The sequence below is a fragment of the Sylvia atricapilla genome, chromosome 4, assembly GCF_009819655.1.
Source record: "Sylvia atricapilla isolate bSylAtr1 chromosome 4, bSylAtr1.pri, whole genome shotgun sequence".
Taxonomy (NCBI): Eukaryota; Metazoa; Chordata; class Aves; order Passeriformes; family Sylviidae; genus Sylvia; species Sylvia atricapilla.
The window spans coordinates 9,776,137-9,837,084 of NC_089143.1; the positions used below are offsets into that span (position 1 = coordinate 9,776,137).

At 39.7% G+C, this 60,948-nt stretch overlaps 2 protein-coding genes and 1 long non-coding RNA gene across 4 annotated transcripts; all 3 read right to left on the minus strand.

Moving 5' to 3' along the window:
• Positions 1-1,633: 1,633 nt before the first annotated feature.
• RHOH (ras homolog family member H) lies at positions 1,634-18,663 on the minus strand. 2 transcript variants are annotated; one of them, XM_066317077.1, is made up of 4 exons: positions 18,417-18,663; positions 17,254-17,358; positions 5,795-6,074; positions 1,634-4,494 (listed from the first exon to the last, which is right to left on the minus strand). In XM_066317077.1, the coding sequence occupies exon 4, from the start codon at positions 4,274-4,276 to the stop codon at positions 3,701-3,703; it is 576 nt and encodes a 191-aa protein (XP_066173174.1). In that variant the 5' UTR covers positions 4,277-4,494; positions 5,795-6,074; positions 17,254-17,358; positions 18,417-18,663; the 3' UTR covers positions 1,634-3,700. The 2 variants fall into 2 exon arrangements, with proteins under 2 accessions (XP_066173174.1, XP_066173173.1); XM_066317076.1 differs by lacking the exon at positions 5,795-6,074.
• Positions 18,664-27,753: 9,090 nt separating this feature from the next.
• Positions 27,754-54,375, minus strand: N4BP2 (NEDD4 binding protein 2). Its single transcript, XM_066317078.1, has 15 exons — positions 54,059-54,375; positions 53,118-53,242; positions 51,876-51,964; positions 49,302-49,378; positions 47,409-47,564; positions 43,832-46,128; positions 42,373-42,458; positions 41,626-41,668; positions 40,397-40,632; positions 38,903-39,021; positions 37,442-37,580; positions 37,153-37,338; positions 34,738-34,906; positions 32,751-32,874; positions 27,754-31,970 (listed from the first exon to the last, which is right to left on the minus strand). The coding sequence occupies exons 1-15, from the start codon at positions 54,142-54,144 to the stop codon at positions 31,925-31,927; spliced, it is 3,978 nt and encodes a 1,325-aa protein (XP_066173175.1). The 5' UTR covers positions 54,145-54,375; the 3' UTR covers positions 27,754-31,924.
• A 2,917-nt stretch (positions 54,376-57,292) lies between these two features.
• On the minus strand, positions 57,293-60,682 carry LOC136360110 (uncharacterized). Its single transcript, XR_010743420.1, has 3 exons — positions 60,572-60,682; positions 60,108-60,279; positions 57,293-57,437 (listed from the first exon to the last, which is right to left on the minus strand). It is a non-coding gene; the product is annotated as an uncharacterized lncRNA (long non-coding RNA).
• Positions 60,683-60,948: the final 266 nt, after the last annotated feature.

Genomic DNA, 60,948 nt, shown 5'->3' on the forward strand with positions numbered 1-60,948 from the left:
TTCCTTCATGTCTGATCCCTCTGGTGACTTCTTTCATAATGGTGCCATATGGAGAGTCCCTTAAACACATTTTCTTTATTAACACTAGCATCAGCTAGTTTGTGTTCACAGACTTCAGTAAATGCAGAGTACCCACAAAAATTGCACAAAAATTTGCAAAATGTTAATTGCAAATATCAGGCAAAACAGTACCAATTATATCTAGCAAGATTGAATAATTTTCCCTATGAAAAATCAGGGGGAAAAGAGTGATGATTTGAGACATATTTTTACTATTTACTTGTAAAAATAATTATACTCTAGGCTGCACATCAAGTAAATTTAAAAGCCTGGGAAATCTGTATTTAAAATAATAATATTTTTAAAAAAACTTTTAACCTATTTTAATAGCAAGCAAAAGTAAGATTAGCAACAGAATAACAAACCGAAAAGGATCTGTTTGAGAGGATAGAAGGAGAATATTTGGGCAAGGTCTCTTCCCTAAGCTGAAAGCTTGACCCAACCGAGGCAAGACTGAATATATTTCCTGGTTTGCTGTTTTTCAGAGTAAAAGAAGTTGAAATTTCACATGTGCCATTTTAATGTATTTTAAATGCCAGAGCCAGATTTTAACCTCCAGAAGGTACCCAGGGATTCTGCTACCCAAGCAAACACAAGCAAAACCACCCTGGAAGGGCTCCACAGGAGACCTCAGCAGTCCCCTGTTGTTCCCATCACAGACAACAGGGCTGTACTTGTGCAAGCCACAAACCCAATACAACACTCAGCCAAATCTTCATCTGGGTTCTGGTGTGTCTAGATTTCGACTTCTGTTTTGGGGTTGCCACACTTTTTGAGCACATCAGTTCTATATCTCAGGGGAAACTGCATAATTACAGGCCCTAAAATATATGTGTTTCACAGTTTGTTCCCAGTGAAAAGTGCCTTTGAGCTTTGAGAGTCTGAAAATAACTAGGCTGTGAAAATTTGAACCGGTTTTGTTTTTGTTTTACAGAGCACGAAACCAAAATCTCATTACTTTATACTCTTTCCAAATTGATTTTAAAAATCACCTGGCTTTCGGCAGCCTCACACCTTTCGCTGACTCTAGAATGCACAATCAAGAGTATATCAAGCCATCCCTAAATTTCGTGTGTACCCTGTACCATCAGTTCAGGCATTTCAAAGAAGCCTATCCACTTAGCTTCACTGAATTGCAGCTGACACCGATTTCTTAATTTTTTAACGCACCATAACAAGTTTTGTGAAGCTAATACAGACGAGATGAGATAAGATTTTCAGTTACAGTGTGATTCTGGAGTGCATCTTTATCTGGCTTTGTCTCTGATAACAATTCTGTGGAGCCTTTTGGTGCCTGAATGTGGCACTTTGTGGCAGATACCACAACACAGCATTCTCACCTGGTGATTATTGCTCTTCAGCACATAAAAACACCAGCATAAACTGTTGTGAACTGAGGGAAAATGCATGGAACTGTTGTTCCACTGAGGGGAAAAAAAAAGACAATTGACTAGAGCATTCTGGAAAAAATATGTCTTAAAAATAGTTGAAACCAGGTATGAAATCCATTAGTGGAGTAGGGAACACAACGAAAATGTCCCCAGTTTTAACAGATCCGAAAATTCATAACATGACATTTTTCATACAATCTTTAATGTTCAAACAGTAACAGCTACTTTTAAATTAGAGTTACAAAATCTAAGACTTCCACTGGAGAGGCATTCCAAGAGTTGACATGTAGAAGCATATTTCTCCCAAAAGCCAAAACATTTTTAACCGAGGACAGCAAATACCTGGCCACTTGTGTAACTCTACACAAGTACAATGCCATTCAGATTCTTTCAGAAATATGTCAGTTTTAGTGTTTCAGGAACAAATCAACACTTGAAAAGAAAGAGAAGTAGAAAAGAGAAGAATTTACAGAAGATGGGTGATGACAGAAGTCCCTGTCTTGTGTGCTCAGGTGCAGAAGTTTGTAAAGATTTAAGGCTGATATAAAAACCTCAGATGACAGCAGGGTATTTTTATGATCAGAAGCCTCCCTTACAATCAGGTTGATGAGCAGTAAATATTCAACAGTCTGGAAGCTGGTGGGGCAATCACAATGCCAGGTGTTCCCTGCCCTACTGGTAAGGAAGGTGCCCACAGTGTAAATACTTGCTCACCTACATCACAGGTGAGATAATCCTACTGTACTATGTGCCATCTTTTTTGGCACCATGTTATATAAGCCCCTCAAAGGTTAGTTCTGAGCTGAAGGACAGGGAAAGGCACAAAGAAAATCTTGCTGCACTAAGAAATTCTCTTGGGATGAGACAGATCTGCAAGACCTGAGAGAGGGTGCAGGACAGAGGGGCAGATAATATGAGAAGGGGACCACTACAATTCACAAGGAATGTACAGCATTGTGTCTTGAGCCCACTTCATCTTCTAGCAGAGTTCTCTTACACACCTGAAATTTCCGTTTCCTTACCCTGCCTTTCTGTGCAGGAGGGTAACTTGGCCCCAGTACACACCGCAGGATTCGGCTCCTAGACCTGACAGGCTCCCCAGGATGTAAAGCCTGTTTCAGTCTTACTTGGATACACCCTAGCAGTTATACTTAGCATGCAAACTCAAAAAAAAAAGTCATTTAGCCACTCTAAAGACACCCATTCATCCTTGCTATGTACTCAGTCTTTTACTAATGTAGGTGACTGGTTTCACTAAAAAACTGCTTTGAAAAAAAAGTGTACTAAAAACATGTGAGAATTTAAGTGCTCGTGAAAAAACATCTTCCATCTCTGGAGACCGAAATCTTTTGCCTCCAGAATTGCCCCAGGGACAACAGAGGTAGCACAGATTTATCCCTGCCAGCCCAACCACGTGTCTAAACTAACCCTGTCTTCAAGCTCTGCTGAGGTTGTAACCCAGTGAAGTCTAGGTTAGTTGAAATCAGATTAGTTGCCCACCTTTGACCACATTTCTGAGGAACAATATTAAGGTAACCAATCTCACAAAACTGCAGGACAGCTGTCAAATGTCACTAAGTTTTGATTACTCCTACGCTGGACATACTGATGACTGTTATGTAATGACTCAGGCATGTCTAAGAAGTGCAAGGCTTGCCTGCAGGCCATTTATTACATGAATAGGACAATTCGTTTCTGTGGTTAGCTAAAGGGAGAATTTCCAAAACATTAAAACAAACTTTTGGCATTTTACAATACATACAAGAGTCGTCTAAATAAAATACACATTGGTCAGGTTTTATGTACTATGTTCTTAAGTAAAAAATATATCCACAAGGACAGAGGTGGGGGCTGATCCAGGCAGAAGTTTGTCATTAAATAAATGCATATGCAGACAAAACAACAACTATAGAACATCGACAGAAACTAAATCAAAATCAGTACTGCTGTTATCTGCAGATCTGCAGGCTAGGCCTGCTCCTGTTTGGCTAGCAAAGTCCAAACACAGGCTTGTGAATAAGGGTATGCACCTTTCGTTTTTCAAGACTGCGCCTGTTGCAGTGTGAAATTGCGCCCATGTGTTTTGGAGGGGAGAGGATCAGATAAAGAGCACATCTGTCTCACAAGAGGCACCTGCACTGTGGTCCTGCCAGAAGCTCTCCTTTGATTCACCTCCCATTCTCTCTGCTGCAGTATCTTTGTGAGAAAACAGAAAGAACAAACGTGAGCAAAACGACTGCAGCCAGTCCTCAAAAGATCTTGCACTCATTAATGGAGAAGAGCTTCCGCCTGCTCTGCCTTTTGGCTTGATTGACCGCAGTCCGCACGGCGTACTCAAACACCTGCTGCACGCCCCTGTTGCTGAGGGCAGAGCACTCCAAATAGCCCTTGGCTCGCACGTCCTGGGCGAGCCGCTTGCCATCCATCGGGCTGATACAGGAGGAGCTGTAGGGACCCACGTCACGCTGGTCAGTCTGAGTGGCCACCACCAAAACGGGGATGCGGGGCAAATGGCTGCGGATCTCGCTGATCCATTTGTTCCTCAGGTTCAGAAAGGAATTGTGGTTTGCTACTGAGTAGCACATTAATACCACATCTGCCTGTTGGTAGGAGAGAGGGCGAATGCCTTTAAAGGCATCGCTGCCAGATGTGTCCCAGAGACCTAAGCTAATCTGTATACCATCCATGAAGACATCCACTCCGGTATTTTCATATACGGTGGGTCTGTAGTCATCTGGAAAAGTCTCAGAGGTGAAACGTACCAAGAGAGATGTTTTCCCAACTGCAGAGTCTCCCACCAAAACACACTTGACTGAATCCAGCATTTTATTAATCCAAGGCCAAGGGTGTGGTCTCTTTGCAGCAGGCGTGTGATGGAGAGATGCAGTGGTCTTAGAGGCCTTCTATATAATTTCCATTTAGTGAGAAAGCATCCAAACCTCTTCACTTCTTATTGACTTGATTCTGTCACTTGAGACTAAAATTTCATTTTCTCCCACATGACTCTGTTGGTTTTAAATCTTCAGTGAGTCAAATGACGTTTCTGGAAGAGTAAAAATAAAATGTAACATTAATAAGACACAGAGAACAAACCATTCTTCATCAAGATAAAGACACCTGGACACATCTCTGGACAGGCATGGCAAGTATCCCTTACTGAAGATGATGAACTTCTCTATTTCCTCCCAGCCAGCTGTGTGTGCAGCAGCCATTGTTGATGCACCACAGGGGCTAACACTCTTATCACTATTTATAAGATTTCCACTGACACAAAGTATTTCTTCCCTCCAGTTGTCTAAAGTCTAATAAAATCAATTTAACTTTGGTATAACTGCTACTAATATACTGTGAGACATTTCCTGCCTCTGACTTTCTGAATCTTTCTGACTTTCTAACAGAATCCTGAACCTTTAAATGATCAGTTCAGATTCCCCTGAAAACGTATCCATGCTCTCTAGAGGTAGTCAGAAGTAGAAAAAGGCTCTTTGCTAACCAATTTGATTATTTAAAAAATCCTATATAGAAGAGTAACACAGAACCACTTGTGACAATGAGGAAGCAAAGTCTTCAGGTGTGAATCTTAAATCACATGAATCTGAACATTTTTCAAAAGCAGTGAAGGATTCCCAGCAAAAATATCCAAAAAGGGTTCATATTTTTTTTACAAATTGCTTTCAGCAAACAAGATGCACAAGCCAAAGAAAGCCCCCCTACCGATGCTTGCCCCAGTCAAAATTTCATTTGAAGGGGATATAACTGTCCTGGCATTTAATCTCTTGTAAAACTGAAATAAGAGTACTCTTCAGAGTGTGTAATTGCTTTTGAGCTCCTGCCAGCATTCAGTCAAATTTTCCTATTTTGAAAGCATTTGTTTCTTCCCCACTAGTCGTGTGCAAGATTCACTGCTCACACAGGGTGACACACAAGATGCTCCGAAAATCACTAACGGCAAAACTGAAGACAAATTAGTTCTGATGAACAAGAGCAATTAAAAAGAGAGTATCACTGCATAATTTCAAAATGTCATGTGTTTGTTACATAAATAATATATTTCTGTTTCTTTCATATATGTAGAGAAACATCACAGCTGAAGGCTATTTGCACAGAAATTAATGACAGCCACAAAGGGCATATACTGTATTTTACTGTAACGCCCTCCACTTTCAGTACCCTAACACACCACTGCCCTCCACCTTTATTTCTAGAACACTCCAAGCTTTGGCTTACTCCACAAAGGGGGAAAAACAAAGGAAAAGTGCTAGATGAGCTTAGAGAGAACATTTTACAGGCACCGACAACTGCCATTGGCCCTGCTTTCATTTTGTATTGGGGCCATGCCCTACCTCCTCCTGTGCTGCTGGCACACCTGCGTGTCTCCCACCAGACTCCCCGGCTGAAGGCAGATGTGTGGCTGGAGCATGTTGTTTTATAGAGGTGGCACCAAGCCTGGGGGCTGGCCCTGTCCGTGCAGGAGTTACGGAATCTACAGGAGTCGTTGCAACAGATGGAGCTTCCTGGCCTGCCAGCGAGACCGTGCTCTCACCATCACCCCTCACTTCTAGGAAGTGGGATGGAGGCTGAGGCTGCTTCACGGCATTCCTGGCTGCCGGGAAACAGGCTGCTCTGTGAATTTTAGTGGCAGCAGATGAAAATTTGCTTTTAAAGATTCATTAGGTCTGACTCCACTCTCTCGCCTTCTCTGTTCTCCAAACAAGCTCTCAAGGGAATTAAACAAGACCTTTACAAAACACATCTATGAAAAATTCAAAAAGCATATGTTGGATAAACATTCAAATTGCTTCCATGAATCATAATCTCTCTTTCAGAGTATTCTACTGCAAAACTGGGTCAGCAATATAGTTTGAAAACACCTCTATTTCACCACAAGACAGTAGTGTCCTATTCAGACAAAGCTGCATATTCTCAGGAGGATTTCCATGTACCAAGTATCCTTTTCAGAACAAACATTGCTTTGGTGTGAGTAGCCCTCAGCGTCTCCAGGGTCATTATTCTGTGCACACTGGAATGTGGGGGAAAATAAGGATGTCCAAAGCATGACTTTTGCAATTTCATAAATGCCGAAACAGAAAGACAGATAAAAGGATTGTTCTGGCACTCAACTTCTTGATTACCAGGTCCAATTGTACTGGCTATTTTGAAAGAAAGTATAAAAATTATTAGACTGAAAGATACATTAAGGACTAGTGAATATGGCTAGTTGACAGACAATAACAGAAGCTGAAATATTCCACTGTGACAGTGCAGAATTGTTTTCAAAGCAAATGATATTGTTCTACATTCCATCAATGAATAATAAAAAAACCCTGGTATATAACAAGGTCCGTATTGTGATCCTGTGGACAAATTGCCCTCAGTGGCCCTGATCTTGCATTTGTTCACAAAAATTCATGTGCCTCCATATATAATCGGAACTGCATGTGTGCATATTGAAGCATTGTCTTTGATTAGGCACATAATCCTTGTTGCAGCCTCAGGGTAAGAGCAGAATTAGTGCATTAAATTAATTACAAAAGTTTACCTCACTGGATAGAAAACACTTGGTGAAACATCAAAAAAAGCAGTGTGCTTTAAAGAACAGCACTCGGCACTTCTGTGCCTCGGTATACAACCAATTTTAAAAATACTTGCAAAAGTTTTGGTCCCTTTCTCTCATATTCTGTCTTGGTCTGACAGCACAGTGTGCTACAACTATTACAAGACTGCAGAAAACCTTTTGATCATACATCAGAGATGGAGTCTAACCTGCTGAGGCATTTTTTTCCCCTCCAAAAATTTGATTTTCAAAAATTTACTAACTTTATCAAGATAATTTTGTATATGGAATTCAATATATAAACCTGTATCCTCTTTTATGCTTTTTTTGGTTTCTGCTTTCATCACTCACAACAATAGGAGATTTTATTTGAATAATAAGGTAAGACCTTTTATAAAATCATTAGGTATAAGAGCACATGTCTTATTTTGGTGTGGTCATGCTGCATGGTGATCTTTAGCAAACTTCAGGTTTTCTTCGTTCTGTCTTTGGAATGCAGGCACTCATGTGTGGTTACAGAGACCTCGGACTTCACTGATGATGTGAGCACAAGAAGCCCTACAACAGTGAGGAGTTTGGCAGTGTCTGACCTGCAGCTCAGCAATATCCTTCACGTAAAATGTCTCACCCTTGATGATGGCTGAATACAACAGGGAGGTGAGGGAGGTCGCCAGCTCGCAATGGGACGGGACAAAAAGCAGAGCACAGCAGCACCAAGCTCTTTGCACCTAGAGGATTCAAGGGAATATACGTCCCATGAAAAACTAACATGGTGTTTGTTGAAAGAGGTCTACCAACAAAGACCTCTACTCTATTAAAAGGAGTAAGTTTATCAACTGAACCAGATGGGACTTTCATTTATGCCAAGAATATCTCTGGCATCTATTATAAGATCATTGTGAACATGACTCGCTATGTCCATCCCCATCTCCAGGGGATGGACACCATCTTACAATAGGGGAAAATAAAAACAGTCAGGAGCTTCTAATTTCAAAACGCATCTTAGATACTGATAGTGCACACTCAGGTAGGTAGGAATTTCAATGGAATTAGCTCATACATAAACAAACCATGCAGGCAAACAACAAGCTTTTTAGTCACAGTCACAAAATGCTTCAGAGCTAAAGCAGTCAACATGCTAACTATTGAGAGTAGAGAGTGCCATTATCCACTCTCCACTTCAATTACATTTCAGCACAGTTCCTGTTTATGTCATGATAACAGCAGATTAATTTTTCAGTTTGAGCACTATATATGCTAGTTCTTGAAGAGACTTGACATAGCAAGGAAATTAAAATATTTATAGTAATAGAAAAGGTTGAAAACCACGGGTGAGACTTCCATTAGCTGTGCAATGCTTGAATGTACATGCTGTCTTTGCCTACGTACTCTAGTCTTGTAAGTCCCACCTCACACAGAGGTGGGGTCTGCAAAACAGTGCCTACAATTCTTGTCCAGTGTGCTGGCTGTAGCCACTGCTCCCTCCAATTGCACCACAGATATGTGAGAACTCTCCTCACATCCCTGAGTTAGGTGCCCTCGAGGAGAGGAAGGAGACACAAAGACTACCCTCACTGACCAGAACAGTGTGCAGCTTTACACCTTCATCTCCATGGGCACAATGGGCACTACAGGGCAGGGACAGGTCCTGAAAGCAACTCTTGCAAGCAGAAGGAGAGGGAGGAGGAGAAGGAAGGCTGGCAGGCATCAAGATAGGCCAGAGATGCTGTTGCCTGGTTAGTGACAGCACCCAGAAGATGCAGACTCTGTGCCATTGTGACTCCAGTCTGGATGCCCTGCTAGATCACCAGGCTGTCAAGGCCACAGTGCCTGGTTTTCAGCTCTGTGGATGAGGTGTACTTGCTCCATTCAGATACAAACCTCCAGACTGCTTCCACAGCACAGGTCTCCTGAAAACTAATCCATCAGCTGCACACCATCTGGAGGTTGCTGTTGGTCTGCAAGCAAATGGCCCCTTGCTGCACTTGTCATACCTTCATTAACCTGATTCCCTGACATCTGCATTAGCTGCCTCCTGGTTTTTTCACTCCTTTTAAGACAATTTTGATCTATAGCCTTGTCTTTCCAATCAGCCTCCCTCCACCTCAGAGAGTGTCAGCATTCCATAGTGGCATTCAGTGGTGTTACCACTGCCATAAATGAGAACTGGCTCACAGCCTGTACCTTTGCAAGGTGCTGCATCTTTTCCCCAAACTGCTGCACCAAAAAATCTCCATTCAACTCGTTCACTTCCTAAGCTGGCGACCACAGGGGCCACCGCTATTCTTCAGCCCAAGAGCAAGGCGGCAGGTTACTCATTGGCAGAATAATTCAGCTATCTGATATATTTATAATACTGACAGATTAATTGCCAGATTATCTTTCAAGGTGCTTTCATATTTCAAAGAGTTGAAAAGATGCTTAGAAGTGCTTGGATGAGAACTTTTACAGAGATATTTTATCCTTAAGTACAATCATTTCTACAACGCCTTTCTAAACCTAGAAAAGCAAGCAACATGCAATGAACCCCTATTTTCAAAGCAAGATGCCTTGTCATCTCAAAAACAATCTCCTTCCAGAATTTAAAAAACAAAAAATTGCAGACATAAAAACTTCTTTCCCTCCCTTATTCACAAAACTGAAATTTCATTCCTGTTTTCAAATTTCAGTGTTTTGTTTTTTAAAAAAATACACAAAACTAAATTTTGGCTTTAATTTATAATTTATGACATTTTGAGAAAATAGAGAACCACTTTCTTAGAAGCCTTTGCAAAAATTCATTTCTGGATCAAGATCTGAGAATACCTCAGTTTCTTTCTCTGGCAGTTTTAACCACTGCAAATGAAGAGAAAGATTTATAATCAAATATTCAATAAACTTGTCAACTTTACTATTAGCAAGGGAACTCAAACTATCAGATTTAAAGGAAATTCCCTCATATTGAGAATGTGAAATCTTGATATAAAACAACAACAAACACAGATCAATATTATTTACAAGATTAAATAAGATGTGAAGTCCTAGTAAAGGGATGAAAGCTTTTTGTGTTACAAAATGTACATATTCACACACATGCTCACACATATAAAAGTGCTTAATGAGCTATCTTAAATTTTAAAGAAATCAATTTGGTTTCTTTAGTAATAGTGCCTATGATAATATATATATAAGCAATGGATAATGACACATTTAAAGATCTATCCAATTTACAATAGTTGCTGAGAAAAACTATTTAACTCTCATTCGGATTATAAAATTAGGCAAAAGAAATTTTTATCTTCAAGAATCCTCTTTCTGAGGCTAATCACACCTTGAATAAGCAATTTACAAATTACACATGAGCACAGATTATTAGAACCACTCCAAAAATTAACAAAAGACCTGAAAGACTCTCATGTAGTGATCTGAGATCCTAAATCTCTAAATAGAATTCAATGAGACCTGGCAATGCTAAGTACCCACTTAAAGACTCACGCCATTAGTCTAAAGTAATTTTTCTCCATGTTTATGGCATGACATGGTAAATTACAAACTATGTGGCATTCATGGTATTAGGGATCATTTTCAAAAGGGATCAATTTTCAGTGTAGATGTTCTCTATAAATTAAAATTGGGTTAAATCAAGTGTAGGAAAGTAATCCCTTCAGAGAGGGCCATCTTATAACCCAGTCTCAGTCTGATCCAATACCCTCAAAGTCACCAGAAATGGAGCAGCATGTCATGCCTGAAGTTAGGTAAGCCTACCATTCTCCCTCTGCAGGATACTGGGTATGTCACCTCTCTTTCCCACCCTTCTTTGTGCTAATTTTTCTCCTGCATGCTTAAACAGAGCAGAAATTTCTGACTTTCACTACAGATACAGCTGTACACGGAGCATCTGGTGTGCAAATGTCACACGTGTGCACGTTCCAGCACAGAAGTTCATCATCCATCTGTCCATCTGCCTTCCCTCATAGTTGCCGTTTCTGCACACACATACATATAAATGTACATATATATTCACCACTGACACAGGACAGCTGCTGGGCCCCCATGGGGGTACAGATACACTTGCAGATGAACATGGATAAAGTGCTGAGTGCTGACTCCAGTGCTATCACACACGGCTATAAATAGTTTTTTTACCTGAATGACTTGCAGGTCAAAAGCAAATTTTCAGCAAGTCTTACTGTGTTGTAGCCAAAGTGAAGTTTTGATAATATAAAATACATTACATTAAAGTAATTTACTTAAATCAGTGTGTGTAGAATTATTGACATGTGGAAATGTTTGCAACTTGGGGCCTCAAACCATTTCAAATTTTTGATGCTACATCCTCTTTTAACACAGTTCAATTTCTTGACGTTTGAGATAAATCAAAAAGGCATGTAAAACATTTTTTGTAGGCTTTTTTTTTTTTTTTTTTTTTTTTTTTTTTTTTTTTTTTTTTTTTTAAACAGAGTTAACTCTTCAAAATCTCCCCAAATTTTTTTTGGCTGTTGAAATATTCTTTGGCTGTTGAAGTACTCTTTTATTTACAGCCCTCATCAGTTACTGTGTTTTCTTTCCAATGAGCCTAACCTACCACTATTTCTGATTGTTCTTTTTTTTACCATCTGCAGACACAGGCATAATCCTCATGAAGTATCCATTTCTCTTTTGTACACAACTAACAGTTCTTAGTTTTAAATAATAATTTGTAATTTCTCAGAGAACGATGCATTTGCTAGACTGGATGCACAGAAGTGAATATGCACATATACAGATACACAAAATATTGTAAATAAATCAGTGCATATTTAAAAATCTAACTATTTCAGTAACAAACCAATACACCCATGTATAAAAAAATCCCATTCATATGTACATGCATGTGTGTATGTCCAGGGACATATACATATACATGGACATATTTATATTAATTCATTGCAAAAGACATTGCCACAGATTGCTGTAGGAAACAACATATTGTGGGCAAGATATCTTACTAACCTTTGAAAAACCTACATACATACTTTCTATCAAATGGATGGATTATTGCAAATGACCATGGTCTACATACAGGTACATATGTATTTGTATGCACATGAGCAGAGATTACTGCTGTGCTAAATGGGGACTTGCAATAACCTAGGTATCTGATTGATAGTTTTACATACAAAATTACGTAGTCACTCATAGGAAACTATTTCTGCTGTGTATGCAGCCATTACATTTATTAGACATATCTTTACAATATGTTACAATGACTTGTTAAGGAGATGCATCTATTTATATTAAATCCAGCATTGTCTTAACAATGATAAATTGTTAAGACAAACTGGTATCTCCATATATACACTTCCATTTGCAGGCAAAAGGGCCTCTTTCAGAGCCTGTGCCAAGCCCACTGCAGTGAAGAAGGCTTCAGCGTGTTTTGAAGGCTTCAGTGTGTTTTGGCTCTAACCTGGGTGGGACTGCACTCCTCTCCCTTGTTTGCTACTTTGCTGCTACTTGATCTTCTTGACTGGCTCCCTTAAATACCACAAGGTAATTAACAGTAGGGCTAAAAGCTAATATATGAATGATACAGGTTATATAACATGCTCCTCATTGTTAAAAGGTCTTAAAAAATTGCCCTACCATTTCTCCATTTTCCTCAACGGATCTCTTGCAAGATCTCAAACTTTAATTTCAGAACTCTCTTCAGGCTTAACTTTGCTCTTATTTTATGTAACGTCTGGCACACAATAAGGAGATTCTCAAGTCTAGCTCTTCTCCCCCCAAATTCAGTGGGAGAAGAAGGAGGTTCTCCACGTTCATTAAGTTATGTATTTGCACAGGTTTGATTTCAGTGGGAGGTAAAGGCGGAGGAGGAAAATGTTAGTTAGAACAGAATTAGGCAGTGTTCCATGGAAGAGTATTTTTGCATCTTTTGTGATAAGAATAAAGTGTCAGATGTACAGGTGTTCTGAGTAGTAATAATGATATTGCAGTTGATTAAACAATTCACAATAACGACCTCTTGCTAAAACATAGTTATTTGGTTTTCATTTAGGAAGAACTCATATTTGCTGCATGCCACCGTTCATTTAGCTGTGATGAATATTAAAATCCTAACGTTAATGAGCAAAACTAGCAAAGGAATCAACAATAATATTGCAGGATTATTTATTTTATAACACAGAAGCTCCCTGATAATTTTAGCTTTTCCCACTTAGGATTGCCAGCAACAAAAACCTTTTTCTTGTCTCTGTATATATCAGAGTGGTTAAAATCATAGTAAAATCATAGTCTAGATTTCATACAGTGGAAAACTGCCATCTTTAATATCATTCTTAAATTTTGTGTGCACACATGTACATAAAAATGTTAAAAATTTGAGGAGCTTGCTTAGAAATAATTTCAATTACTTTTCAAGTACCAGGTGTGATATATAATATACAATTATCATAACTTGTCCTGCATTTGTTGACTTATAATTTTCATGTTTTTGATTTGTTTTATAAAGTTTACAAAAGGAGTTGCCTTCCACAATCTATGCCATGACTTCATATTCATGCACTATATATGCAGCACATGGAAAAAATAAGAGATAAGATGTATCTACAATACAAGTAGAGGCTACCACGTAGCGTCTCTAGAATTCCTCAATTGAAGCAGATAAAATTAGATAAAATAAATGGGCATGCATACTTGCCTTCATCAAACTGCCTACGTTCCATGCATAGTTATGATTAAAGCCCAATTTCAAAGGAACATGCTTTCTTTTTTCTTTTTATTTTCTTTCTGGAATTAGCACTGGCAGCTTGAATTTTATATTGATTTACATCTTACACCAACCATATGCCAGAGTAGAATATATATTTTAGTGCCTGTTTTCCTTTACTTTTCTCTGATTCCATTACAACCTTGATCTCTTGCCACCTTTATATAAAACATATAATACTGCAGAGAGCGGCGGGTCATATGGAGCAGGTTAAGTGGAGAAAAGACTCTACAACCAAAAATAATACATAAATCCTTCTCACTCATTCTTCAGCTGAGTATTTTGAGAAGCTATTTCATATATTTATAGCTGACATCTACTTGGCTTACAGTCAGTTTAAAGATCATGCAAATTCCCATGCTACGGTAAATCTTAATGCAGAGTTCTTCAGTGGGAAGCAGAGAAAGTTTTCCTTTATTTTCTTGATTTTTACATATTTTGAATGAAAATGATCACACATATGAAAAGAGAGATATTTTAGGAGAGAGATGTTTGAACATTCTGAGAACATTTCCCATGCTTTATTTTCGGACTTGATTCAAGCTCAGAGATATTTTACCCGACGGCATTTCCTCCAGAATTAAAACTCCACTGAAAGAGATGGGAATTTAAAAACTTGCATTTAAATTGATGGAAAATAAAGAAACTACATGAAGGGTCTTTATGACAGCTGTTTCATAATACATTTTTATAGTGAGAAAAACAAAAGCTCACAGATAATTAGATAGATAATTAATAGATAGATTAATTAATAGATATTTGAGTATATCAGTAGCTCAGTAACTTCGAACTCCAAAGTCTTTACCAGTTTTTAAGTGCATTCATTTGATGGAAAAAAAAACACAGGCAAGCTGAAGACTGTGTGTCCACTGGCATGCCTATCAATGAAAGGAAAGAACTGTTTTCTTGTAAGTTTGAGAGGTTTCATATTCTTTCAATGACCATGGCACAGGAAACAATCAAAAGAGACCCCTAGCTACACAGGGGTCTTGGTCTCATGCTTTTAAATTAGGAGAGCCAATCATACCTATATTTTGACATAAATCAGTCTAACCTTCAAAAGCAACACACTGTCACTCGTGAGAAGAAGTCGTATCACCAGATGGTGCAACAACCTCAAGCTGGCAAAGTGTCAGTTACTGGTACTCCACACTCACACTTGTGTGCGAGAAGCGGCACCATGCACAGCATGTAACCACAGCCCACTGTGCCAGCTTCTGCCAGGAGAAAGGTTTGCTTCTTTTCCAGTACATGCTGGGTCTTTCCTACGTAACAGGTCACCATGGCACCCCGTAGGGAAATCCCCAAACCATAGCAGAATCCTCGTGTGGTTTCCAGCAGGTTCATACATTTTGTCAGGTAAAGAGAAGCATGCCAAGTTCAGCCCCACTCTCATCCCTTAGCAATTAACACTTCTCCTTGGCTTCTGTAACCAAAGACCACGTGCAATTGCTTGTGCAAAAGCAACAGAGTGCAGATGCAGCAGCAGCAGCCAGCTGTGCGGGGGGGAGCAATAAAGGGTCTGTGATAAACACAGGGCACGGCCACAAGCAAGGCTGTGCACAAACCACTCCTGTACCCACTCTGCAAGGAATGTACACACGCACTAAGTGCTCAGACCCTGTTCCCTCCATCCTCTGGCCACCCTGTCAGCAGTGACAGACTGTTACTGCTGGGACTATTGCTCCCTGCCACTTTGCCAGCTGCTCATATTAGACCTGACACACCAAGGTTTGTAGCCATGACTTCCAGTACTCACACTCATTGCTGCACTACAGACATTTCACAGGCTCCTAAAGTCTCCCCTTCTACTGTTCACTGATCCTTCTGGTGGACTGGAAAGGTTTTCCAGTTCTTCACTGGCATAAAAACTGAAGGATATAAATCCTGCTAAGCAAATAGGAGACTTGGTTTGGTGGAGAAGAGCTAATGATGGGCTAGAGCCCACAGATTTTGTTGTTACATTGCTTTGTTGTGTTTGTGTGATCCTGCCCAGTATTTTAAGGCCATAATGCTCTAATAGTGGGCTTAAGACAGCTGCACCAAACTTCCTTTCTTAATTGCTATGCTGGAGTTACCCCAAAATATTTTTCGGCTGTAACTCATGTCATAGCATGGAAATATTTGAAAACTGTTTAATAAATCTACATATTGCTAGCCAAAAACACAAGAACCTAATTTGGGAATGATGTCAAGCTGTGTGGTGTGATGTCTGAAATGTTACACCAAGACTTTGAAAAATGCAAGTTTTACAGTTACTTTTATCTATCTCTTTTCAAACAATAATCAAAAGCACTACAGAAAAATTTGCTATTTTTCATTTTATGGTCAACGTAAATCAAATGCACTTGAATGGCGCATTCAGTAACATTCTACTGTTTCTTAGGGAAAACTATAGAATCACAGCACCAAAATTTCACAAAGAAAATGGGGGATTAAGAGGAAATTTTTGCAGAAAATGTTTTACATTAAAGTGCCTAACCCATCTGCTGCTATACATCCAGAAGCGCACAGCAAAAACAAGAGGAGAAACAGCAGAATTTCTTCTCCCTGCCTGCATGTCCTCCCGGCTGGTGATCAGAAAGCATCACAGAGAAAAGCTCCTCGGGAGCTTCCGCTGGTGCAGACCCACTGCTGTACAGAGTGGGCGCAGCCTGTGAGACCACCACCACACCGGCTGCCCATTTCCTGGGTGCTCTGGGTGTGCTGCAGATCCCCCACTTACATCTTTGAGGATTTGTATGGCTTGCCCCTCACTGTACAGGAGGTTACTTCCCTAACATCACTGGCACTAGCAGTTGCTAGCAGCAATGTGACTGCAGCAGTGGTGTCTCCATTTTAAGGCCTGATGCTCTTCTGCTATGAGATGATTTCACATTGCTTGGGCACAGTAAAATTACCTTAAAATGGGATTACATGACAGTAATTTACAGCCATGTTGCCCTGCTGATGAATTTGTGTCTTGCTGTACATGAAAATCAAACCCATTTTTAAATTTAATTCTTTGCTCTGGAACTTAGTAAGTACAGATTACTCATAAAAACACCAATTCTCTATAACTACAAACCTACAATTTTTTCTGGTTTGCAGCACCTAATCTAGGGAATGTTAAACTTGGTGTTATGCCTCACTAAGCCCTACTCTCTAAACTAGCAGGAAGCAAGTGCACATGTGTCTTTTCGACCCTATGGTTACTGCCCAAATCTCAAACATGGTATTCACATGAAGTCTGTACCCACTTTCTCTGGTAGATTTGATTTCATAGGTGTGATAGTTCTTCATACTGGTCTCAGAAAAACTACATCAAATCCCATTCTAAAATCAAGTAAGTATACACATATGGTCCTTCCTACCGGAAAATCACAAACACACCATACACTGATCTAAATGATGGAGTTGAAAATGTGGAATATGAAGCAGCACAATATAAAGCATAACCCCACCTTATTCCAATAGCAACAGACACCGAAATCAGCTGACAGATGTGCCTGTTAACAACTAATTTATCCCATTTACCCTACCTTTTTCTCCTGCAAGTATTTTATTCAGGATAAATCCCACGTTAAAGCTGGCCTCTGACAGACTGAACAGTTCAACTCCTTCCCCATCCAAAGGTGGAAACACAGCTGAAAGGAGAAGTTAGAAAATCGTAAATCCACATTTAGATTTTTTGTGGAGACTCGTGTCAGAGAGATGGTTCCAGCCTCAGTGTGCTCTATCCTCATTCACCTTTCAGATTAACTGCATCTCATTGGCAATGTGACAAGGCCATTCCATCACCAGTAGAGCATCATAAAACATAGGTTTGTTGAGAAGAATCTGGAAATGGATGTACAAAGACGTGCACACATGTACATACACAAAAACTGCTCTTTAAGGGGACTCCACATCGTAAGCATGCCACAGTTGGCTCAGAAACCAGGGAAGAAGCCATTGGAGTGACCTGAATGCAGAGTTACAGATGGGAAAAGATGGGAATCTTCCATCTCAGAAGGTGGCACAGGTATTTGTTAGACCCAGCAGGGCCAGACAGCTGCTGGAGCCAGAGCCAGGCACAGATATGTAGTCAAATTAAAAATATTTTGGATCTCGCTCCAGTCCTAAGAATGTGTTTCTCAAATTCTCACAATTAAATCTTCACCTAAATTTGTCTGGGAATATTAAAGATGAAGCAGAACAGTTTTCTCATAAGCATGATGTACTTCACAAATGGGGAAGAAGACCGTCATTTGAAATACTGCAGATTTATACATGTCTATCACTCCTGGGTTATTAGTTCATATAACAGAAAAGAACATCAGAATCAGATCCACCATCTTGAGAGAAACTCCCATTTTTTCTCTTTTCTTATATCAGTTAACATGGAAGAACCTGGCATGGTACGGCCCATCACATCCCTATTTCTACTTTACATAATGTCTTTTTATGCTGAGGTGAAAAAAACTCTGGAACAAATGAAAATCCAGAAAATGCAAGATCTAGGCTGGTGTGTAATTATATATCTCAACATTGAGCATTAAACAGATGGTATTTAACAGAAAAGTAAAACTGATCATATGAACCAATTTCACAAAATTATTAATAAAAGTAATTAACAAAAGTAAACCAAAATATATTGAATTTGATTCAGAATATCAATTCACATTAATTCCTAGAAAAAGAAAAGAAAATGCAATGAACTCACCAGAGGCAGGAAGCTGAAAGAGGCTGTTGAAAATAAATGTTACGGAAGTCAACTATCCTAGACGAGACAAGGGAAGAAAAAAAGAAGAGTGGCGTTCTGTGTTCCTGCCTTTTTCAGATGGACTTCTTTTTTAGCAGATTAGAACAATTTTATAATTGAGAGGACAAAAAATCCAAAAGCTCTAAAGGTAACCAGAGAGGCCTGCACATACAGGCCAAAGTACTCCTGGCAACTGGGTCTAGTTCACCTGGAGGCAGCAGCCACAGCAGACCCAGAGGCAGTGTGATGAGAAAGAGTAGAGAGGTTTAGCATAAGTCAGCTTCCTGGTGAGAGCTTCACAGCTCTGCCTCTGTGGGTTTGTTGTGGGTTGGTATATCTTTCTCTCTTTGGTGACTACGGGAGCAGATGTAAAAACCTTGAAGATGGGGGAGGGAGGCAAACCCTCCATGCTGCAGAAAGGTTTCTCTTTGCACTCTGCTGCTCCTACAGCTGCCTCCTCCCTGCTACAGGGGCTAATGGCACAGCACAGCACAGCAGCTCAACACTTGCGAGGAGAAAAGGAGCTGATCAACAACTGCCTGGCATGGTTACGTGTAATTCGCTCTCCAGCAGCAGAACGACACTTGGGATTTTTTCTGTAACCTGGAATACAGCCCTGCCTTTACAGAGGAGAGTATGCATGTTCATCTGGCTTTGTGCAAAAACCTAAGGCAGGCACTTTGGGCTGATTCAACAGCAGTGCACACAGTTCTGTTGTAATTCAGTGAAGCTCCCTCTGAAGCACTTACCAGGATTGATCAGTAGTATCATTTTATCAGCATATACGTCCTCTCTTCTACCAGCAAAAGAAGGCTGAGCACGTGGACACACAGACACTCAGACTCCCACCTTTCCCAGCATAGATAAATCGAGCTGGCCAGAGCTGCATCACTTCCAGCCACCACAACTGCTACCAACACTGAAATCAAAGCCGTGATGGCAATTTCAGGATTTCAAGTGTCTATGGTCTATACTTTAGGAGCCGTCAGCACAAGAGGTTGTCCACCTTGTATGATCAGAGTGCAGGGAGGGCACTCCTGTCCCACTCTCCTGAAGCAGCCCAAGTGCACTGGCACAGCAGGAGAGCTGCCCCTGAGCTGAAGGAGAGGAGCTCGGATGACTAGTGCAGTGGAATGTCTGTTCCTCAGGCAGAGGCAGGAGCACTGGCTTCCCAAGCAGCCTTGAAACCCAGAGGCACAGAAGTGGAAACCAAATCCTTTTCAGCAAGTATTTTAGGCTCAGTGAAGTTATCTCAAGACCATCTCTAGCCATGAAACAGTAGCAATGGGCTGCCTAATCCAGACCTAACGCCATGCATTTTATGTTCCTTGCAGGATGGAAACCTTCTGAAGACAGCTAATTAATTGGTCCGCATTAACATTATGACAGTACAATGCATTCCAACATAAAGTCATACTTCTTCCAAGAAACATTACAAACCAACAGAATAATTTACAAGATAAAGCAAAAAGGAAACAAAAAGATAACTTATGTGTAGATGAAAGGCAGTTCATACTGCCAAAAATATAAAAAGAATATAGCCTATGAAAACATGCTGTAAAGCTGCTGATGCAAAGCTTACAGAGCAGTGATGAACAGTTAGGCTGGGGAATCAATTTGTTTCTTTTCCCTACAAAATGAAATTAATTCAGTTGATTATCAACAGTGCTGAAGGTAAGGAAGGCTCACAGAAGGCATTTTGGGAATTCTATCTTCTTAAAATCTTCTATTTTCCTTCTACTTTGAGACAAGATTTTGAATAAGGGGTTTTAGCGCATCACCAGTTTATGTGAGAACTTGTGTTTCCTCATTTTCACATTAAACATCTATTCATCTGTTTCTAACTGGGTTTGGGTTTCCCAACACCAGCCTAAGCAATCAGGCAGTAAGTTTCCATTGCAGTTGTGATAAAGCAAATGAGACACACGAACATTTTGAAATATTTTTATCGGAAACATTCAGAACTCTCAGAAGTAGAGAAATAAATACTATTTGCAAATAATACTGATATAAATGTCTTTGATGATCATTACCAATTTTAGGTCTGCTACAGAAAGCAGATACTTAAAACTGCAGCTACTCTTCTCTGTTTTGTGCTGAGATTAATCCAGATGTGAAGCCACCTGGCTAAGTAGTTTGCATTTTGGAAATAGTGCATCCATCTGTAAAATACTTCATAAACAACTTTTGAACCGAGTGAACTCAGTAAAGAAACAAAACTGTAGAGTAAGAAATGTGCCCAAAAATGTCTTGATTTCCACCCATTTCCCTCCGCTAGTTTTCCTGAATGACTTTGACGCAATAATTTCCCAAAAAAAAGTTGAATTTGATTTATTTGAGACCTTTCTCAGTAATATACATGCTTCACACATTTGATCCATTATTTCACTTCCGAGAGACCTAGAACTCCAACAAAAGACCCTCGCTCCATGCACTCTGCACATGTAGGTAATTCCAAAGTTAGATGCAAAATTGACACCTGACCTGTTTCTCTTGATCCTTGCTTGTTTGTTGGGTTGGCTTTTGGGAGGTTTTTTTGTCTTTCTTACTGCTGTTTTTCTGCTCCTTTTCACCTCTTCATGCTGTGCAATGAAGGGGAACATCTGGCTGTGTGAGAATAGTTAATACATTAAAAAATACATTGCTTCTCCTTTTTAAAAAAGCCATTATGAGTCATTATCTGGGACTTTCAGAAACAAACACCTTGTTGCAGAAAATATTTATGGGGGCGGAGCAAAGTCTTGCAATTTATTTTTGCATTGAGAAGTAGGCTGGCAGCAAAAAATAAAGTCTTAAACCACAGGTAATTGCAGTCTGCAAGAAATTATGCAAAATAACAGTACCCAGGGTCTTGATATAAGTTAGTCTACAATGAAAAATCACATCTCTTCTTAATCCACTGCTTTCTGCCTCTCTTGGAGAAAAAAAGAAAGCTGCTGGTGTTATGAAGGGGGTTGAGATTAAGGAAGGAAGCTCTTCCTGTCTCCCTTGCCTGATTTCCTTTTTGTTCCTAGATTCACTCAGCTCTGATTTTTAGTCTGCCTCGGATAGTGGTATGCGCAATGCTCACAAAGTAAACCATGACACCTTTGATATCCACTGTACTGAACCCCACAAGCCTTTCTCCTGTCCTAGATTATCATCAAATTACACAAAATAAAGCTAATTTTGCTTATGTCTAGCCACTGCACCAGACACATAAACAAAAACACAAGAAGAAATATGCTTATTTTGTGGGGGAAAAAAAAGAGCCTAATTCTTTTTTGGTATCATTTTCAAAGGGAGGCAGGAAAAATGTGTATATGTGTGTGGTGTGGATGCCAGCTGTGTGTTGGGAAAACTGGGATGTGCCTATTTGCTTTTCCCCTGAGTTCCTGGGCTGTATAGGGGAAATCAGGTAGGTCCCTCAGACACATTTCAGCCTGGAGGTGAAGTCATTCCCTCCTCAGGAACAGACACCTCAGCAAAAGGGAGGCTTCCTCACAGCATGGCAAAGAGCATTCTAAGGGAGCCTCTAAAGCAGACTAGGCACAGTAACTTCTGCATTACTCATTGTGAGAGTACTCAGTCTGAAAGAGGAAATGAAAACGCAGTCTCACAGGCACTTCCTATACGGATTTTGGTAAAACTCTCACACATTATTTACTATGCCTTAATAAGTTTAGGCTCTTGTTCCTCACCAACCTAATATTCTGGGTTAGATACCCTTCAGGTTTGCTAGCAGAGTGGCACAAACTGAAGCCTGTGCCAATAAAATAGAACCCAAAATCTAGCATGAGGCAGGTTCCTGACACATTGTGTGGGCAGGACTAGAGACTTTCAGAGGGTGAGTCAAAGCCCTTCAGAATACTCAGGCTGGAGCATGCCTGACAGAGAAGCCTTAAATGAAGGAACCTGCTTGAAATGCCACCCTCTCCCTGTGGACTTTCTTGCCTCCCTCCTGAGTTACAAAGTTCAATTTTCAACTCAACCCAGCTCCTGAGCCCCTTCCCATGCCATTGCCTCTTCTGCTTCAGTGACAGGCTTGCCCTGTGCTTCAGGTGGCCACAGAGCAGCCCTCCAGCTACTCCTGCTCTGCAGGATTTGGCCCTGAGCCGCCCAGTTTCTGGGTGCAGTGCTGAGACTGGTGCAAGGCACAAGGGAACCCAAACCTGGGCATGCCTGAGCAGCACAGACCTCTCAGGCCCAAAACAGAAAACCTTGAGCTGTGCAAACAACGATCAAACTTGGGTTTGGCGCCAAGATTTGGGTGTTGTCATCTCCATTCATCCAGCCTCTTTTCAGGACTGATGCAGCTCCATACATTAAGCTCATACACTTCTGAGGGAAGACAGCCAGAGATTTCCTCACTTTCTGAGACCACAGCTTTCTGCTCTCTCAACTACAGAAGTATTCTTTATTACTTAAATGTTTCCCCACTGTGTAGAGGTTACTAATTAGCTATGTCTCTGGGATAGTTATCTCAAGATTAGGTTGTCAGCAACAGGGGCTATGTGAGAAAACTAACATTTACATACTTAATGTTTTCTTGGAATCTGATACACAGAATCTGGTGTCCTAATTTCCTAGCACAATTCCTCCTGTGACATCAGTGCAGCACTGGTGGACAATGTACGGGAAGTGATTTCCTCCAGAGAAACATGAAAACTTACATCCCCTTTCTTGAAAGTGAAGCACGCTTAGGAACTGCACTAGGGGTTACTTAACTCCCCTGTCTCTCATTCTCAGACTGCCTAGCATAGAAGCAGTCACATCATATAATAATCATAGAATGTTTAAGGGTTAGAATGGACCTTAAGGATCATCCAGTTCCAACCCCCAGGAGCTTGCTCCAGGCCTAATCCAACCTGGCTTTGAACAATGTTGGGACATCCAACAGCCTCCCTGGCAATCTGTTCTGGTGTCTAAGAACTAACTGAATCTCCTTCCCCCAAATCAGGTACTATTTCCAAAATACCCATCTGCCCTACTGAAGGAACAAGATTCTTTCTGCCTGGTTGTGGTTTTTTTGCTGGCACTCTGGGAAGACATTTGCCACAGGCAAACCACAGGGCAGACGTGGGGCTAAGGGCAGACGTGGGGCAAAGGGCAGACCTCTCCCACTGGCAGAAGCTGCTCCTCTCCCCACTGCCTAATTTCCTTTTTGTTCTCCGATTCGCTCAGCTCTGATTTTGGCCTGCCTCAAAGAGCATGGTGTGTGCAGTGCCCAGGGAGTAAACCATGACACTATTGATATCCACTGTATTTAGCCCTACAAGCCCTTCTCCCGTCCTAGATGATCATTATAAAATAAAGCTAATTATTGCTTATGTCTAGCACCAGATAACACGTAAGAAGTGTGCTTATTTTTTTTTAAGAGACTAAATTTTTTTATTGGGGTGTTTTGTTTTGTTTTGTTTCAAAGGCAGAACGTGGAAACCCACATCTGTTTCTCTGACATTCACACTTCCTTCCCCCACTGGATGTAAGGCAAAGCTAACGCTCTGCTGTGAGCGCGGAGGACGCTGCAGTTGTTTTCGCTGTGAAAGCAGCCCTCACCTGAGGCGGCCCCGGCTGCCCCAGGCCCCGAGGCTCTCCCAGGGCCTGAGGCGCTCCCAGGCCCCGAGGCGCTCCCAGGGCCCGCGGCTCTCCCAGGGCCCGAGGCGCTCCCGAGGCTCTCCCAGGGCCCGAGGCTCTCCCAAAGCCCGAGGCGCTCCCAGGGCCCGAGGCGCTCCCAAAGCCCGAGGCTCTCCCAGGGCCCGCGGCTCTCCCAAAGCCCGAGGCTCTCCCAGGGCCCGAGGCGCTCCCAGGGCCCGAGGCTCTCCCAGGGCCCGAGGCGCTCCCAGGGCCCGCGGCTCTCCCAAAGCCCGAGGCGCTCCCAGGGCCCGAGGCGCTCCCAGGGCCCGAGGCTCTCCCAGGGCCCGAGGCGCTCCCGGGGCCCGAGGCTCTCCCAGGGCCCGAGGCTCTCCCGGGGCCCGCGGCTCTCCCAGGGCCCGAGGCGCTCCCAGGGCCCGAGGCGCTCCCAAAGCCCGAGGCGCTCCCAGGGCCCGAGGCGCTCCCAGGGCCCGAGGCTCTCCCAGGGCCCGAGGCGCTCCCAGGCCCGAGGCGCTCCCGGGGCCCGAGGCTCTCCCGGGGCCCGAGGCTCTCCCAGGGCCCGAGGCGCTCCCAAAGCCCGAGGCGCTCCCAGGGCCCGAGGCTCTCCCAGGGCCCGAGGCGCTCCCGGGGCCCGAGGCTCTCCCGGGGCCCGAGGCTCTCCCGGGGCCCGAGGCGCTCCCGGGGCCCGAGGCTCTCCCGGGGCCCGAGGCGCTCCCGGGGCCCGAGGCTCTCCCGGGGCCCGAGGCTCTCCCGGGGCCCGAGGCTCTCCCGGGGCCCGAGGCTCTCCCGGGGCCCGCGGCTCTCCCAGGGCCCGCAGCCGCCGGGAAGCAGCGCCCAGGGAATCCGGGCTCCTCCTTCGGCTGTGCCCAGGAGCCGCCGGCCGCGCTGAGTCACCGTGGGAGGTGGCGGCGGGAGCCTGTTCCCTCAGCAGCCCCGGGGATCCTTCCCCGCTCCCGCAGGCCTCGGGAAGCGCTGGCGGCTCCGGGGGAATGGCCGGGCACACACCGGGCCTCACACTCACAGAGGGAGCAGACACCCTGCTCCCCAGTGCCTGCCCCAGCCCCACGGCCGCGGCCTTGCCCTGCCCCGCTGCTGCTGATGTCTGTGCATTCGTCGTGTCAGGGAAGAAAACAAGCCAGGCCTCCTGCCCCAGCTATGGGAGAGGCCGTTTGGCTGCCCCTTGGGAAACTCAGAAATCCGAAGGCAGCAGCCGGTTTTGTTTTGAATGTGCTTTTCCCACTTGCTCCTGCTTTGAAGAAGGAGGTAGGGATAGTTATACTGCTCAGTCAGTCTCGGGCTTTCTGCTTCACCAGCTGCTTTCTCCTTTCTAGTCCATAAACACGGAGATGTTACCCCAAAAGAAGACTCAGAAGAGGAGCCTGACCTAGGTGCTCTGACTGCTCCCAAAGGGAGGCCCACCTGCCAGCCACAGTGCATCATCCCTCCAAGGACGTTCTGCTGTCTACAGCCTACCAAAACAGCTACTTTACGTGGCTATCTTGATAAATGGCACAAACCTGTCTATGTGACACTGCAAGACAGTAAGAAGAGAGAATCTGGAAATGCAGGAGGGGCACACAGGTGAAGAAGCCTACTTCTACCCTGATTTAGAGGCAGGAATCCAAGGCAATGCCTTGTGAGTTAGCTGACACGGAGCAAACACTATTATGGAGAGCTCCCACAGACCAGCTTTACAGGGCTACCATTTCTCCATTTCCTGACTGAACTGATTAAATCTGTGGCACTGGTAGAGGATTTCCACTGTTTGCTCTCCTGGTCAGTGTGTATGACTAGCCACAGATGTCTATGAAGGAGAGTGCTGTTTCTTAAGATAATACAAAAATAACACTGATCCATGCAGTTGCTTACCAATTAGTGGCAACTAATGAGAAGCCATTGCTAGCCCAGCCAGGCCTCATTATGCAGAAGGTCAAGCAACATCAAAGGGGGTCCTTCCCCATCAGGGTTTTCAAGAATACTGCCACCAGCAACATCCACAGTGGCACAAAACTTCACCAAACAGCACAGTGCCTTTATGTCAGTCTCCAAACAGACTGATCGGTCCAAGCATCCAACCTACAAAAGTAACCCAGGGTAGCTGATAGAGAAACCTCAACATTACCATCTTCAAACCTGCATGCAAAAATGAGCTTGTCTTGCCCATCTCTAGCACAGAGCAGCAAGTATATTTTGAAAACCAACTCTACCCCACCCATCTGTAAAGAAGAAAAAAGTTCACCAAAATAATACTCCAAATACAGTATTCTCCCTCCGAGGAAAAAATGAACAGCATGTGATGTGTAATAACATCCTTTAGCACCTGTCATACAGAGAAACAACTCTGCTCCGGTAGGGGCACAGTAAGAACTGCTGCCATCATCACTCTATGCCATTGGCAAGGGCACCACCTATTGTCAAGCTACCTGATGTGTTCTACCAGCAGACACATTCAATTATGCTTCAATAATTTTAGCCGAAAAACTGTTTGTCTCAAGCAATATTTTTATTTTACCACATTACAGTTTTCAGTCCTAAAGTTCAAATAATTTTCCTAAGTAAGGACAGAGTACAATATCCTATTACTCTTATTTAAATGAGGAGACAGACTCAGAAATCCCCAGGGTGCTTTTGAAGAGCAAACTTCCAGCTAGAGGCGCTCAAAACAATACCAGTACTCAGGAAAAAAAGGGAATCAACTGAAACAGAAGCTGAGTCAGGATGGACTGTTTTAGCAAGAGTAGGAGTTAAACTGCTTCAAAAGAGAAGTAAAGCAGCAGTACCTTCACTTTAAAACATCAGTCTGAGATACTAATGCCCAAGCAGGATCTTCAGCCACACTGCCAGAACAGGGAGTCCTGTAAGGAAGGAGCACGCAACCACCAACACATTTACCAATGCTGTGGTCTAATAACCATGGCTCAGGATCAGCCACGTCACATTTAAACCAGCATCTGCCAAGCTTTCATGTGTTCCCAAAACCTGTTTTCCCTGCTCTCTTGAACAGATTATGAGTTAGGGCTTTGCTGTGGAAATGCACAAGCCTGACTTGTTTCTGCTGCCAACCCAAGCCATAGGGTATGATTGTGCGGGAGTCATCTTGGGTCACAGCAAGTTGTCATCAAACTGCACTAATAAAATAGGTTAGACTCCACCAGCACTTTGGTCTCGGTGTCATTCCACACTTCCAGGACAATACACAGGGAAATACCTGCACATGCACCTGACCAGAAAAGGGGCAGGCTTGGGAAAAGCCAGGCTCACTAGCTCTGTATGCACCACTGTACAGCTCTGTGCTCCCTCAGGATCCAGCCTCTCACTGCCCCTGCTGACCTCTTGCTAAATGAAGTCTCTCCGGAACACATCCCTCCCCCAAACCCACCGTTGCAGTGATCAGACTGCCCCTCCCCTTTGCATCCACTGCTGCTCTCACTCTCCCACGAGTAAACTAGCCTGGAATAGCATCTCTTCAGCTACTTCAGGCCGAAAAAAATCTGAAACCATGACCCTCGTTTTCAGTAATTTGAGCATTCAGCTCACACTTGCAACACTGAAATTCAGGCCACAAATCTGTTCCTTTTTATCTCTGCAGATGGTTGCTTCATCCCCCTACAGATGGTATCCTGAAGCCATGCAAGTGGCTTTCATGCAGAACTCCAAGACTACTATTTGAAAAAATCTGATACAAGCTGAAACAGTTTTGCAAGGAAATGCAAGAAGGCTATACTTGTGACAAAAATCCTTTATTAAACTAGATTGTGTAAATTCCTTTTCATATAGAAATTCTAAATGCAAATTACAAAACTATTTCAGTAAAAAACCAAAATTATAGTTAACAGCAAAAGTACAACTTTATACAAATAAAAAAATCAATTTTTATTTTAATTTTAAAATAGAAATTTGTATCTTCCAATGTACTGGTCCTAACAGCTTTTACAATTGGTAGCTGCAATACTAGGTGTTTTCACATGCATATTCACATCTAGTCATTTAATCTTTTGCAGAGTTTATTTAGCTGAAACAGCATGAACAGTTGGGCTTTGGTTGGGTTTTGATGGGGGACGTACCACATGATATTAAAAGCAAAAGCCAAAATCATTAGGTATTGTCAAGGTGTCCTGAAATATTTTTAAAAATAAATTTTTACCCTACTACTTTCACAATCAACTGAAATACTTTTCAACAGTCACATTAGTTCAAACAACTTTCTTCATTGCATCTCTGGCCTTTTTTCTTTTTTTTTTTTTTTACTCTAAAGATCACTCATCAATGTTAGCATGAGCATTAATTTTGTATATTAAAAATGATAATTTTCCTGAATTGACACTTGGGATAACTATTAAAATGTTTTGTAAAAAACACAAAAAGTCACATATTAAAGGCTTCCATTCATCACAATCACATGCTGTCAAAGAATAGAATAGAAATACAAAATACACAAAATAGGTGTTTTAACAGTTGCACATTATTTCTGAGTGCTGGTGGCAATACTGCTATTTTAAGTATAAGATGGTACAGAATTTACATGATACCTCAGGATTCTCACCGATGTAACTGCAAGAGACATCAGAAAGGCTGGAAATTCTGAAATGTAACCTACTTTAAAATACAATTTTGAAATTATTATATTTTGAGGACTTCATCCGAGAATACATTATAAAATCAGTCAGAGAAATACAAGAACTCCAGTGTTGTTTTTCTGGAATACCGGCAAGTAGCATGGAGATCCTTACTGATAAAACTCTACTTATTTTTAACTCTGTGCACTGACTGATCTTCTGACCTATTCTGTATCCAGCTCAACACAGCTTTTAAGCTTGTGCTTGAGATCCTTCAGAGGATCATCATATTTTCTCTGAGTCAGAGAACTCATTTTGAGTTCTCTGCAATGCCTCATTTTGAGTTGCTGAAGGTGATAGAGGCTCTGCCATTATTTTCAATAGAGGAAAGACTGGTTCTGCCAGTGTTATGATTTTAAGCCATCATCTCTATCAGAGTCCAGATGCCAGGTGAATGACCAATCTACACCAGGCAAGGCATTCAGAGTATGTTAGTGAACCTCAACCTGTACCCCAATGAATATCAATGAAGAGAGGAAAAAAAAGAATCCCAAACTGTTCTGGAGCTGTGTATTTCTCTGCTGACTGACAGACTGGAGAAAAATTCTCCTAGCACTGGGTAGAGCTGATTTTACCCTGAACATTTTTAATGTGTTTATCCAAATAGAACTAAGAGATGAAAAAATAATATGAAAGGACACTGAAGCTCACCAGGAACAGCTCCTTTCTGAAAAGTCCTAGCCCACTTCCAGAGACTGTTTATGCACCTTTAATTGTTTAATCTCTTTTGCCCCCTTAAGCTTGCACTTTCAACGTGCAGTGGTAATTTTGAAAGAGGCTCAGGAAGTGGCCATTTCAAAAATATTCCTGAGCACATTGGTCAGAGCCATTTTCTGAGGAAGTGAGAGTCAAGTGCAATCATCCTCATCCACTTGCTAAGCCAGAAGAAGGCAAAAAGCTGTGTTTCTCATCTCCAGGGTAAAGTTGTCAACTAGATTATGATGAACAGATGGGCAAGATGACAAGTTTTTCTGCTTGTCTTTTGAACTAAAATCTAAGCTGTCTTCGTCCATGTCGGGAATGGTGTGAATATGCTGAGTGAAGCAGGCTGCCTCCCAAAACAACCAGAAGTGCTGGCACTTCCTTGTTCACAGGCACATCTCTGTAGGGCTTGGGCACCCAAGCAGCTCAACACACAACAGCCACCCAGGCCAACCAACAGCGACTATACTGCTAAGAGCTGTCCCAGAGAGCTGCAACTCCATTTGTTATAAACAGCAGCACTAAGGAAAACCTATTTAGGAGCAGAAGGAAGTTCCTTGGTCCAAAACAGAGATTTTGGCACCACTGAGACAATTCTAGCATTTGCAACCCTGTACAGGTGACAGTCTGAACTACTGTCTTGAGGCTAAGTGCCTAGATGGCATCTCAGTCCATTTTAGGCACTGTCACAGAGGATGGAGTGCGGGCTTCACCACACAGGACATCACACAGTGGCAGAAATAGTTCTGTTTGGGGACCACTGATCTTTTGTATTTCACCCACTGACTCCCAGAGCAGTGCAGAGAAAAGGAAACAGAGAAAGGACACAATTCAGATGAACTAACTACCCACAAAAAATATGAAACTTATCATGGCAGTCCATTTTATAGATAGAGTCCCTTTGATTAAGTATTACTGCAGCTATTCTTCCACTTGAAATCACCAGGAAAAGATTACTATATCCGTTGAAGCAAAAAACCCTCATTTTTAAGTCTATCATGCATCATGTTCACTGTGTATGTAATAGAGTAAATACAGATATATTCAGGAAACATCATGTCTTTCAGCCTGTCAGCAACTTATGCAGACACGTTTTCAAGTGAAACCTATTTCTGTGGACAGCTTTTCTCACAGAAGTTCTTTGTTTATTAGTACTCACGCATACAAATTGCAGAACTTGCACACACATATGGATTCATATATAAACTCTCTGTGCATGTAGTTCCTGGATAAAATTTACTGCAAAGTGCTTAAAAATTTAAAAACTCCTCACATTAATCATTAAACCATTAATATTATTCCTAATAACACAACTCACACCTGTTCTGAAAAAGCCTAACAACAAAAATTCATATGTCTTTCAGGAGGCAAAGATGTAAATAAAAATAGCAATGCATTCTAGAAGATGTTTCTATTAAAAAAGTGTTCTGATTGTTTGCTGGAAACACTTGCCTAAGTACAGATGTTTATATTTAATTTTTGAAAGGTTTTGTTCGGGTTTTTTTCATGTCATTTTGGTTTTTTACACAGATATTTCTAGATGCTGATATAACACCACCAGAATCAGAGTAACTTTTGCACTCCCAGATTCTCCAGTTTGGCAATTACTATTTGGCAATTTGCAATACAGGCATTCATTTTGATGTCAGAAATACATTTAAAATGTCTCATGATCATATTTTCTACAAGGAAATCACCAAACAATACACAGAGAATGAAGTCATCATTATAAGCCACTTGTAAAGTGAAACAGTCCCACGTTTGCTGCATTTAAAAAGCCGCAAAATAAGAAAACAATTTTAATCGAGTAGGTGGATCTCCAAAAGAGATTGAATAACAGCACTGTGTTTTTCCTTTTAAGAGATCCCACTAAATCTGCCCAATTGCCAAACACACAGCTGGCCTTAATGCACAGGCCTTAAATGCAACTTCCTTCAATATCTGGAGGAGTTCAGAATGAAGTAAGGATAATAGAACTGGTCAACCCATCATAACATAACCACCAATTACCCACCATAACCATAAAAAGACATCAGATTTTTGAAGAAACCTGGAAATACTCAGCACCCAGATATAACTGGATTTGGAATACCAGTAGTGCCCAGTTTCAGCCTCTCTTTTGCTCTTCTGAAGGGTTTATCACAAAATTCTGAATTATAAAATAACACTGTACAAGATAATACATTTTAGAGGTACAGAAGCCACAGCAATCAAAATGTGCAAGGGTCAAAAGGCAGATTAGGTATGCTAAGACAGTTATATTCAAAATTACACCTTAACTTCCCTTAAAAATGTAATATATTTCCCAGCAAAATTTTTAATCTGCATTTCTGAGACTTAAAATCCTATAAAGCATCTTCCTTTTGCAGGTTTAAAAAGGATCTATTCCACACAAAAATTTATTGGAAACATACTGACAAATCCACTTGCTGTAAATTGAGACCAGTCCTAATAAAATATCATCCTTTAAAACAGATTACAAAATACCAGTGCACTTGTTCAAAACATGGCGGTTTTATTCTGTTATCCGGCAGTGATCTGACACCTCAGTTCCTTTATTCCTCTTTCCACAACTCCTCAATTCAGCATGACTTTCAGGCAGCCTGGTTTTATTTCTGTGAACCTATGAAACAAGAAAAAAAGAAGCTTCAACATGTAAACTATATGAAATGCCATCACTTTCAATTCTCATCAAACATATGGAAAGTATTAAGGTTCTCACTTAAGTATACGTGCAAGTGAGAGTCAGAAAATCAGCATTATGTCCTCAGATGTGACACTGAAAGAGGATTTTTCAGTGTCTGAAGATATAAAAGACCTGGAAAAAGCAGAAACTAACATGAAGATTTGAGAAAAGAAAAAGCTGCCCAATTATTCTTGGTTATATTCATTCTGTTCCTCTATTCCTGTTCCCCTTTCATTCCCTCTTCTTTCAAAAATGGATTTTCATCCTTCTATTTTGTAGAAGCCAAGAAGGAAATGGGAAATCATTGATGTTTTTGAGTCTCACCTTTATGTTTACCTTCCTACACTGCTCTATCTAAAAAGCAGCAAACACACTGGTGCCAGCCCAGACTTATTAAATTGCTATCCCTCATAAACTGAGCACAAATTCAAGTATTGGGAACCAATAACAAGCAGGATTAACAACTTTTCACAGTAAAGCTAGCAATCTTGAATGGAAATATGCAATTAAACTATCTCAGAGGAAAGGATCTAACATTTAATAAGTGCTACACAACTGCATTGGATTTGTGAAACAACCGACTTAATTTAATCTGAAACAGCAGACCTGCCCTAATCAGTGTAGTAGTTTAACAGCATTCTAAAACTACAGTTTTCAGTTAGTTAAATGTGGGCTAAGAAAAAAAAAAACTTATCAGTAACAAAAATCTAAACTCACCTGAAGTTGTGGCTTGTGAGGTATCTGATAGCTGCTGGTCTGATGCGAGCGACTCCTCCCTGACTATGGCTTCCTCTTCCCGTGATAACACTGAGATATGGTTTACCACCAGACTGCTGGTACTCTGCAACAGCAGGAATTGTAACGGTTAAAGCTCTTCTCAGCAGAGCCCTGGCACTCAGTGTAACCCTGCCAGGCCTCCTTCTGAAAACTCACTACTCATTTACAGCTGTCTTTTCCCATGCTGATATGTGGATTTCAGATACAAATGGCAATTTTCTCCTCCCATTCTGAGAAAGTCTAATTTTTAAAATCTATTTTTTTAAAAATCTATTATTTAAAATCTAAGATTGCTTACAATATGCGTATTGTGATCATCACAAAATCCTTCCAGTTTCATAGAACCTGACTATTTCATCTAATATTCAACTGGAATTTACATTCTGTGATATAAATTTAAACTGCAAAATTAAAAATGGTGGGTGCCATTCACTGAATTTTTAAGTGGTGCATCTGTATTGTTTCATGTTCAAACCTTAATTAATGTGAATAAAGAAGTAATATTTTATTGAATAAATAAATTAAGAAGAAAGAAAATATAAATCCAGCTTTTGACACTTATGTCACATTATTTGGACTATCTTCTGCTATGTTGGAGCATAGAAATCAACAGAAATCAACAGATCAACATATTCCCTAAGTTTTATTAGATCACTTAGCCCTGATAACAAAGAAATTGCTCTCTTCCCAGAGATGACAGCAACCTAAATTGACAGAGTTTGAAAAAGAGGAAAAAAATAAACTAAACTGGTTTCTTGCAACTAATCAAGATTTGCCAGTTTGGAATTATCAGTTCACATGATGTGTTTCTTCAACTACTCTCCCCCACATCATAACTTTATTTAGGTTTTACATTTATTTACTGTTAATTCTGCCAGTAAAAACGTTACCAGTATTGATCCTCTTCCCATTTATGTACAGTGAAATTAACTACTTTTTTTTTTTTTTTTTTTTTTTAATTTAAGTGAATAGACTGAACAGAAAGGTCCTACTATCAATTTCAGCATTCCTGACTTAAGTACAATTCTGGAAATTTAGTTCTAAAAAGCATTAGGTTACAGTTTAAATTACACAAATCTCAGTGCAGGAATTGCACAAGATAATGGAATTTAATTATCTCTGATGCACATTGCAAGACAAGGTTTATCTAAAGCCCCATTGAAAACTTTCGTTTATACTCTGTGGAGTAGCTAATTCAAAAAATCAGGTTTGTGCAGCAGTGCCTTGTGTAAGAAATGTTTGTTATAGAAACATTCCCAGTGTGCTTAAATTTAGAGGGTAAACTAGTAACGCAAAAATTTAATCTTTTTACAGCATGGACACTAATGAAGTACTTGAACTCTCCACTATGAGAAAAAATGAGCTCTCAAGCAAAACTGCATAAAATGACATTCCTGGAAGCAACAGTATTCTGATCTCAAGCAATGCTGCCAACAAACTGATACAGCAGTTTCTGAAAGGTAACTCAAATCTCACACTTTCAATGAAGAACACTATCATCACTGTGGTTAGAATTCCAACATAGTAATTTTTTAAGATTCTAAAAGCAACACAGTTGTGACAAAGCAATGCAATGGTGACACATATGTTTGCAATATCACCTCATTTAACAATGTCAGGAAGGACAGACCAAGTATCCAATGATAGTAATAAAAAAGGATAAAACAGAAGAAGAAGATTTACAAAGAAGCAGGGGGAGGGGGACAAGACAGAAGCAACAAGAACCATTGTCATGTGAAAGAAAAACAATTCCATTGGGGCGAAATAAAAACAACTCTCTGAAAACAAGACAACACAAAGCGTAGTTGTTTTTAACATAAATGTTATTAAAGCACATTTATTCCCTGCAATATTGACATGTATCAGGATTTCTTAATAGAAAATCAGGATAACTTTTAGGGGGCAAGAATTATTATCTAAACCCTACCTTCACTTTTCTCCTGCAGCACTCTGGACAACTGATTCACAGCTTCATCCACATGGAGACCATGCAAATCCAACACATTCATAGGCAGCAAGGAAGTATTTACTCTCTCAAAGATTTGCACAGCAGCAGCATGATTAGCTTCTTTCATCTTCTGCTCATGAAGGCGACCCTTTATTCATAAGCACAGTGACCATTACACACTGAGAAATAATTTAAACTGGTCAGTTGTTTCAAAACAACAGCACTGGCAGGGTGCTTTTAGTTCAAGTTTGAACCAGTAAAATTTATAATACTAGCAGAACTTCTGCAAGATGCTCAGTGAGACCTACTCACAAGAAGATTTAATGAAATCTGTTTGTGAGAAACTACTCAAAGCTGGCACAAAGAAAACATTATAACAAAAGCCCTTACAAGGAGAAAAAAGAAGGCAGAAAAGGCACAAAATCATAAGGTCTTTACATAAGCTAAGACGTTACACTCTATACTGAGTTACAGATTTATTTTCCTAATAATAGATTTTTATTTCCCACAAGTATTTATGAAATTATAATGAAAGTGTCAGAGAAACTGCCCAAGAGATTAGGAAAAGCCTACTGACTGTTGTATTTGAGGTTACTTCTTCCAAATGCATTCCCGAAATTTCAGACAAGCCAAGGGTAAACAACAACAACAACAACAATAATAATAATAATAATAATAACAACAATGCCTATTATCTCTCTTAATACTTTTGACATCTTTTATGACTAGCTGCCCTCCTGGAATGAGGGCAAGGAGCAGTACAGCTAGTCATCTTACAAAGTGTACAAGTACTAACTCCTTCCCATGAACCTTGCAATGGTAACAGCTGAGAGATCAAAGCAACAAATTATGTCCTTGAAAATCTGTAGGCACAGTCAGAAAAGGAATGGATGATTTAACTGCAGGTACTGGAATGACAAAGGCTCAAGAGAACAAAAGCAAAAGTCTGTCTCTCACTTTCTTAAAATGGATCATCTGAAGTGTGTTAGTGTCAGACCCAAGACAGCAGCTCTATAACTCACTTGCAAAGGATTCCCAAGACAAAGGCCACCAAGCATAAAGTATTTTTTATTAATAAAGATACCTAGTTTGCCCTTTTATTACCTAGGGAAAGTATATAATAAATAATTAAATTTCAATAGATTTACAATAGATTTGATATTATGGATAAGAACAAAAGTAAGACAGGACTTGAAATTACATTGCTATTTAAAATCCTGCACACCTTTGTCACAAAACTTCAAGAATATATGAATAAAAACATAAAAGGTTCATTATGAAGATTGATAATCATTGATAATCATGTAATTCCTACATGCACAGTAACAATCTAAAAATTTAGAGTTATACCACTTATATGAAAGCTTTTGAATAAGCAAATTGAAGTGATTTATATGAAAGCTTTTGAATAAGCAAATTGAAGTGATTTATTATTACATTTTTGTTCAGTCATAATACAATTCAAAGTTTAGAATTAAATGCTTCTATAATGTGAATTCTTACCAAATTTTATATGCTATTGGATGAGAGGAAAACTACAGCCTTTGAAGATATCTGTAACAGATTTTTTAAGTGTGATGTCAAGGGAGGAGTCTCCTGTGAAGGCACTAAGAAACCAATGTAGAGGAACTTTGATTACAAGAGATGAGTCTTAAAACCAAGAGTATGATGAACAACACTGATCAGCAGTACTCAAACTGGTACATACTAAGAAATGTGCCTGAATCAAGACCAAAGAGCCTGTGCTCCAAGGCCAGAGTATGCAAGACTGATCAGCAGCAGATCTACGCTCCATAACCAGATGTATCGTGAAAAGCATGTCATACACACCTCATTTATCCCAACCCAAGACAGACTGTAGCCATAAAGATAGTCAGAATGAAGAAGTGAAGACAGCAGGCAGCAATCTTGCTCAAGATTTATGGAGGATGAAGCAAGCAAGATTCTGTGGCAAAAGATGACATCTTAACACCTGACTCCTATAAAGTACAGAAGATGTGTCTAAAAACAGTTCAGCACCAACATACACAGAGGATTCAAAAAATTATGTTTGTTGCAGTCCATGTCACACTTCAGTGAACGTAGCCAGATCACCTGGACACAAATCTTGGTGTTTACAAGTATGTGATGTGATGTGAGAGAGATCTAAGACAAAGGAGCACGTGTGACTAAGCACTGGGTTATCAGCTTTCACGAGGTCTCACACCAAATTTGGTTATGTTAACTTCCTGTGCCAGTATCATTACTGGTGGAAGTGAATTTACTTGTGATTTTCAATATAACACATGACCAAATTAATCAACTCTAGTAGGCATGATGTTTTCCTTATCACTTTCAATTCAGTGCTCAAGTACCTCCCTAAGTTCAGAGAAAAAGCACAGTACTATTGTTTACCTGATGTGCATAAAATGCTGCCACAGGCTTCATACCCATGCGATAGGCCTCCCCAGCCTTTTTCAAACATTCCTGTCTCTTTTGCTGGTGACAAAAAGCTTCTGCTCTTAAATCATCATATTGTGGATACTCAAAGTCTTGAAACATTTCACATAAAGGATCATCCTCTTCCTTACTTTTTTTTGCCTGTAGGAATTTGCATTGTTGAAGTTATGGATGCATTGTAGGGTGTTTTCATTAGCATAGTTTTGGCTATGTTTGCAACTATAGTTAAAAAAAATATAAGTACCTTCTTCTCACGGTTCTTTGCAGCACTGTAGGAAGAAACACTTTCATTTTGCTGAACAACTTCTTGAGCTATAACTGTTTTTACAGGATCTGCCTCCAGAACACAGTTCAGAAACTGTTCAGTTTGTTCTAAAGAGTAGCTGTAAAGTATAAACAAAATCTGTGACTTTACAAATATATATTAATAGCTGCTATATTTATCTAAATTCATTATAACAAACCTTGATATTGTTACAGAACTAGATCAGAATGAAAATAAACACTGGAATGGAATATTTTAGCTTATTAAAGAAAGGCTTGCAGACTCCTTGTAGGGCATTACTGGCATCAACACAAATGCAGTCTTAGTCGACTGAAATATAACTGAGGGGCACTTGAACATTAAAAGGAAAATGACATACTGAAATAAATTGCATCCTACCTTAATCACAGAGGTATTAATAAATGCTGCTCTTTGGGCTGGGTAAGATAGTTCATCTTAAATCTTCTCTGGTCAGGGTTAGATAGTTCAAACTAATTTGAAACTAGCTCAGTTTTCTGAAACCCTAATGAGGGAAAATCCTTGTATTTTTAGTCAAACTCTGTTATCAAATTTAATTAAGACATCAGTTGCCAACAGATTACTAATAAGCCCTTTTTCTTCTTTACTCTTGCTCTTTAGTAAGCTAACAAGAGCAGACTGATCAAAAGTAAAGACAGATTTTGGGAAAGGCAACACTATGAGAACAATTTAGAGTGTGAAAAATGAGATGGTGAAATGTTTGAATTATAGAAATGGGTGAAGGATGTATTTTAAACAGAAAAGATTTTTATAACAACCTGGACAAGCAGCATGACTGACAAGTAGGTATGCAAACCCATATGTACAGACAGACATTCAAATGGCCAAGGATGAAAAAAGATGTTTCTCTTGAAAAAAAAAAAAGTTCACTGCTCAGAAACATGGATTTAAGAAGTTAGACACATATCCCAGAAACATAATGCAGAAGAGAGAAAGACAATGTCAGCAGGAAGAGACAGAGAGATGACTCATTCCTTCAGAGCAGCTGAAGTAACCAGGAAAGTACTCACAGGTAACAAACACCAGGTGATGGTAGTGTTTTCCTCTTGGGCAGATGCCATTTCTTGTGAACCTACTATTACCACACCCACTAATTTCTCCCACTAGATTTAAACCTCAGCTCTTGAGAAAATATGCAGTTCCACTGAAAGTCAGTCAGTGGTCAATAGCCAGAGACATTCTTCTCCCAGTGAAAGAAACGGTCTATTCCTCCCTAAGAAATGTGTCTAAACTGAGAGTTTTTATATCCTTTTTGCCTTTAAGACCAGCTAGTTTTGCCTTTATTTAAATTAACGAAAAGCACTACTTTGGAAAAAGCCCTTCTTTAGCAGTATCTTAACTCTCAATATTTACTACTGCAACTGAGTACCATTTTTACAAAGAAGTAAAAAGATTTCTTACTTATTGTCCCTGAAGACATCCATTAAGAAATTTTGATTAATAGTTGGAAACATCTCAAAAAGTTGCTTCTCCTTTAGTTTAGCAGCACAGTCTTTTCTAGCTGTAGAAGGAACACGATTCTACCCAGAAGACAAAAAAACATATATTACAAGTTCTTGATTAGAAAAAAATACAGTAAAGGTGGAGCCAATCCAACTTTGCCATTATTTGTTACGATTTCAAAAGTATCTACTCAGTTGGTATGCACCCACAGCAATGACAACGTGCCATATCAGCCTGCCACACTGATCACACCACTGCAGTACTCTGCAGTCTTTGGAAGTAATGCAGCTGGAGCCTCCTCATAATTTGGACAAAGTAAAATGAGGGGTTTTAGGAGGGATTTAAGTTTTGGAATTTATTCCCTGCCAGTCCATCTAGTCCAGTGCTAAGCTTGTGCAAAGTCCACCTCTTTCCTCTATACTGAGGGCCTGCGCTGAAACAATACTTTATTATTAAGGAGTATAAACAATTTTGGTTTGATGTATCTCAAGCTGTGTCTATAATGAATATTCTTACTTGTGAAGCCATCTGAGAAGATTACATAATTATAGCCTAGAATCAATTGGACTGATCATTCCAATATTCAGACTTTTTAAAAAGGGAAAAAAGTGGTCAAAATAAAGCCAAGCTCCATGAATCCAAACTGAAAATAAAGCTGTGGACATGACAGTAGTTGTTATCAGTTGGGTACATACAAGCAGTTAAAATAAAGAATCCACAAGCCATTTTCTAAGTACAGGCTAATTCATACAACTTTCTACACCAGTTCAGAGCTCCTCTACTTTAGAACAGATGTTTGTCAGACTGTTACAAATAAGAACTCCTGCTCCGAACCGCGCTGGGGCAGTAGAGGGCACTATCAGGCACAAGCCAAACAGGCAGTGCATGGGAACTGTGTGGAATAGAACCAGTGAAAAGCTATTAAAAAGTTACTGTTTTCTGAGAAGTGGCAACAAAAACTTGTTTGAGATTAATCTCAAGTACTTATTTTAATGTCCATCTGTTAGGAATGTTGTGGGTTCTCCTAAGAAAAAAATATTACAACCAATTCAGTACACTTCTAAACAAGGCCTGGACCCAACCAAGAACTTTTTTGATATTGCTGTCACAATAAAAAGCTGAGAAGATCACAGTGATCTTTGGTTTTAGCTGAGCAACTGAAAAACAATTCAACCAAACACAAATGCTAACCTGGATAGTGAAATGCAGCACGATCTATTTGTGAAACAATCAAAATATGACGTTCTAAATGAGACTGTATTTTTCAAACAGAACCATCTACCTCAAGCAAACTCCCGTATCACAGTAATCAACAATACTAATTAGCATGCATACGTCTCACAAATTCAAGCTGTAACCAGCAGCACAGGAATGAGTCACCAAATAAGACACAGTCTATTTTACTATCAGTAATGAATCTAAACCACATTATAAAAATGGTGCTATCCATACCAGGTCCTCTCTCTCTTGCATCGCCATTTCTTCAGAAATTATTTGCCTGAGAGAAACTTTCTGAATCTGAGCATTCCAGTGATCCATAAATGGAAAAATATCTGATGTTGCTGGGATTTTTGTCTGTATATCATTAGATGTGTCTGCAGCTGAGCTCAATTTTTTCTTCTGTATTTTGCTGTCTGCATGCTGAGATAACAGCACTTCTGAGTCATCTGTATCTATCCGCTGAATCTCTGCAGGACATGTAAAAGCAGTAAAAGTAGTGTGACAAAACACTTTTTAGCTTACACATACAATCCAATGCCAGAAAAATTAAGACAAGTTTTTCAACCTATACAGTCTGAGTTTTGATAAAACAAGATTATTAATGCAAAATCAGAAACCAACACATTGCTTTCATCTTCTTTACTTCCATTTTCCAAAGACTGTCTGACAATCTTTATCTATTTTGTGAAACAAAAGAAAACCATCAGACTTCCACACCATATTTTCAAGTGCTAAGACAAATCTAACAGCTGTAAACCATCTTGCACATGCATTAAGTGGGGAGTTTTTTGCTTTTATAAAAGAATCAGTGGCTCATATGTTTACCTGCCTTTCTTCTACAACTTAAGGACAGATGCTTGGCAATCGGATTTTATGCTTCTACCAGTTAATGTTAAGTTAATGGCAACAGCATTGTTTGGTCACTAGTCTGCACTCACACTGCAATCCAAGTCTGCAGAGGGGTTCTGCAATAGAACATTTCTTCTGGCAGCTGAATGAAAAGTGGATTGTGAGAGATGTTAACACTTTTTGAGCAAGGCATCCATCTTCCTGCTAAAATCACCTCTGACAAACAGCCTGTGAGAGTTGTATTCCTGACCTCCCTTCCTCACCTGCAGAATTCTTACTCAACTAGTAATCCTCTGGCAATTTCTTGCCACAGAGAATTCCTACCAAACAGCTGTCTGCTTCAACCAGAGCTTCTCTAAGTTTTCTGAATGACACAGAATTATAGGCTTTATCTGGAACTAGTGATTCTGCTTATAATTAACTTCTGTCCCCTCCTCCATGCCACCATAAGAGATTGGCAAATGGATCCAAAGGCAATAAAATTTAGCCTAATAAATAAAGTCATAATTTTTTCCACAGATGGAGTATTTGCAACCTTAAGTTTCAAATAATTAAATACTTTTCTAATGAACATTAAGTATTTTTACAATTAAAATACATACACAACATACCTTCTGCAGACAACTTAGATGATTCATCTCTCCTCTGACGCTTCTAAATAAAAACAGTAAAATTATGAATGTTTTAAGTAATGTATTTTGCAGGAAAACTTTGCAAGTGTTATCTTCTAATTAAATCAGTTTCAAAATAAGGTCTCAACATTTCTCAAAGATTCAGTATTTTAAAAGAAATACATTTAGGAAAAATAATTATAAAGTGAGATTTATAAGCTACAATTATCTATCTATAAACACATCAAACACATCACAAGAAGCATGCCCCACTGCTAAGACTTCATAGCCTTAATTATATAAACCTAACAAAAATTTTGCCGAAAGGCATTCCAATTTTCACAGAGCTGTGAAGGAACACAGACTAGAAAACTCATCTCAGTTACTGCATGTGGAGTTTTGTATAAAGAATAACTCATAAAATAATTATTTTTACAGGTTAAAAAAAAATAAGGATTTTTGGCCAGTGGCATTTTTAATCAATCTTGCAGTGAAACTGTGCACTATGATCCTTCTTTTTTAACAATCTTGTTTTCATGATGAGGCACTGATGGCATCCCTTAAAATGTCTTTCAACAGCTCCAATGATTATAACATACAGATACACTCTACCCATTTTACAAACTACTATTACATTTTATCATTGTTCCTGCAAAGATAACACCTTTAGACCAAGACAAATGGAGACAAATGGTTTGATAAAATACAGGCATGCCACACTGTATCATAAGCAAGAAATCTACTGACCAGAATAGATTCTTTCCATTTTTCATGAATCACTTTTGCCAAATTCAGATCAATATGAACCACACAATCCTCAACAGTTAGTGATCCTTGTGGAACAAAGAGAATATATTCATTAAAAGCATTCTATAAAAACTTAAAAGCAATTAAAGTACAGTATCCTAGCCTGATTAATTTTAACTTTGGAGATTCTACATAAACTTCTGAACCAAAAAAAAAGCATTCCACAGAAGTTGTTTTCAGGTGTTCAAAAACTCTGAAAGGCTAGGAAAGAAATCAGTTAACATTAACTGTATATTGTTGAAATATGACTACCTGGACAACTGTATTTTTCCTCCTGCTTTCCGTTTTTCTAGCAAACCCTTCTTTTACAAAGCCACTGTTAATTGAAAACAACAGTTTCATCCATGAAACTGTGATTCTCCCTGTTCCATTGCAATCCACATGGCAACTTCTTTTCTGGAAAACCTACCCACCACAGCCCAACAGCAGTCACATCCCTCCTTTCCAACATACAAACTCAGAGAAACAAACTCCCAGCATCCCCCCAAACTCTAAAGGAAACAGCAGGAAATTATCATGGTATCATAATAAAAGCTCTTTTTCCTAAAAAGGCTGTTTCTCACCTTTCCAAAAAAAAAAAAAAAAAAAAAGGCAAGAACTATGCATGTGTCAAATAAAAATTTTGGGCACACTTCAGACACAAGAAAATACATTTCTGCTACAAAAAGCAATCGTTTCTTTTTCTTTTAAAGGAGGTAAGCATGTAAGGGAAAGAAGCCAGCAATCAAACCCACCAATAAATCAGGTATCCAGGGATTCACATAAAACAATCTTCAAGATGAAAGACAGAAATGAGAAAAAAAAGTGGAAAAGTGTAGGGAAAAATGAGAGAAAAACATCAAGCTGTATATTCCTATTTTCTTTTTTCCTTTTTCTATCATTCTTTTAAGATGCATGTTCAAGCTGCTTATGGCTTCCTTAACCATAATCTGCCAGAAGACTGGTCTGCTGTCATCTTGAAGTCTTTTTAAGCCACACTTCATCTCCCTTAACCATCCGTCTTCTTGTCCCCCAACTTTAATGATGCCAAAAGGTTTTTTTTTCCCTTTCTTCTTTCCTAATCAGCCACAATTTGCATATTCCTTATCATCTAAGTATCTCTTCAGAGTCTGAATATAAGCTTAAGGGCCTGTTACTCAGAATGCAAATAAGCCAATATATTTTCTTTTTATTTTGAAGTATGTGCATGTATAAAAAGACAAAGGCAGAAGGTAGCACTACTGCACTTGTATTTTATGCCATGCTTAGCTCAGTTTCATTTCTGCATTAACAGCATCAACTGCCTGTATCATGGGAGAACCTATTCCCTAAAAATCAAGCATGAAGGGGAAAAAAGCACAGGAAAAGAGTTCTCCTAACCAAGTAATTTTTTTATTCATTAAAACATGTATATAATTACCTGCATCAATGCCAACAGGTCCAAATATCTCTTTCAGCTGGAGTGCCAGTTCAGGAGGCAATGTTAGTTCTAGGCAATCTATACTGAAGGCTGCATGTGATGCTGGTATAGGGCTTTGTCTTTTGGCTTTAGTTGCAGCCCGGCTTGGAGTTTCAATTTCTTCTTTACCACATATCTCCCTGGAATTCTCCTGAGTTTCTTTATCCATCTCCAAGTCTATATTGCTCCTAGGATGAACCAGAGGTGCATGATCCATTTCCAGTAACAAACCAGTCCCTTCGGAACTTTCAGCATTGCCTTCTGAAGGGTTACTGTCACTTTCATTGTTTAATTCAGATTTCAAATTGGTAGAAGTCGTGTTAGGGTCATGAAGCAAACCTGCATCAAGTTCTGAAAGTGATGGCTTATTTACAGTTTTTTCAAGAGGACTCTCACTCTCTCCCTTCTGCTTTCCTGAAAAGAACAGCTCAATGACACCTGCTGCTGAGTTGCTTGTATCAGTTCTGGGGGCTGAATGCACAGAATTTTTCAGCTCCAGTGAATTATCCAACGAGGTAGCAATGAATGAGTCAGACACATCAGCACTCGTTACAGGTGTCACGGCAGCCCCACTTTCTGCAATGCTGAGTGATGAGTTCTTGCCTTCCGAAGCCTCAATGATATCACCAGCCCCAAGTACTTGAGGGGTTTGTTTGCAGTCTTTAAGACTCTCGTCACAGTTTGTATTTGCCTTGAAATCAAGGTCTGTGACCACTGGCTCAGCTTCATTTACCTGAAAGCTTTCAGTATCAACAGCTTTACGTAACTTTTCTTCAGAGTCTAACAGCAGACCCGTGGCCCAGTCTATGTCTTTGTTACATCTTTCATACAGATCTTTCAGAGCTTCAAATGAAACAGACTCAAAGAGCTTACAGAGCGTATCTAGTTCTTCAGACTCATCAATATTGATAAGCTCACTTTCCTCCACAAAAGTACTTTTATCATATGTAACTCGATAGGGTATTTTTTCCTGAGAATCTGAGGCATTATCTATGTCTTTGGGTTTGAAGCCATCCAGCCTGCCATGCAGTATTTTTGTAGTCTCAGGAAAAAGCATTTTCTTTTCTAATCTCCACAGGAGAGCAAAGTCCTGTGATTCAGTCTGTGAATAGCTACTTTTTTGCCTACATACATTTGTGTCCTGCTTTTCTTCTGCCATGTTAAGTTTAGACAAGTGGTCCTCTTCTCTGGGATGTGGCAAGCTGCTGTTTGTAAAAGTGAGGGCTAATTTGTGATGTTTCCTTGTTCTCTTACTTTGCTGGGATTTTTCTCCACTTACTGTTTCATTAGCTACTATTTCCTCTTGGTGCACAGGCAAACTCCTTGTATCTGGTTGCTCTTCAGTGTTCACAGGCGACCCGTCAATCACATGTACAGTTTCAAGAGCATTCATATTATTGTCGTCGTCAGTATTTGTGTCTTCATCACACTGACTTGTCTTTCTCATTCTCCTTGACCTTTGCTGTCTCTGTTCTAATGAGGCTGAGACAGGCCAATATCCCAACATTTGCAATTCTGGTGTAACTTTATCTGAACTAACAGAGTAATAGCTACAGGGTAGATTTTCATCCTCACGTCCTTTCTCAACAGTATATGTCTCAGGCAGGCTCATTAGCTCTTTACCTATCTCAGAATGCTGCTGACTGGGAGTTTCACCTTCCTTATCACTCTTCAGAGGGGATTTTTCTAGTCTTCTAGATCTTTTGACTCTCTGTCCCATTGTTTGTTCCACAGGCCAGTCACCTAGAAAGTTTAGTAGTTCTGGTTTTCCTGATGTGTCAAAAGCCAAACTGCTTGGTTCCACTGTATTACTTGTTTCTGTTAATTTTGGTTCCATACATATTTTGCCCAGTTGTTCAGTTGCAGTTTGAACTTTGAGACTGTTGTTATCACTGCGTTCCTCAGCTCCACCTGTGTCTAAGTTCACAGTCTCTTCAGCTGGGATCACATCTACCTCATCTATTTCTGTTTCAGTGGATTTTTCTGTTTTTAATACCTTTTCTTCTTTCTTCTCCAAGGGCAGCTCTTTTTTGACACAATCTGATAAATTAATTTCCAAGTCATCCTGAACAGTGTTGTTCTCAGAATTGTGTTCCACTGAGTTATTTTCCATTTCTTTTTCCTCTTTCTGAAAATGCTCAGGATCACAACTACTTTCTAGTGTTAGAGAAGTTTTGTCAACTTCAGCTAATTCAATCGGCTCCACCTCAGAAGCAAAACATTCTTCTTCCTTTACATCAGAATGTGCCTCTCTGTTTCTGAAAGACAAATTGGAATGAAATATAAACTCATTTCAAATCTCCTTAAAGCATTTGTCCACATTTTTAACTCCTGTTAGAACTAGAGTAGAGAGTTTAATCTAGTCAGACTTCTAGTAAGATAAAACAAATTTATAACTAAGCTGTAACTCCAACATTCCTCAATAAAAAAGGAGCTAAGCAAAGATGAACTTTCTTTAGCAACTATCCCTGTCTTACTAGAGCACAGGGCTAAGAACACTTTCTCAGGAGTCAATCTTGCCCCCATCCCATATCCAGCATTCAGTTTTGTATCAAAGCGCTTTGCTGCCAGACATTTCCTCATTCAGATCAGCAAGTCTGGTAAATATACTTTTAGCTAATGACTGTTCCTCTCTCTGGTTGGCTTAATGCTAAAGGCAGTCTAGACATTAACTAGGAGAGAATGTGTCTTTTCTTGTCAAACCATTTCTCACAATCAACTACATTCCATTTATTATCATTTCAAATGCATCACATGTGCAAAACCCAAGTGAAATACTAACTGAAATAAGATCTGATTTTTTATGTGTCCTAGTTTTGGCCAGAACACAGAGGTTATTCTATACCACCTCATGTAATTGCTGGAGCAGGAATGGGAAGAGGAAGGGGGGAGCCAAGGAGCAGTGAATGGTTTGGGAGTCTCAGAGGGGGCACTGAACTGGGGAGTGCCATTCCTGAGCCACAACAGTGTCCATTGCAATACACAGCCCAGTCCAGGCTGCCAGCTGCACAACTGTCGTGGATACAACCCACGGAAACCTAGGCAACATTTAATCATGTATACTGAAGAGCAAATAGGTAACTTGTTACCACTGCACAAAGAATCCACCTTCTACCACAAAGATATAATCTAGTATCAACATACAAATTTGGAAATTGTAATTTGGCCCTTATTTAAGACTACGTTCTTCCAAAAAACAATTTCCAGATTTTAAGTGCTTTGTATCTATAGCATACATCCAATAACATGTTTGTAAGATAAGAGAAAGTCAGTCAGGATTGACTTCTTTAAAGTACACAGCCATAATGGGAAGCTTTCAAAAGCATTGGAAAGTTGACTAGATCCCTTGACTGTTCATTTCTGAAAATCCTGAAATTCTTAAAAATTAAGAAAACTATGTAGGGATTTTTTTTGTTACTTAAGTGTCTTTTTTAATGCATTCACCGTTCAACACTATTACCCAGGTTTTGGTCGTAAGCTAAAAGCCTACATTTTTAGCCTTTTCTTTGATGCTACAAAGCTAGTGAAAGAATCTAACCTCTGGCTTTCCTCCTGACAAGGATCTTCACTCCAGCCAGCAGCTTCTGATTTGTCTGGAACTGAAGAATCCAATATAGCTCTAACAGTAAGGCAGCGTTCGTATCGTTCCAACATTCTTTTGATCTTTTCTTTAGATACACCATGAATGTTTCTCCTATGAATTGAAAACAACCAAACCAAACCAAACAAACAAAAAGACATTTCAGATTTGTGTTATTACAATGAACAAGAGAATAAATTTACAGCAAGACTAACCAAAATATTCAGGAGCCAGAGGAAAAGCTGTGAAACAGCAATTCTTTCTCTACCAGTGCAACTGGGCATTGCAAACAGGACACATCAGACAAATGGCTGCTCCACTTCTCCACCTCACCTGGTCTCCCTGTACTGCAGGTGGATGTTTTGCACAGTACTAAAATCTGAAACTGTACTAATAATGCATCTTCTTAAAGGAAGTTTCAGAAAACACACTATATCAGATCCTGACAGTGATGCAGGATATCAAACTGGGTACAGAAGACTTCTGAGTTCAGTCTTCTTTCTTTGGTTTGCTTAACTCAGAACTTGTTGAGTCTTGAAAAAACCTATTCACTTGTTATTCCAGACACCTTTTGGCCAGAAATTTTCACTAACTCTGTTAAGCACTAACGAGCACTCTGTTCTGCTGCAGTTCCTCCTAGAATAAGTGAATCTTGCCAAGGATAGTAAAAGAGAATTTGAAAATATAGCAGGAAAGGTTTAACTTTATTTTAAGAAGGAAAATAATCTACCTTAGCTCACTTAAAACCAAGCAATGTTAAGCTAAACATGCAAATTCAGATGACAACAGATATTATAAAATCACAAAATAACTTCTGTTAAAAGCAACTTCTGGAAGTTCCACACTTCAGCCTCCTACTGAAGGCAGAAGTACAGCTACATCAGGCTGCTCAGAGCTTTTGTCTGATTTTGAATATCTGAAATGACTGAAAGAGTACAAACTCTCTGGGCAAACACTTTTCAGTACCTAACCAACTTTAAAGTAAATGTTGGGCTTTTTCTTTTATGTAATCAAAAGTTCCAACTTGATGATATCTGGTTTGTCCTATCCCTGCACAATTCTTTTAGACTTCTCTAGAACCTTTCAAAAGGTAGCTGAAAAAAAACCCAGTATGATTCTTCTTCAGTGATCTCTGCTTAAGGCTGAATAAACTACTCTTGCTCAGTTAGTTCTGTATCACCTGCAGATTTGCTAAGAGTGCATTCTGTCCCAGCATCCAAGTCATAAAAAGGACATTAAAGAGCTGCAGTCTTCCCCTAGAGGGACATAAGCCTTCACTTTGGACAGTGATCATAACATTTGAACCTGGCATCTAGCCAATTTTTTCATTATGTTTTCTTATGTTTTATTATTCACTTCCATAGGGTTTATGTCTTATCCATTTCAGCCCTAAGTCCTGCTAAAGAAGAGGCAAACAACAACGGCAATGCACAAGGCAATGCACAAGTTTGTCCCTCTTAGGTCACGAGGTGCTGACTGCCCTAAATTAAATGACAGCATAAACACTTCAATTAAAGCAACAGAGCAGGATGCAGAACACCCCCAGCCTGACGTCATTTTGCACCCTCAGTAACCCAAAGAAACAGTCACTCTACCTTACATGCAAAGAACTCTAATAATGAAAACATCACAGTGTCTATTGCTAACAGTACCTTTTGCATATAACTGAAGTGACAAAAGATCTTGTAACACATACATATATAAGTCCACAAAATATAATTTAAAAGCTACTTTTTATCACAAATATTTTGACAGATACCTTGCTACTTCACTAACCATTGCACTAAGCGATACCTTTTTCAAAATCATAGCTTATACTATCTAGTATGTTATTTTCCTTTAAATTCTTACCTTTCAAGTTCTTTTGGTTTAAACTTCCACCAAGTGTCGGGCTCTCGGAACATTACTTTGTATTTGAACTGCTGAGCCTGAATAAAAGAGATATAAAACAGAACATGCCACATCATCCATTTCTTATTTCTCTGACAAAGCACACTATATTCATAGCTTCCTTCTTCAAAGCTGTTTTTCGTATTTTTGATACCTATTAAACATTTGGAATAACACTTTTGTTCAGTGCTGCACTTTGATTTATATAAACTGAGATATTTTCAAACACACACACATATATATATATATATGTGAGGTCAACCTGACCTCAGTACCTGGAAAGATGATGGAACAGTTTGTACTGAGTGTCATCACGCAGCACCTACAGGATGGCCAGGGGCTCAGGCCCAGCCAGCATGGATTTAGGAGAGGTAGGTCATGTTTGACCAACCTGGTCTCCTTTTATGACCAGGTGACTGCCTGGTGGATGCGGGAAGGGCTGTGGATGTTGTCTGTTTGGACTTCAGCAAGGCCTTTGACACTGTCTCCCAGAGCACTCCTGGAAAAGCTGCAGCCCATGGCTTGGACAGGAGCACTAGTTGCTGGGTTAGGAACTGGCTGGATGGCTGGGCCCAGAGTGGTGGTGAATGGTGCTGCATCCAGCTGGGGACAGTCACCTGTGGCGACCCTCTGGGGTCTGTGCTGGGGGCAGTTCTTTATTTAATATCTTTATTGATGACATGGATGAGGGTATTGAGTCTTTCATCAGTAAATTTGCAGACAACACTAAGCTGGGAGCATCTGTTGGAAGGTAGGAGGGCTCTGCAGAGAGATCTGGAACAGCTGGATGGATGGGCAGAGTCTAACAAGATGAAATTTAGTAAGTCCAAGTGCCAAGTCCTGCACTTTGGCCACAATAACCCCCTGCAGCATTACAGGCTGGGGCTGGTGTGGCTGGACAGTGCCCAGGAGGAAAGGGACCTGGGAGATTCTGGTCAGCAGCTGGTTGAACATGAGCCAGCAGTGTGCCATGGTGGCCAAGAGGGCCAGTGGCATCCTGGCCTGGATCAGGAATGGTGTGGCCAGCAGGAGCAGGGAGCTCATTCTGCCCCTGTACTCAGCACTGGTGAGGCCACACCTCGAGTGCTGTGTCCAGCTCTGGGCCCTCAGTTTAGGAAGGACGTTGAGACACTTGAGTGCATCCCAAGGCACCGAGGCTGTTGAAGGGCTTGGAAAACAAGCCATATTAGGAACAACTGAGGGAGCTGGGGTTATTTAGCCTGGAGAAAAGGAGACTCAGAGGTGACCTTATCACTCTCTACAACTTCCAGAATGGTGACTGTAGACAGCTGGGAGTTGGTCTCTTTCTCCAGGCAGCAACTGACAGAACGAGAGGACAGAGTCTCAGGCTGCATCAAGGGAAATACAGGTTGCATATCAGGAAGAAGTTTTTTCATGGAAAGAGTGATTAAATACTGGAATAGTCTGCCCAGGGAGGTGGTGGAGGTCCCTGGATGTGGCACTCAATGCCATGATCTAGCTGAGGTGTTACTGGGTTGGACTCGATGATCTTGAAGGTCTTTTCCAACCTAGTGATTCAGTGATATCTCTAACCATAAAATTAAATGTGTGCCATGATGTGTCTTCTCTGAGACAATACTGCAGAACATCTCCTCTTTTCAGATACGGCATGCACATGTCTACAAAGCCTCTCCATGACAGAGGATGCACAGCTTACATTCAGAGCTGACCAGATGTGAACCAGCTCCAAAAAAGCAATTCAGTTACATTAGCCCAGCTATTGTGGACAGCCTTCCTGCCACATGGGAAACTTGACCAAGTTGCAGACAAATGGTTCCTATATAATCCAGGCTCATCATGACAGAAAAGGAACCTAAAGTCTAATCAGGAGAAACACTGCAAGAATTTTGCTGTTTCTCTCCACTCCTGTTTTCAGAAAAAATTCTTATCACTGTACCAGACACTGCACTTCTGGAAGAACTCTTGGTGCATCTTGATTTCAGTATACAGCAAAATGAAAGACTTATAAAAGAACTGCTAATTTGACAGTTGCTAATAACTGTAAGGATAATAAAATAAACATTTTATTAACAAAAATCATCTGTGTTAAAGTCTCACTGTTCATTAATCCATTAGCACATACACCATATGTAGGGTATCTGCTCAAAAGCTGTCAATTGTATGTATTACACTCTCTGCTGTGTTTCAGAGGCATTACTCATCACTCATTCATTAGTGTTGATTACATTTTTAAAGTAGCTTCTAATTTTACTCATCATATAAAGAGGAACAAAATTCAGTTTCTTCAACAACATTTACTTTCAGCCCCAAGAACAAAGCACTTGGCTTTGGCTTGTGGTAACTAGGCCAGGTTAATGCTCATATACCACAGGACACTGAGTCACACAACACGGACACTGGGCAATATGATCCATGCAACACTTTTTTTTTTTTGTGCTCCAGATTTCCTTGTGGAATAGCAGCTAGACTGAGAAGCACTCCCATTTTAAAACATATGCTGTTGCCATGCTAGTCAATAATCTCTTTTCACATTGGTCAAATTATAATACTAACCAAGGTAACATAAGGCTTCATCTCCCATGCTTGTATGTTTGTGTTGTCAATTATTATAGGAGAGATTCTCCTTTCAAATGCTTCTTTGGCTGAAAAATATGCATGTACAGAACAATGCAATACAGTTAATTCATTATAATAGGGTGAACATAATATTAATACTCATTCTCTAAATTTGTTATATTTTTATGTAGATAATCCATAATGATTAACCACTGTGTGAAGAACTCTTGCCATAGCTTGATCTGTTTCAAGGCCCTCTATTTCAGAAATCCCCCCCTCACATGTAAAGCTACTGAGATACGGCTTTAGCTTTTGAATTAACGTACCTATGATAATCAAGAAACAAAAATGCAGATGTAAAATGCACCAAGATGACTAATCAATCAGTAAATTAAACTAAAAGACTACATGATCACCTTAAAGTGGACTTCTTTGTTGCATACAAAATTCTTGGCTTTATAACAGTCTTAAGATTAGTCCACTCTGTAAACTGTATAAAATATGAAAAACCAAAAGAATTATTGTAATTAAATAAACAGTATAGAAATGAAATGTATAGAACCACTAACTTTGAGACACAGTACCATGTTCCTGTAGCCGTGCTACAGTGTGTCTAAACAATTACAGTTCTTGCTGAATCCACATTCATTAATTTGTTTCTCCACTGGTAGAGATTTGACAGCAGAAGGGGATCATGGTTCAAATTTAGTAAGTAAAGCTTAAAAAGATTTGTTCTGTGGTGAGTTTAGCACAAGGTCACTGTCAAAAACCCCCACTCAATTATGAAAAGAGGAAAAAAATAATTTGTTCTGTCTCTTATGATTTTGTTTAATTTGACAATTTCACATACAATAGGAAAAAAATAACAAAGAGCAGGAAGATGTGTATTATTTGTATCCTCGCTACTTACTGCATAAGCATATTATGGATCATCTCAGAAGAAGTATTTCTGAGAGATGGTGTAGGTAACCACTCTGGAAATGGGACACTACCCAAAATACATACCATGATAAAATCTGAGGACAAAACACTCTTGAGAAAGACACTGGCATTTCTAATTGTGAAACACACAATGAACAGATGACTTCTGAGTTTGTGCTCATATTCTTTTTCTGTATATATTAAAAAATACTTCTATGATAAGATAAATGCTTGTCATGTAACAAGCCAGGCAGATTTTGAACAGCACGCAAGCACTGAACTGTAAATGAGAGAGCTAATCCCTTATTTATATCTCACCTCGTTTCCTGTTCCATTCATGTGCTTCTCCTAAGCAATCAGCATCATAATGGTATTGTCCATGTTTGTAAAAGTAATCATCAGTACTAAGAATGATTCCACCTGGGTTATCCTCAAGCAAATTCCTGTAAAAGATCAAGAAATAAACAGGCTTTTTCTGCCTTCTCCTCCCAGCCTCCAATGCCTACTACCATACATACTGTAGCACAAACCAAAATCTTTGGAATGGAAGCAGCAAATGTAGGTAAGAGGAGAAAAAGAAATCAATCTCCAAGCAAATACGATCTATAATAATTTCCCCCCTTCGCTTTTTCCAAAGGCTGAGGATTATCTAGGGGAGAGAGCTGATATAGTTCCTACAGGTCTCTCATTTCAAAACAACAAGGGAGGTATTTTTCCATCTACATGTAGTGAGATGCTTTCCACTGACAAACATCAAACATTTCAGATGTCAGTCAAAACGACTCTAAGTCAAATCTAGGCTTTTAGAGAGTAAGAAAAGAAATCAAAAATTCCCCCCAAGAAGCTTCAGATATACTACTTATACAAAAAAGTCACACAGTGAAAGGGGAATTTCTGCCTGTGAAGAGCTGGCATATTTCCATCAGTGTTATTCGAAGAAAACACTTCAAATAAACTGGGACTGAAAGAACACAGCAGACTTACACTACAGCAATGATTCTCTGCTGACAAACTCCTCTGTTCAGTGATTGAAGTTAAAGCTCATCATTCCTATTTCAATTCCACTAGGAAAGGACCTGCAAGCAACTCTGCTTTCAGCACTTACTATTATTATCCATCACAACTGCGTGTATTGTGGTAGTCGGCAATTAGGGTTTATGCGTAACTATTTACAAGTGCCAGAAAATTGTCTCTGCCCGGCCAAATCCTGTACACGATTAAGCAATTTGTTTCAGAAGCTCACAAGATAAATGTTCTACCTTGCCAAATATGATTTTCCTGATCCTGGAACACCTCTGAGAAGAACAAGTACTTGACCTATAAGTTGCATCTTTTTTCTCATCATGTGACAAACACGTGGTTGCTGTGCTTGAGAGAGGTTCAATTTTGAGTTTTTATCTTGATTTCCCCATACCTTTCAGAGAAGGGTTGCCATCCCAGGCATTTGAAACCACTGGGGAGGAAAGAAAAAGTCCTTTTTCCGAAGTTCTACAGTCAGAAAACACGTCTCCACTGTCCTGGACTGGCAGCCACAGGAATTACAAAGCTGTGACTTCCACTGGATGGATAAAACACGGGAGCCATGAGATTCCAGTGTTGCTGAGACTGAGCTGATGGTGTAGAAAAATTTAAGTTATAACCCTGCTGAGTTTGCGGAGTATCTGCAGGTCTTTCTATTTGAAACTGGACGTTTCATTAGAGATATATGCCTCTGGAAGAGAAGCGCTCTGCTGGCTATTAAAGGCAGTCACTGCATCTTTGTCTTGTTCCAGGCAACTTGAATTAGGATCTCCAGTAACAGCTACTCCATGTTCCACAGGTCCTTGGAGAACCCACAAGAAGCAGCAGTCACACTACTTTGATCCAAACAGTAATCTTGCGTCTGATCAGAATTTTCACATGGTATTTCTCCATTTGATAGTTTATATATGTCTGAAGCCACATCATGTTGAACATGTATTTTCAACAAATCAGAATCTTCCAGCATCTGTGCAAAACTGTCTGATGCAGACGGTGAGTTTGTCTGGATGCTCAGCTGACTCACTGGTGGCTGGGAACAGCAGATGTTTTCTAAAACCTCATTATTGGTCTCTGCTTGCTGTGGAAAAAGTAGGACATTGCAAACCGGATCAGATTTTTCCCACCCAGGAAGTTCAGTAAAACCATCGTGTTCCACAGGGTGCTCATGTGCTATTTGGTCATCTGCAGAATCAGGCAATTCCTCACTCAAGCTGTAACTCTGAAAGGCAGTTTCTAGTAAGGAATCCAGTTCTCCAGTCAGCTGCACACCGGGTGACAAGACTTTTTCTACTGCTGCTCCAGAATAACTACCTGCTGCAGTACCTTCCCCCATTCTTTCATTTGCAACAGCTCTTTGCTGATTAACAAGAGGTAATGATGATGCTGCTAAATCAAAAGCCAAGGTTTTTGAAGATGATACTCCTTTGGCATGGGTGGACAGCTCTAGAAGATGATCCATAGCGTTTTCCACTGTAGGGTAAGATAAACAGAATAAAGCATGGTCAACTAAACAAACCCAAGCTGATGTGCATGCTATTTTTTTACTGGAAAAAGCATTTATTACAACGAAAGAAACAACCAAAAGACAGTTCAACAATTCACCATTAAACATGGCTTCTGAAACTCCCTTGATCCATTTCTCATTAGAAGTAAAGGGAGAGCTCAATACAGACAAATTGAAAAATAACAACCTAATGAACTTTAAAATTACTAAGGAAATACTGTCTAAAAATTATTAATTTGAATTGGAAAAAATATCAGAGCTGGATGTTTAATGGATACTTATTTGTAATCTATCTCATATAACTGGAATAGTGTAAAATGAACTAAAAACTCCACAAATGATGAAAGAGATGAAAGTATGCAAAGTATGTCCACTACAGCCCATTTTAAAATGTCCTATCTAAAACAGCCTGAAAAATCCAGTATCTGCATTATTCTTAGTAAAGCTACTATATAGAGAGGAAGGTGCCATGATTAACATGAACAAAATGAAAAGCAGGCACAAGCATCATCTGAGTCCTAAAGCTAAGCTTCTGTTTTCCTGAAAGACACTGTAGCAAAAACTTTAAGCTCATTTAAGTACAATTCTATCTGCACTTATTAAACAAAATCTTTGTCACCCTTCCAGCTTCTCTACTGTATGAAAACACTTATTAGCACTCAAATATGCTAAACTTTCCATTTTTAACTACTGTTAACAGTACAAGGCTATGAACTCTACATGTTTACTGCATTCTTCAATAAGCCTTAGATAAAACTGTTATTATCATAAAGGTGAATCCTATTAAGAGTTTGAAGCATGAATCAGTAATTCCATCAAATTCAATTTTAAAATGAACAATTGTAACAGCACTCCCACAGTTTTCTTAAGTAAAAGCTCTGTACAGTTTAGGTAATAACAGTCCTTTTAATGGTTACCTAGCTTCTATACATATAAAAATACCAGTATCTGCTCTCTTTGCACACATAATAATCTAAGTTAATCACATCTGATTATATGAATACAAATTGATTAAAATGCTCCATTTATGGCTTATTCCCCTGACAAGTAACTCCTCAGACATTGTTATCCAGCAGGACTTTTACCATAACCAAATGACCTTGCATATAGAGGAATTTTAAAACCACAAAAGAATGGGAGGACTGGGCATAAATATGGAAATAGTCTGCCAGGAGAGCTGGGTATGTATGTAGGTCAGCAGAAGGCAGGGAAAGAAACTAGTTCCTTGCTTTAGTTCCAGGAAGGCTGCAGAGAACTGAACACAGCAAACAGAACTGATCCTGCAGAAACTAATCCTCAGTGGACACGACAAGGTGACATGCAAAATAATGTAAAACAAAAGCTCAGTTTAAGTATTTAAGGAACAGCAAATGCTGCCAGGATCACATATGGCATACAATCAAAAAAATTGTGATCTAGAACATAAAATACTCCTCCTGCAGAAACAGCTTAGGCATCCTGCAGATATGGCACAGAAACTAATTGCAAAAACCAGATTCTCCTCACAACTCCAGCAGTGCCTGCTCTGTGTCACAGAACAATCCACTCTAAACAGTACCTCCTCTTATGAAGAACACTGCTTCATTTACCAGCCTCGCAGAAACATTGTTAAACTTGAAGAATCTTACATGGCTGTAAATTTCAAAATATTATTACTCACCTACTTACTCAAAGTTAAACTCATAATATGATTGCAAACACCCACACCTGGAGCTGCACATGTTAAGAGCTCTCTGCACATGAACAAAACTGTAATGTCAGTTGTATATTATTTACCTTTAAAATCACATTCAGACAGAACCATGTAAACCACACTAGGATCTAGGTCAGAAAACATCTCTGACATGCTGTTGAAGAGCTCTTCCTTATTGACATAATGCATTGCTTGTGCCACTAAGTGGCTTGGGTCCCCCTGGGATACAACAGCCGTTCTGTCAGAATTGCCATTCCTCTGAGAAGGACTCCCACCAGTTTTCCTCTTCCGTGGCAATTTGCTTTCTAATACCCAGCGTGCTGCTTCTTCTGGTTTGTTCACATGGGGCTGACAGCACCAAGCTTAAAAATCACAAAAAAAAGCTCTCCTAACTGGGATAGACTGAACAGAAATTGCAGACCTGGAAAAAACAAACAAAATAAATTAATAATATACACGATCACATTTCCATGTCTTGTATTTAAATAGCTAAAAGATCAAAAATACATAAGCATACAGGAAAGCATTTTCTGTATGTCTGCCTTTCTTGTTTTCAAATGGCTGACAGCTAGAAAGTCCTTATTTTCCAGTTAACTAGACACTGAATCTGCATTTGGAAGAGAGAACAAATAAAATGTAGCTTTAAAGAGAAATCCAGAAAAATAAAGTTTACAATGCCAGGCAGCCAGTTCACAATGCTCCTCTGCTACTGAGGACCAGTTAACATTATGGAACATGTACATTCTGTTAACATTCAGAAACTACTCCTCTATAAAAGCACTGGAAGATGTAACAGATGTTACTAAATCTTCAGAAGTCTTTCACGACTTCCCCCCCACTCATGACATTTAAGAATAAACAGAAGTTCCTTCAGTGTTCAAACACTGGCAGAGAGGTTGTGGAGTCTGCAACCCCACATATCCTCAAAACCTGACAGAACAGCCCTGCTTGAACCAGGCTGTTTCAGGCATTGGGTAACATGCTTCAGGCACTCCAGCTTGATTTGATTGCTGGGTTGAACAAGAGACATCCAGAAGTGCCTCAGCCTCTGTGGAGTTTGGGTTTGGTTTTTTGTTGGTTTTTTTTTGTTGTTGTTGTTTGTGTTTTTTGTTTTTTTTTTTAATTGTTAAAAATATTTTACAACTGTATAAACCACAAAGCAGAAGAGGCTTCTGACCACCCCCACACTTGTGCCATGAAGCCTTTGAAACACATGTAGTTAAAACACTACAGCATCTATAATAACTGCAATTACTGCATTAACCTTGTACAGAAAAGGAAGCATTTATTAATTTAAATACAAGCATGGTCTCCCTTTTTTTCTTTATATCAATATCAAAGCTCTGTTGAGTTCCTATGATGATTGTAATAAACTATTCAAATTTTTCACAAGCAACTATTCAGAAGACTAGCAAACCTTAGTAAGGCTCAGAAATCTGAAGTTAATTACAGCAAAGACTCACTATTTACCAATACAATTACTGAGTAGGCCATAAAATACCTGTTTTTATATACAAGAAGTATTTTGCCAGTGGTGATCAAGTCAACATGTGCAGATAAATAATAGCAGCATTTCCATTTCATATAGTCCTTCCCTCCCTGGATCACTGGCACACCAATGACAATTGCCAGATTAGTGCCAAATTCAAACAGCACTTCTCCATTATCCTCTATCAATCTCTTCCACCAAACCAAGAGATCGAACATTTAGCAGAATGTTGACCGCGATGTTTTCAAGTCATAGACATTTACAAATGTAAACAGACAACTCTAGGATCCCAGGAGTTTCTATCATGTGTATATGGGCTGTACCCACACAAACCAGATGGATGTCTGAAACAGTAACAAGGTCAAGGAAGTCTGAAATGCATGAGAAGGAAAACAATACACAGGAAAAGGAAGAAGCAGACTTCCAAAACAAAGGAGAACCATAGTGAAAAATACTAGTGGGCCAGATGAGCTGGGACAATTACAGCTGGTTTCTTCATCACCTTTTTTGGTTCACCTCTTTGATTAGCCAACCTTACATCATTCTTTACTGTCATGAAGAAGTATTCAGCAATCAAAAAAATAGTTACAGCAGGTCTTGTTTTTCAAACTTCTGTATCTAATTGATTCATCCTCTAGCCAGTAGAAAAGGTTGTCCTAACTTAAACAACTCTGACAGTGTTTAAAAATGTGCTTGTTCTAAAAGAGGTTCAGGTGACAAATCTGCAAGGGAAAGTTACTCATGCACCTTGACATTACTGTGCAGCAATAGTCATTAGGCAGAACACTTCAAGTGTTGTCAGTGTTTTGAATCCAGCTCTCTTAAAATAATCAGTCCTGTAAGGACATGCTGCTGAAAAACATGCTCTGATTGCGAGTTACAGGAAAAGAAGTAAACAGGTAGTATTCAAAAGCAGGCAGAACACACAGAATAGAGGAAGAAGAACCTACTAAACTACTTTCTAATTGAGTTACAGTTGATGCCAAAAGCATTCAGAAAGCTCCTTATATCCAAGAGATTGCATTAGGAAACCATGAGCAGTAAATATAGTTTTCCAAAGTTATTACATGGCCTTATTTTAACCAAACAGACCACAGAAGTATGCTAACCACTGCATGTTTTACTAAAAGCATTAAGCAGCATAAGACACTCCTGCTTAACTTTGACCAAGGTTCAAATGGCTAATAATTTATCAGTATTACTTCTCTGCATTTTTTAAGGACAGAGGAAGTCTCTAGGCTTGACACAATGCAAGAGTCAAACAATATGAGCAAAGATGCCAAATTTGTATATATTTTTAAATTTCACTGAATATTTTAAGGTAGTTAACACCATATTTACTGGTTACTCATATCCATAGTGGTTGGTTTGTTTTGGTTGGGTGGTGGTGCTGACAGCTTTTTTAATTTGGTTTGCTTTTGGAGTTTTTTTTAAAAATTTCTTAATTTCAAACTATAGAAATATTTATCATGTAATGTCCATGCAAACCTTCTGGCTTTTAAAGAAAACCAAATAAACACAGGCACATACACTTACAAGTTGGGACTGGAAAAAAAATCTCTATTTGTAATACATATAAAATGGCAATGGCACAGAACTTACATCTTTAGCTTCACTGAGTTGCCCCACAGTGGTCCCTTCTCATCTTTCCAAAACCACCACTGATGGCACATTTAATACAGATCTGCTGTTAAAAATATAATGCACTCTTCTGTCAGGAAACCATACTTTCTAAACATACAAATCAGATGTCAGCAGAAGTGGCTCCTTCCTCCTGACAAAGGAATAATTAGAACACAAATTAAAATTTGATTTTGCTCACTTTAAGCACTTTTAACACTGAGCAATACACTCAATAGGTCTGAGTAAATTAAGCACAGCTAATACCTTAAATAAGTACCAAACATGTCAAGCTGAGCTCAACTTCAATTATCCTTTTCCTAAGGATAAGAACATCTACCTGATTTCAGTTTTTAGGTGATTTCTTATCTCAAAAGATGACTTACATCAGGTAAAGAAATAATGTAGCAAAATAATTAGCTAGAAATAAATGTAAGTTTCCTCACTTGTCGTTCCACCCGGTTCTTCACCACAGTTCTTAACCATCTTGAAAAGATCTACATATCCATGCTGGTGAAGACTAGATTCATTCCATCATGTGGGAAATTAGGCAAATAAAACCTGGCACATCAAAATAAGATTATGTTACATACACAGCTTACTTCTAAAGTTCTATTGATGCTAAAGAACTGCACTTCAGTCCATCAAAGTGTCTGCCAACTCCTAATCCATTGTGTACATACCAAAGATGTAGGTCTACTCAAAGTCTGACTTAATTCCAGTGCAAAAATTAGCCTAGAGCTTACTCTCCACAAGTCTTGTGCTTCCAAACATACTTAAAAAAAAAACCCCAAACAGCAATAAGACCACCAAACAAAATAAA

Bases quoted from the DNA above. Each gene is read 5' to 3' on its own strand.
- RHOH (XM_066317076.1), bottom strand. From the start codon at position 4,276: ATGCTGGATTCAGTCAAGTGTGTTTTGGTGGGAGACTCTGCAGTTGGG.
- N4BP2 (XM_066317078.1), bottom strand. From the start codon at position 54,144: ATGATGAGAAAAAAGATGCAACTTATAGGTCAAGTACTTGTTCTTCTC. The intron at 47,565-49,301 runs GTAAGAATTTAA...TTCAATTCATAG, and splicing joins AAACCAAAAGAACTTGAAAG to GAGAAACATTCATGGTGTAT. The intron at 40,633-41,625 runs GTATGTTGTGTA...CATGTCCTGCAG, and splicing joins ATCTAAGTTGTCTGCAGAAG to AGATTCAGCGGATAGATACA.